Source organism: Lithobates pipiens, unplaced genomic scaffold (genome assembly GCF_037356315.1).
Source record: "Lithobates pipiens isolate NorthernLeopardFrog02 unplaced genomic scaffold, aLitPip1_a1.2 Scaffold_27, whole genome shotgun sequence".
NCBI classification, from domain to species: Eukaryota; Metazoa; Chordata; class Amphibia; order Anura; family Ranidae; genus Lithobates; species Lithobates pipiens.
In genome coordinates, this window is record NW_027507788.1 from 16,185,615 (window position 1) to 16,257,703 (window position 72,089).

The 72,089-nt window shown below is 46.3% G+C and overlaps 1 protein-coding gene across 1 annotated transcript; it reads left to right on the forward strand.

Annotated features, from left to right (window-relative positions):
* Positions 1 to 9,088: 9,088 nt before the first annotated feature.
* Positions 9,089 to 46,045, forward strand: LOC143933366 (phospholipase A2 inhibitor and Ly6/PLAUR domain-containing protein-like). Its single transcript, XM_077456234.1, has 5 exons — positions 9,089 to 9,137; positions 30,685 to 30,801; positions 40,430 to 40,579; positions 44,861 to 44,980; positions 45,687 to 46,045. Exons 1-5 carry the CDS (start codon positions 9,089 to 9,091, stop codon positions 45,890 to 45,892), a joined length of 642 nt encoding a protein of 213 aa, XP_077312360.1. The 3' UTR covers positions 45,893 to 46,045.
* The last annotated feature ends 26,044 nt before the right edge of the window (positions 46,046 to 72,089 follow it).

Genomic DNA, 72,089 nt, shown 5'->3' on the forward strand with positions numbered 1-72,089 from the left:
AAGTGGTTAAAAGAAGAACATTTATCAATTTTAGTATCTCTTTTCGCTGTCTCTATAACAAAATCTGTGTGTTTTTATTTTTTTTTGTTTTTTTTTTATTATTTCATCTCCAGGAACAGTGACAAAAAACGATGCCCTTCGTGGCTGTGCCACCAGAAGCTATTGTGAAATATTTGGAATCCATATGGGCACTATCCAAGGGTTAAACGTTGATTCGAAGATGTTCTGCAGTGACGGGGCGGTCGCCCTCCATGTTGGGCTCTTTGGTTCGATAGTTGCCATCTTGCTGACAAAGTTACTTTTTTAGACTTATTAAAAATGGAGAAGTTTATAAGGCTGATTGATATTTGACTTTTTAGCGCTTGATGTATAAAGAACTCCTTTGGGGTTATTCAATAGGATGGAATGCCAAATTCTTAGCAATGTCGTCATGCAAGCTCTTGTCTTGATTTGAAAGTTAGTAGAAGGCAAAGGCTTGTAGGGGAGGAAGGCAGTATGAGTTAAAAAAAAAAGTTTTGCAGCCTTGAACATTTTTGATAATGTCCTTTCATTTAGACTGGGTTCACATTGCAGCGATGCGGCAACGCCGCGAATCTGCGGCGGGTTCCCGCATCGCATACCTCCCGGCGGCAGTTCACACTGCCCTATGCGAACTGCTGGGGGTGTCAGTGAAACGTTAATGACACCCCCAGATCAGTTCGCATATCGCAGTGCGATCTGCAAACTCGGACAGGAATCGGATCGCATGGTGTGAACACCCATGCGATCCGATTCTGCTGCGGACCAAAAAAAGGGTCCTGTGCGAGTTTGGGGCGGGTGTGATGTGAATTCAGCCATACCATCTGCATGGCTGAACTTGCATCGCACAGAGATCGGATGTGATTTGCACTGCAGTGCAGTGCGAATCACATCCGGTTCTCGTAACCGCTGCAGTGTGAACCTAGCCTTATGGTCAGTTTAAGTGCAGGTATAAGAAGACAGCTAAGAGGCTTCCAGACCCCTTTGGCAGTTATGGCATGTCTCAGGAGTTCACATTAGCAATTCTCATCCTAATTTCCTACTTGTTATTACAGTGGAACCTTGATTTACGAGTAACGCGGTTAACGAGCGTTTTAAAAGACAAGCAACTTTTATTTTTCTAAATTCTGATTCGCTTTGCGAGTGCTGTCTCGCAAAATGAGCAGAATTTAGGCTAATGGGGTGCGGAGTACCGCATTTGGCCAGAGGTGCGGGGGACACTTGGAACGATTCAATGCTGTTCAAAACCGTTCGGAAATACTCGGAAATACTCTGAAACACAGCTTTCCAAGTTCAGTCGAGCGGTCCCCGAGTATTTCCGAGGCTCTCCAGCGGACCCCTCTACCTCTGGCCACATGCTGTATTACATGTAATAGAAGTCATTGAGGAACAAATTATCTTAATTTCCATTGACTTCTATGGGGAAACTTGCACAGTGCAGGGACCGCCCTGTCATCGGCCGGCTCAGCGGGGATCAACGGAGCGATCCCCGTTGAGCAAGCAGATGTTCACGGGGCGGACCATCACGGATCTGTCCCGTGTGAAAGGACCCTAAAAGTAGAACTATAGGCAAAACATTTTTGTTATCTTGGATAGAATAAAGGAGAATTATATACTTGTAAGGTTTATTGTTTTGTCAACTTTGTCCCATTGGGGAGATTTACCTTTACTTCTTGTCCCATAGCCAAACAGGAAGTAAGAGGAGATCCCTGCAAATTAAGGGAATTTCTAGGGCCCCCCTAAGTCACCAGAACTAATGTCCCCATTGGAACATTTCCACTCTATTACTCTTCTGGGGACAACCCAAAATGTTCACTTTCAATGATAATGATAAACAGGACAAATAGAGAGGGTGGATCTCCCTAATGCCGCGTACACACGGTCGGAGAATCCATCGGAATGTGTCCTATCGGACCGCGTCGTCAGATAATCCGGCTGTGTGTGGTATGCATCGGATTGATTCCATCTGAATCTCCGTCGGACCCAATTTTCCAACATGTTGGAAATATTTCCCGACCAACTGGGCCGGTCGGACATACTCCGATCATGTGTAGAGAATTTTGATCGGACCAAGTGCCACGCATGCTCAGATCAAATTCCTACATCAAAGCTATTGGCTACTAGCCTGAATGTAGTCCCAATCGTAACGAAATTACGTCATCACGTTCTGAAAGATCGGATTTTTCGCCAACTTGGCCCGACCGTGTGTATGCAACAGGTTCGGACAAGATCTGACGGACAAAATCCGACGGGCAAAATCCGACGGATTTGGTTGCCAAAATCTCCGACCGTGTGTACAGGAGCTTACAGGGACAGAGACAGCGATACAAACTGATGCAGTACTTGCTCTAATCCATCTCCACTCTATCCAAAACTAAAGAAAAGTTTTACCTTTAGTTGCACTTTAATACTTTATATTAATACTTCTATGTTATCTAAACTTAAATATCTACATATATACAGTACCGTATATACTCGAGTATAGGCCGACCCGAGTATAAGCCGAGGCCCCCAATTTACCCCCAAAAAACTGGGAAACCTATTGACTCGTGTATAAGCCGAGGGTGAGATATGCCTGTCCATCCCTGTGTGTGTGTCCATCCATCCATCCATCCCTGTGTGTGTGTGTGTCCATCCATCCCTGTGTGTGTGTGTGTGTCCATCCATCCATCCATCCCTGTGTGTGTGTGTGTCCATCCATCCATCCATCCCTGTGTGTGTGTCCATCCATCCATCCATCCCTGTGTGTGTGTGTGTCCATCCGTGTGTGTGTGTGTGTGTGTGTGTGTGTGTGTGTGTGTGTGTGGCCTTGTGTGTCCAGCCTACCTGTGTCCCGAGCCTCCGTCCGGTCCCGTCCCGTCCCGAGCCTCCGTCCGGTCCCGTCCCGTCCCGAGCCTCCGTCCGGTCCCGTCCCGTCCCGAGACTCCGTCCGGTCCCGTCCCGTCCCGAGACTCCGTCCGGTCCCGTCCCGTCCCGAGCCGAGCCTCCGTCCGGTCCCGTCCCAGGATCACCGCTCTTCGTCGGCGCCCATTCCCCTGTTCAAATGCCGCGCCTCCCTGTCTGTGATAGGCGGAACACAATTTCCCAGCAGCCTGTGTTCCGCCTATCACGGACATCGTCTCATCCTCGTCCGTAGTACGAGGATGAGACGATGTCCGTGATAGGCGGAACACAGGCTGCTGGGAAATTCAGTGTTCCGCCTATCACAGGCGAAGGCGGAGCCGGAGGCGCGGCTTTTGAATTATAGAATGGCCGCTGTCTGTCTGCTCGACACGCTGATCGAGCAGGCAGACAGCGATGACTCGAGTATAAGCCGAGAGGGGCACTTTCAGCCTCAAAAAAGAGGCTGAAAATCTCGGCTTATACTCGAGTATATACGGTATATGTATTAGTAATTTTACCCCTGATGAAAGTGCTACGGTCCTTACACCGTGTTGGCTTTTTACCTTTGAAAATTTAGTATAATTATTTTTTTCACTCTTTTCCTGGATAATGCTTATTGGGATGTTTTGTACTGCTCTTTGTTCAACGTCACCTGGGCACATGAGCAACTCAGTGGACTACAGCTCCTATCATTCCTGCAGCAGTCTGGTTGCACAGAGTTGAGCTTCACATGGACATGACATGGAGATGGTTTGTTAAGCAGCTGCCCACACTTGCCCTAAAGCAGGGATATGCAATTAGCGGACCTCCAGCTGTTGCAGAACTACAAGGCCCATGAGGCCTAGCAAGACTCTGACAGCCACAAGCATGACACCCAGAGGCAGAGGCATGATGGGACTTGTAGTTTTGCAACAGCTGGAGGTCTGCTAATTGCATATCCTTGCCCTAAAGCAGGGGTCTTCAAACTACGGCCCTCCAGTTGTTCAGGAACTACAATTCCCATCATGCCTAGTCATGTCTGTGAATGTCAGAGTTTTACAATGCCTCATGGGATGCGTAGTTCCGCAACAGCTGGAGGGCCGTAGTTTGAGGATCCCTGCCCTAAAGAAACAGCATTAGCCAATAAGAAAAAAGTAGAAAAAAAAGAGTAGTGATCTGCTCTTGGATTTCAGGAAGCCAACTGTTGGCAGGTAGACTCATCTGTAAATGTAGCCAAAGGCTAAATGTTCCTGTATGACTGTAATAATTGTACCAAGTTACCTTTTCAAAAACTGTTTTCTGAATAAAATGTTACTCAAATGTTCCTTTTTAAAATAGATTTTTTTTTCTTTTCCATGACCACACGGATCGAAGTTCATCTCAGGTATTTAATAACGACTGTGTACTTTCTCAGCTAGCCAGAGACTATCCATTCAGCCCCAGCTCACAATTACACCATTATGCCCTGTACACACGGTCGGACATTCCCACCACAAAACCCGTCGGATTTTTTCTGACGGATTTTGTCCGAAACTTGTGTTGCATACACACGGTCGCACAAAGTTGTCGAAAATCCGTTAGTTCCCAACGAGGTGACGTACAAAACGTGGCGACGGGAGGCCAGTAGCCAATAGCTTTCGTCCCCAAATGTATTCTGAGCATGCCTGCCACTTTGTGCGTCGGAATTCTATACACACGATCGGAAAAAGTCCGATCGGATTTTGTTGTCGGAAAATGTTAGGTCCTGCTCTCAAATTTTTCCGTCGGAAAATTCTGACGGAAAAAGCCCGCTAGGGCCCACACACGATCGGATATTCTGACAACATAATCCGATCGGACTTTTCCTGTCGGAATTTCCGACCGTGTGTACAAGGTATAGCATGTGCTCTCCCAGTCTTTGCAATGAGTTAGGCCAGCCATGCGCGGTGCAAATTTGGGGAAACTTGATAAAGGAAAGAAGTTTGCAATTCAACACAGGCAGCGCTGACAGGGGAATCAGTAATTGTTTGTTGGGGAGGCGGGGGAAGGCCCCCCGCCCGGAGAAGTCAGTGATTATTGCTATTGGCTATAGCAGCCACTAGTGATAATCTGAAGTGAATCCGGTAGACATGTGCATGACGAAAAAATGAGTTTCGGTTTTTCTTTAACTTCCTTAACCCCTTCAGAACTGGAAGGATTTACCTCCTTAAAAACAAGGCCATTTTTTGCGATATGGCATTGTGTTACTTTAAGGGCTCATTTACACTTGCTTCGGCTTCAACACACATTACCGGCTACTTTACACTTGCAACAAAACAAGGCTTTGGACAGGCTTTGTTAAAGCTCTCTGAGCGCTAGTCAAAGCTCCTGTCACTAAATAAAATGGTTAGCTTACAGTCCTGTTTACACTTTGCTTTTGCTTTGCTTCGGCTTTGTTTCAAAAAATTATACCCCATGTCGCTTTAGTGGTGCTTCAAATCGTCTTTAAAGCCTCCATAGAAGTCTATAGCAAAGCTCGCTTAAAGCCCCACTGAAGACCAACCAAAGCCTCATCGAAGCCCCACCAAAGGATCACCGAAGATCCACCAAAGCCTCATCGAATCCCCACCAAAGCCTCATTGAATCCCCACCAAAGGATCACTGAAGATCCACTAAAGCCTCATCGAAGCCCCACCAAAGCCTCATCGAAGCCCCACCAAAGGCTCATCAAAGCCCTACCAAAGGCTCATTGAAGCCCCACCAAAGGCTCATCGAAGCCCCACCAAAGGCTCATCGAAGCTCCACCAAAGGCTCATCGAAGCCCCACCAAAGCTTCTTCAAAGCCCCAACAAAGGTTCATTGAAGCTCCACCAAAGGCTCATCGAAGCCCCACCAAAGGATCATCAAAGCCCCAACAAAGGCTCATTGAAGCCCCACCAAAGGCTCATCAAAGCTCCACCAAAGGCTCATCGAAGCCCCACCAAAGCTTCATCAAAGCCCCAACAAAGGCTCATCGAAGCCCCACCAAAGCCTCATCAAAGCCCCAACAAAGGCTCATTGAAGCCCCACCAAAGGATCATCGAAGCTCCACCAAAGCCTCATTGAAGCACCAAGCAAAAGCAAGGAGTAAGCAGGACTGTAAGCTAACCAATTTATTTAGTGACAGAGCTTTGACTGGCTTTCAGAGAGCTTTAACAAAGCGCGTCCGAAGCCTTGTTTTGAAGCAAGTGTAAACTAGCCCTAACTGACAATTACGCATTCGTGCGACGCTGTACTCAAATAAAATGTATGTCCTTTTTTCCCCACAAATAGAGCTTTCTTTTGGTGGTATTTGATCACCTCTGTGTTTTTTATTTTTTTGTGCTATAAACAAAAAAAGAGCTTCAATTTTGAAAAAAACGCATTATTTTTAACTTTTTGCTATAATAAATATCCCCCAAAAATATATAGCGGACACGTCAGCCAATTTTGACACATTTTTGGGACCATTGGCATTAATACAGCGATCGGTGCGATTAAACTTGCATTAATTACTGTGAAAATGTCACTGGCGGTGAAGGGGTTAACACTAGGGGGCAGGGGAGGGGTTAATGTGTACCCTATTTTGTGTTCTAACGCTCTCTAGAAATCTCTGCAACGGGACAAAGATGGAGGGAAAAAAAAAATCGGACTTTCAGCCAAGGAAGCTGCCATCTTAGCCTCTGTTTTATCCTCAACTGCTGTGGTGCTGCGATTGTTACAGTTAGCATTAGGACATGCTGGGAATGTAACTGTTTTTGAAACTTCTGTAAATGAATAGGTTTAGTTTCACTTTAATGAACATTTATCAAGTGGCGTCACTAGGGGGGAGCGGTGAGGCTGACACCCTCAGAGGGGTGAAACCAGGGGCGGACTGAGCCAGGATGCTCAGATGCCCTGGAAAGCCGCTTCCACCGCAGACATGCAGGGCCAGTGGAAAACCTGCGGTTCTGTCCCCCTGCTCCTCTTCCCGCACCGTCCTCTGAAGAGCGACAGCCGACTCGGGACCTGCAGATGTCCTAGAAGGAAAGGATCCCCACACTGCTTTGTAAACCTCCAGCAGGACAAACATCTCTTCTCCCGCCTCTCTCTCCCTGCCTGTGTGCTTCCTCTCTGAAGAGGATGTGGGGGGCGGGAAAATGAAACAAGCGGCCGACAGCCACATTGAATGAGAAGCCGCTGACTGAGCCATTGACCCCCCCGGGACCATCCAAGTGAGTGAACACTGACCAAACCCTGTTCCCCCCTCATACTCCCTCTCCCCTCTCTCTCGCTACCCACTCTCTCTCTCCCCCTCTCTCTCTCCTCCTGCTCCCCCACTCTCTTTCTCTGCGACCCCTCTCTCTACTTCTGGCTCCCTCTCCCTACCCCCCTCCTTCTCTCCCTGCCTTCTCTCTTTCCCTCCTCTGTCTTCCTGCCCCCCTCTCTCTCTCTGCCCCCTTTTTCTCTTTCTGCCCCCCACTCTCTCCCTGCCCCCTCTCTACTCCCTGCCTGCCCCTTTCTCTCTCTCCTCATGCCCCCTCTAGCTCTCCTCTCTCTCCCCCCTGCCCCCTCTCTCTTCCCCCTGCCCCACTCTCTCTTTCCCCGCCCCACTCTCTCTTTCCCTCTGCCCCTTTCTCTCTCTCTCCATTTCCCTCAGCGCCCCCCCCCCCCTCTCCCTCTCTATCTTTCACCCTCCCTCCTCACTCTCCCTACCCCATTTTTCTCTCTCCCTGCCCCTTCCCCCTCTCGCTCTCTCTCCCTTCCACCTTTCTCTCTCCCTGCCCCCTCTCTTTCTCTCCATGTCCAATCTCTCACTCTCCCTGTCCCCTCTATCTCTCCCTGCCTCACCCTCTCTCTCCTCCTGCCCCCCTCTCTCTTCCTTCCCCATCTCTCTCCTCTCCCCCCTCTCTCTTCCTTCCCCATCTCTCTCTCCCTGCCCCCTCTCTCTCCTCCTGCTCCCTCTCTCACTCCTCTCTCTCTCTCTCCCTGACCCCCTCTTCCTCCCTTTTCCCCCTCCCCCCCTCACCCCCCTCTCTCTCCCTCTCCCCTCAATCTCTCTGCCCCCCATTCTCTTCCCCCTGTCTCTTCCCAATGCCCTCCCTCTCTCTTCCCCTGCCCCCTCTCCCTTTCCTTGCCCTCCTCTCTCTCTCTCACCCTGCCCCCTCTCTTTCCCCTGCCCCTCTCTTTCCCCTGCCCCCCCCCCCCTCTTCCCCCTGTCCCCTCTCTCTCTCCCTGTACATTTCCCTCCCTGCCCCCTCTCCCTGTCCATTTCCCTCCCTCTCCCTGCAGCCCCCCTCTCTCTCCCCCTATTTCTCTTCCTCTTATTTGCCCCCCTTTTCTTCCCCCCTCTCCCCCTCTATCTCTCTGCCCCCCATTCTCTTCCCCCTGTCTCTTCCCAATGCCCTCCCTCTCTCTTCCCCTGCCCCCTCTCTCTTTCCTTGCCCTCCTCTCTCTCCCTGCCCCCTCTCTTTCCCCTGCCCCCCCTCTTCCCCTGTCCCCTCTCTCTTTCCCTCTGCCCCCCTCTCTCTCTCCCTGTCCATTTCCCTCCCTGCCCCCTCTCCCTGCAGCCCCCCTCTCTCTCCCCCTATTTCTCTTCCTCTTCTCTGCCCCCCCTTTTCTTCCCCCTCTCCCCCCCCCTCTTTCTCCCCCTACCCCCTCCCCCTCTCTCTCTCTCTCTCTCACCCTGCCCCCTTCTCCCTCTCTTCCTTCCCTCTCGCTCTCCCTGCCTGCCCCCCTTCTCCCTCTCTTCCTTCCCTCTCGCTCTCCCTGCCTGCCCCCCTCACTCTCTCCCTCTGCCCTCTCTCTCACCCACAGATTGCAAAAACTATTGGAGGTGGTGGGGGGTTTATGTATTTTTATAAAATTATATATTTTTATTTTACCGCACCAGGTAACGCCAACTCTAGTGACACCGCTGATTTCTCCCATAGCGAGGGGGTAAGGAGGGAAGCACTGCAGGGGTGATTGTTGTTCCTGCCTGGAGTGGGGCTTTACATTTTCTTCCCAACCGACATGCTGAGACTTGCAGAACATTCCGCTAAATAAAGACAAAAGCTGATAATCATCGCTGGTATAAAAAGATGATTGTAAATATGGATACACGGCACATCTAATGAAAGATGATGTCTTATATGTACCTCCTCCTCGCCTTGAAGTTTTCTTCTCTTCGCCCTGACATCTCTTTGGTAAAGGGTCAGTCAGAGCTGTTCCTAGATAGAGTTCTCACATCCATCCATACACAGAGAACATCATGAAGTTTCTGGGACTCCTGCTCGTGATTTGCAGCCTCGCTTCTACAGGTAAGATTCTCTTAGCACTCATGGACATCCCTGCTCTCTGCCATGACCATTACTGATAGTGATGGACGAACTTCCGACGGGACGTTTCGCGAACGCGAAACGCGAACGGACACAAACGTTCGCGAAAACGACCGTTCGCCGCGGGCTCCATTGACTTCAATGGGAGGCGAATTTCGCAAACCTTTAGGTCGAATTTGCGGCCACGGGGTAATTATTAGGGGGTAGCACGTAGTCCCACCACCTGGACAATAGCATAATACATGTATGAGGTGAATTTGGGATCGATAACTACAAGCATTTTTTTTTTATTTGGGAAATTGTTCTGACAATTCAGGACTATGGAGCTAATGAAGGCAATGGAGGAGAGGGAAGGTCAGGGACCAGGGTAGGCAAACAAGAGGGTGCAGGAGATACAGAGCACTGACAGCAGCACCGTAATACAGAGCACTGACATCAGCACCGTGACATACAGCGCTGACAGCAGCTCCGTGACATACAGCGCTGACAGCAGCTCCGTGACATACAGCGCTGACAGCAGCTCCGTGACATACAGCGCTGACAGCAGCTCCGTGACATACAGCGCTGACAGCAGCTCCGTGACATACAGCGCTGACAGCAGCACCGTGACATACAGCGCTGACAGCAGCTCCGTGACATACAGCGCTGACAGCAGCTCCGTGACATACAGCGCTGACAGCAGCTCCGTGACATACAGCACTGACAGCAGCTCCGTGACATACAGCGCTGACAGCAGCTCCGTGACATACAGCGCTGACAGCAGCACCGTGACATACAGCGCTGACAGCAGCTCCGTGACATACAGCGCTGACAGCAGCTCCGTGACATACAGCGCTGACAGCAGCTCCGTGACATACAGCGCTGACAGCAGCTCCGTGACATACAGCGCTGACAGCAGCTCCGTGACATACAGCGCTGACAGCAGCTCCGTGACATACAGCGCTGACAGCAGCTCCGTGACATACAGCGCTGACAGCAGCTCCGTGACATACAGCGCTGACAGCAGCTCCGTGACATACAGCGCTGACAGCAGCTCCGTGACATACAGCGCTGACAGCAGCACCGTAAGCAGCCCCAGGAGGAAGTCAGCACAGCACAGGGATGGTGTGATCCCCTCATAATAAGAACCCCCAGGAGGAAGTCAGCACAGCACAGGGATGGTGGGAGCCCCTCATAATAAGAACACCCAGGAGGAAGTCAGCACAGCACAGGGATGGTGGGAACCCCTCATAATAAGCAGCCCCAGTAGAAATATGACACCGCTCAACCTCTTCAAAGAGGAGGGTAGGGGCATATAGTACGGTGTGCTTTTTTGGGTCAGGGAAGTGAGCCAAATGAATTAAGAAGGTCTGTGTGCTTGATTCCAAAAATTGTTTATAGACATATACATGGTCTACTGATCACATGTGTTGAATTCCTCCGAGATCCATGCCTCATTCATTTTTAGAAATGTGAGGTAGTTAACACTGTGGTGAGCTAGGCGAGTACGCTTATCGGTCACAATCCCCCCTGCTGCGCTGAACGTCCTTTCGGACAGGACACTGGATGAGGGGCAAGCCAACAGTTCGATTGCAAATTGGGCAAGCTCTGGCCAGAGGTCAAGCCTGCCCACCCAGTAGTCTAGGGGTTCATCACTCCTCAGAGCGTCCACATCGGCCGTTAACCCAATGTAGTCGGACACCTGACGGTCTAGGCGTTCCCTGATGCTGGATCCGGATGACACCTGTCGATGGGTCGGCTGAAAGAATGACCTCATATCCGAAGTCACCAACACATCTTCAAACCGGCCTCTTCTTGCAGGCGCTGTTGGATTGGTACCCGCAAATCCTTCTCTGGGAGTGGGAATTGCTCCTCTGCCAGCGCACGCAAAAGCAGAATGCAGCATTTCTCGAAGCAAGGCCTGGAAGTGCTGCATTCTGACAGCCCTCTGCGACGGCGGTAACATTTCCGCCATTTTGTGTTTGTACCGGGGGTCTAAGTACGTTGCCACCCAGTACTGGTCCTTGACCCTCATGCTTTTTATACGGGGGTCCCTATTAAAACACTGGAGCATGAAGGCCCCCATTTGCACTAAAGTGGAAGCGGTGTGGTGGCCTGGCTCCTGCTCATCATCCAGGATAATGTCGTCCTCTTCATTCTCCTCTCCCCATCCTCGCACAACAGGGATCCCAGAAAGGTTTAAAGCATGCTCTTCTTGCTCCTGCTCATCCGCCCCGGCACCATCCTCCTCTGACTCCTCATCAGACTCCTGTTGTTGACTTGTCTCAGATAGAGTAGCCCCCCCTGGGAATTCATCCAGCATTGCGACTTCCTCATCTTCCCGCTCCTGCTCCTCCACAGCCTGATCAATGACACGACGCAATGCACGCTCCAGAAAGAAGGCATAAGGTACCATGTCACTGATGGCGCCATGGCTGCGACTGACCAGTTTGGTGATCTCCTCAAATGGCCGCAGAAGTCTGCATGTGTCGCGCATGAGCAGCCACTGGCGCGGTGAAAAAAAACCCAGCTCCCCAGAACCGTTTCTTTCGCAGAGTTCATACAGGTAGACGTTAACTGCACGTTTCTGCTGGAGCAGCCTATCAAGCATATAGAAGGTTGAGTTCCATCGCGTCGGGCAATCGCAAATAAGACGTCTGACCGGCAGATGGTGTCGCCGCTGAATGTCAGCAAGGCGAGCCATGGCCGTGTAAGATCTTCTGAAATGGGCCGAGATTTTCCTTGCCTGCCGCAAGATGTCCTGGACCCCAGGGTATTTGACAAGGAATCGCTGCACGACCAAGTTTAAGACGTGTGCCATGCACGGCACGTGCGTGATTTTGCCCTGTTTCAATGCGCTAAGCAGATTGGCACCGTTGTCACACACCACTTTACCAACTGTCAAATTGAGCGGTGTTAGCCACTCATCTGCCTGTGAACGCAAAGCTGAAAGGAGTGCCGGGCCAGTGTGGCTCTTTGCTTCCAGGCACAACAGACGCAGCACGGCATGGCAACGTCTCACCTGGCATGTGGAATAGGTTCTGGGGAGCTTGGGCGGTGCAGTGGAAGAGACGCTAGCAGCGGAAAAGGAGGAGGCAGCTGAGGAGGAGAGGGAGGAGGATGGAGTAGGAGGAGGAGAAGAAGAGTCAGGCCTGCATGCAATCCGTGGCGGTAAAACCAAATCTACACGGGTGCCACGGGTTACATGCTTGACGGCCGTCAGAAGGTTCACCCAGTGGGCAGTAAAACTGATATACCTTCCCTGCCCGTGTTTGCTAGACCACGTGTCTGTGGTCAGATGTATCTTGGCACCGACACTGTGTGCCAGAGATACATTCACTTGCCGCTGAACATGGCCATATAGCTCTGGGATGCCCTTCTCTGAGAAATACTTCCTTCCTGGGACCTTCCATTGTGGTGTTCCAATGGCCACAAATTTGCGAAAGGCCTCCGAGTCCACCAGTTTATATGGCAGTAGTTGGCGGGCTATGAGTTCTGACAAGCCAGCCGCCAACCGTTGGGCAAGAGGGTTATCCGGCGTCATCATTTTTTTACGCTCAAACATTAGGCCCACGGAAGCCTGCCTTTTTGCAGAAAAATGTGAGCTTGGCGTGATGGAAGGTGGAGTGGAGGACAATTGTGAGGAGAGAGGAGAAGGAGAAGTAGAAGACGAGGCTGGACGGTGAGAGCCTGCAGTGTGGCTTTGTGTGTTCCGTTGCTCCCACTGGGCTCGGTGATGGCTGCTCATGTGCCTTCTTAAGGCGGTCGTCCCTAGGTGAGTATTGGGCTTACCGCGACTAACGCGTTGACTGCAAAGATTGCAGATGGCAACGCTATTGTCAGCAGCGGACACGTTAAAAAAAGCCCACACTGCGGAGCCATGTGCCGGTGTCCTGGGAGCGCCAGATGTGACCGTACATGGTCGATGACTCGCTCCTGATACATTTGCAGTCTGCTTTGTCCCTGCTGTGCAATGTAAGTCATTGCTGCTTCTCCTCCCTATCTGCTGGTCCATATCTCCCTCTGAACTCCCCTCCTCTTCCTCTCTTGTGGGCACCCACGTGACATCACTAGACACGTCATCATCAACGTCACCTTCCCCACCGCTATAAGTAGAGTAGGCAGCAACACCGGGGACCAACCTCCTCCTTGGGCTGATCTGGGTACTGGCGTCAGACTGCTGAGTAGCGCTTGTTGCTACCTCCTCTTCCTGATCCAATACCAAGAGTGGCTGCGCATCAGAAATGTCCTCTTGATATGGATCGGAAAATAATTCCAGTGACTCAAGCGGAAGGTATGTGGTGGTGGTGGTGGTGGTCGTGTTGTTGGTGGTAGTGTCTTTGGGGGTGCACATAGCAGAGAGTGAAGAAGAGGGTGCAGATCGAGAGGATGAGGAGGGTGCAGAAGAGTAAGGCTGAGCGAGCCACTCAACCAAGTCTGGTGCATCCTTTAAAGTAATTGAACGCACCTTCTGCAACTTCCCACTTTGGCTCAAGCCTGTTGCTCCTGCCCTACCCCTACCACCCCTGCGGAAGGGCCTGCCTCTTCCTCTGCATGTCATTTTTTAAATGACCCTGTGACAAAACTCTTAGTCCCTATACCGCTGAAGGACTGCTGCAGTATAGGTGAGCGGTCAGCAGTGGTGCACGTCAACCCTATCTATTGTGGACCTATAGCGGTCCTTACAGAACAGCAGACTGTACCGCACTCAAGCCTATGTACCGTAGCACCCTATACCAAGTTACCAGTCCTTATAAGAACTTTTGTGGACCAAGCAGGTTGTGTATTAGTGTTTAGCAGACTGTACGTCAGTCCCTATACCGCTGAAGGACTGCTGCAGTATAGGGCAGCGGTCAGCAGTGGTGCACGTCAACCCTATCTATTGTGGACCGATAGCGGTCCTTACAGAACAGCAGACTGTACCGCACTCAAGCCTATGTACCGTAGCACCCTATACCAAGTTACCAGTCCTTATAAGAACTTTTGTGGACCAAGCAGGTTGTGTGTTAGTGTTTAGCAGACTGTGCGTCAGTCCCTATACCGCTGAAGGACTGCTGCAGTATAGGGCAGCGGTCAGCAGTAGTGCACGGCAACCCTATGTATTGTGGACCGATAGCGGTCCTTACAGAACAGCAGACTGTAACGCACTCAGGCCTATGTACCGTAGCACCCTATACCAAGTTACCAGTCCTTATAAGAACTTTTGTGGACCAAGCAGGTTGTGTGTTAGTGATTAGCAGACTGTACGTCAGTCCCTATACCAATGAAGGACTGCTGCAGTATAGGGCAGCGGTCAGCAGTAGTGCACGGCAACCCTATGTATTGTGGACCGATAGCGGTCCTTACAGAACAGCAGACTGTAACGCACTCAGGCCTATGTACCGTAGCACCCTATACCAAGTTACCAGTCCTTATAAAAACTTTTGTGGACCAAGCAGGTTGTGTGTTAGTGTTTAGCAGACTGTGCGTCAGTCCCTATACCGCTGAAGGACTGCTGCAGTATAGGGCAGCGGTCAGCAGTGGTGCACGTCAACCCTATCTATTGTGGACCGATAGCGGTCCTTACAGAACAGCAGACTGTACCGCACTCAAGCCTATGTACCGTAGCACCCTATACCAAGTTACCAGTCCTTATAAGAACTTTTGTGGACCAAGCAGGTTGTGTATTAGTGTTTAGCAGACTGTACGTCAGTCCCTATACCGCTGAAGGACTGCTGCAGTATAGGGCAGCGGTCAGCAGTGGTGCACGTCAACCCTATCTATTGTGGACCGATAGCGGTCCTTACAGAACAGCAGACTGTACCGCACTCAAGCCTATGTACCGTAGCACCCTATACCAAGTTACCAGTCCTTATAAGAACTTTTGTGGAACAAGCAGGTTGTGTGTTAGTGATTAGCAGACTGTACGTCAGTCCCTATACCAATGAAGGACTGCTGCAGTATAGGGCAGCGGTCAGCAGTAGTGCACGGCAACCCTATGTATTGTGGACCGATAGCGGTCCTTACAGAACAGCAGACTGTAACGCACTCAGGCCTATGTACCGTAGCACCCTATACCAAGTTACCAGTCCTTATAAGAACTTTTGTGGAACAAGCAGGTTGTGTGTTAGTGATTAGCAGACTGTACGTCAGTCCCTATACCAATGAAGGACTGCTGCAGTATAGGGCAGCGGTCAGCAGTAGTGCACGGCAACCCTATGTATTGTGGACCGATAGCGGTCCTTACAGAACAGCAGACTGTAACGCACTCAGGCCTATGTACCGTAGCACCCTATACCAAGTTACCAGTCCTTATAAAAACTTTTGTGGACCAAGCAGGTTGTGTGTTAGTGTTTAGCAGACTGTGCGTCAGTCCCTATACCGCTGAAGGACTGCTGCAGTATAGGGCAGCGGTCAGCAGTAGTGCACGGCAACCCTATGTATTGTGGACCGATAGCGGTCCTTACAGAACAGCAGACTGTAACGCACTCAGGCCTATGTACCGTAGCACCCTATACCAAGTTACCAGTCCTTATAAGAACTTTTGTGGACCAAGCAGGTTGTGTGTTAGTGATTAGCAGACTGTACGTCAGTCCCTATACCAATGAAGGACTGCTGCAGTATAGGGCAGCGGTCAGCAGTAGTGCACGGCAACCCTATGTATTGTGGACCGATAGCGGTCCTTACAGAACAGCAGACTGTAACGCACTCAGGCCTATGTACCGTAGCACCCTATACCAAGTTACCAGTCCTTATAAGAACTTTTGTGGAACAAGCAGGTTGTGTGTTAGTGATTAGCAGACTGTACGTCAGTCCCTATACCAATGAAGGACTGCTGCAGTATAGGGCAGCGGTCAGCAGTAGTGCACGGCAACCCTATGTATTGTGGACCGATAGCGGTCCTTACAGAACAGCAGACTGTAACGCACTCAGGCCTATGTACCGTAGCACCCTATACCAAGTTACCAGTCCTTATAAGAACTTTTGTGGACCAAGCAGGTTGTGTGTTAGTGATTAGCAGACTGTACGTCAGTCCCTATACCAATGAAGGACTGCTGCAGTATAGGGCAGCGGTCAGCAGTAGTGCACGGCAACCCTATGTATTGTGGACCGATAGCGGTCCTTACAGAACAGCAGACTGTACTGCACTCAGGCCTATGTACCGTAGCACCCTATACCAAGTTACCAGTCCTTATAAAAACTTTTGTGGACCAAGCAGGTTGTGTGTTAGTGTTTAGCAGACTGTGCGTCAGTCCCTATACCGCTGAAGGACTGCTGCAGTATAGGGCAGCGGTCAGCAGTAGTGCACGGCAACCCTATGTATTGTGGACCGATAGCGGTCCTTACAGAACAGCAGACTGTAACGCACTCAGGCCTATGTACCGTAGCACCCTATACCAAGTTACCAGTCCTTATAAGAACTTTTGTGGACCAAGCAGGTTGTGTGTTAGTGATTAGCAGACTGTACGTCAGTCCCTATACCAATGAAGGACTGCTGCAGTATAGGGCAGCGGTCAGCAGTAGTGCACGGCAACCCTATGTATTGTGGACCGATAGCGGTCCTTACAGAACAGCAGACTGTACCGCACCCAAGCCTATGTACCGTAGCACCCTAGACAGACCAAGTTACCAGTCCTGATAAAGAGCTTTGTGGAACAAGTGAGTTGTGAATGATTAGCAGACTGCAGCAGAAGGGCAGCAGTCAAGTATAATATTCTTTCTATATTTGGAAGAAAGAATATTATACGTGTACAAGCCTATTACCGTACCACTGATACCAGTCCTGAAAAGAACCTTTGTGGAACTAATAGTAACAGCAAGTCTTTAAAATTATCCTCACTGCCTGACACACTGCTTCCTGCCTGTCCCTATACAAATTGGCAAAAAAGAGTAGGCTGGAACGATTAGCTGGAACAGCTCTTTTGTGGACCTGATAGTAACAGCTAATGATGATGATGATGATGATGATGAAGAAAGACTAATCTGGCTGAGCTGTCCCTAAAATAGCAGCATACAGCGCTCTGTCCCTTTATCTAAACTGACAAAAGAAACTCAGGCTGCTGACCTAACACCTATACCAGTCCTGAAAAGAACTTTTGTGTACCAAATAGCTAGCGTTTTCTCTGTCCCTACTCCACACAGGATCCTTTCCCTACAGTGACAGAAGAAAGAATGTAAAATGGCCACCGGATCGGGTGTATTTATAGGTTAGGGGGAATGTCCAAGTGTCCATGAGCTGTCATGTCTCAATTGGTTGTCCTGTAACACATGATAAACGTGTCACGAAAGGTTAAAGTTCTTGTATACATTAAACACGTAAGTCCGCCGGGGCGAACGACGGAAAAAGGCGTTCGAACCCGCGGACGGCGAAAGTCGGAAATTCGCCGCGAAACGACCGCCGGGCGAACCGTTCGGCCATCACTAATTACTGACACTCGATACGCTTGCAAAAGTGCAACATTTCTAAAGGTATACTTAGGCCTCATGCACACGAGACGCAGTTAAACGCGTGTTCAGATGCAGTTGGACAACTTTTTTCAACTGCACCGGAACTCATTCAATGTTATCCTATGTGTCCATGCACACAGTCTTGTTTTTTTGCAGTTTTTATGCAGTTGCGTTTAACCTCGTTTTTCCAGAAGCAAAAAAATGGGTTCAGACGCAAAAATTTCCACGTTTCAGACGCAAAACGCGGCTAAACGTGTCTAAACGCGGCTAAACGCGGCACCCGAACCCACCCAAACTCTGCTCAAAAAAAGCTGAAACGCGCGTTTAGAAATGCGCGGTTTGCCGCGTTTAGGCGCGTTCAGCTGCGTTTGCGTTTATAAAGATAACATCATGTAGACCCTCCCCAAGCTCTCAAAGCATGTTTTTTTAACTATTTCTGCTATTTTGATCAGGGTGAGCAGCAGCAGCATAGAGAACAGTTGCACACTTGCATTTGCCTCTCTTTCTGTGGTATATATTTTGAAATGGATCCCATCTCATATCTGTCCTTTATTTTTATTTTTTTAATAATGTCTATTTATAGCAAATTATCCAATTTTTTTAAATATCTAAATTTTTCTTGTGCCAATTTTTAACATGTTTTCAACAGTATTAAAATAGTTAATTATTTATTTTTTAATCTTAATATATGCTTTTATTCATTTTTTGTAGTTTCAAATAGTTTTATTTAAAAGCAAATCTATGTTAATTTGATTTTTTATAATTGTTTTAAATTTATTTCGCCAATTTTTTAATATATTTTTATCGTGAAATATGCACTGATTAATATATTTTAATTCTTTGCTGCTGTATATGGTAGTATAATATTTTTTAATGCCTTATTAAAATATCCAGAATCCTAACCCTAACCATTCATCCTAACCCTAACACTAACCACTAACCCTAACACTAACAGCTAACACTATCCCTTACACTAACCCTAACCCTAAACAACCCTAACCCTAATCCAACCCTTAATCCTAAACAATAACCCTAACGGATAACCACTTACCATAACCCCCAACCCATATCTTGGGGCCAATTATTGTCAGGAACCCCAAAATTGGATATGTTGTAGTGCTAGATCCACAGTGTCTGCATACCAAATTTGGGGTTCCTGACAATAAGTGGCCCCAAGATATGGGCCCTCAAACTCGAGTCGCAAAATGTCATTCTCTGATACAGAAAAGTGCATGACATTTTGTGACCCGAATTTGGGGCCCCCTATCTCGGGGTCACTTGGTGATAGGCACCCCAAATGTGGATATGTTGTAGTGCTAGATCCACAGTGTCTGCATACCAAATTTGGGGTTCCTGACATTAAGTGGCCCCAAGATATGGGCCCCCAAATTCGGGTCACAAAAATGTCATTCTCAGATTATAGTTCTGAGTTTTCAGGTCCAAAAAATTGGGTTCCTTTAAAAACGCATATAAACGCAAAAGCGGCTAGCCGCGTTTAGCTGCGTTTAGCCGCGTTTTGCGTCTGAAACGTGGACATTTTTGCGTCTGAACCCATTTTTTTGCTTCTGGAAAAACGAGGGTAAACGCAACTGCATAAAAACGGCAAAAAACGAGACGGTGTGCATGGACACATAGGATAACATTGAATGAGTTCAGGGGCAGTTGAAAAAAGTGTCCAACTGCATCTGAACACGCATTTAACTGCGTCTCGTGTGCATGAGGCCTTAGCCGCGTTTGCGTTTATATGCGTTTTTAAAGGAACCCAATTTTTTGGACCTGAAAACTCAGAAATATGATCCGAGAATGACATTTTGTGACCCGACTTTGGGGGCCCATATCTTGGAGCCAATTATTGACAGGAACCCCAAATTCGGTATGCAGACATTGTGGATGTAGCACTACAACATATCCAAATTTGAGGTTCCTATCACCAAGTGACCCCGAGATAGGGGGCCCCAAATTCGGGTCGCAAAATGTCATGCACTTTTCTGCATCAGAGAATTACATTTTGCGACCCGAATTTGGGGGCCCATATCTTGGGGCCAATTATTGCCAGGAACCCCAAATTCGGTATGCAGACATTGTTGATATAGCACTACAACATATCCAAATTTGAGGTTCCTATAACTAAGTGACCCCGAGATAGAGGGCCCCAAAGTCGGATCGCAAAATGTCATGCACTTTTCTGCATCAGAGAATGACATTTTGCGACCCGACTTTGGGGGCCCATATCTTGGGGCTAATTATTGCCAGGAACCCCAAATTCGGTATTCAGACATTGTGGATCTAGCACTACAACATATCCAAATTTGAGGTTCCTATCACCAAGTGTCACCGAGATAGGGGGCCCCAAAGTCGGGTCGCAAAATCAGAGATACATGGCCTCAAAGTCAACTGTGACCATCTGCTGCAATGTAATTTGGTCATTAGGGTTGGGTGTTATGGTAAATGGTTATCCGTTAGGGTTAGGGTTATTGTTTAGGATTAAGGGTTGGATTAGGATTAGGGTTGTTTAGGGTTAGGGTTAGTGTAAGGGATAGGGTTAGCTGTTAGGGGTAGGGTTAGTGTTAGGGGTTAGGGTTAGTGGTTAGTGTTAGGGTTAGGATGAATGGTTATGGTTAGGATTCTGGATATTTTAATAAGGCATTAAAAAATATTATACTACCATATACAGCAGCAAAGAATTAAAATATATTAATCAGTACATATTTCACGATAAAAATATATTAAAAATGTGGCCAAATAAATTTAAATCAATTATAAAAAATCTAATTAACATAGATTTGCTTTTAAATAAAACAATTTGAAACTAGAAAAAAATGAATAAAAACATATATTAAGATAAAAATAAAAAAATAATTAACTATTTTAATATTGTTTTATATTAGGAATAATGAAAACATGTTAAAAGTTGCCACAAGAAAATTTTAGATATTTTAAAATATTGGATAATTTGCTATAAATAGACATTATTTTTAAAAAAAATAAAGGACAGAGAAAAAAATTAATCTGTACATCCATAGATAAATATATTTTATAAATATATACACATACTTGATCGTTACCAATAGACGTTCCTCTGGTGACACAATGTTTCTCATATTGGTGTCCATGAATGTCACACCAGGTCCTACTTTTTCTAAGAGCAGATCAAATGTCACAATGGACATCCGGCTAAAATTAAAAAACTTGTCGGGGTAGGTACGCAGGGTAGGTACGCAGCTGCACATACATGTTTGTGAAATATCCAACGGACATTCGCTGTCCCATCAACAGATGGGTCCAATATCGACGAGCTCTGACTCTGGACCTCTCACGAAATTTGCCACGACGTTGCTGTCTCATCAAGAGCAACATCAGGAGCATTTCCTGACATATATTCAATATGGGATCCATTTCAAAATATATACCACAGAAAGAGAGGCAAATGCAAGTGTACAACTGCTCTCTATGCTGCTGCTGCTCACTCTGATCAAAATAGCAGAAATAGTTAAAAAAAACATGCTTTGAGAGCTTGGGGAGGGTCTACATGATGTTATCTGTATAAAACGCTTATAAACGCAAACGCGTCTAAACGTGGCATGCAAACGTGGCAAAACGCGTGTTTCTAAACGCCCATTTCCGCTTTTTTTGAGCAGAGTTTTTACCTGCGTCTCGTGTGCATGAGGCCTTGCAGTGTGCTGGGGCTTTAAAAGTGCTTTAAAGTGGAACTTTACCCATAACAACTTCATAAAAAAATAATGTTCTTTAGCAAGGAATGCTACCAAAATGAGTGTGTGCTGTAATTTGCCTCCAGCATTGCTCCAGTTTCTTCTTGCTGGAGGCAGCCCTTAAGCAGCAGCAGTGGCGTCGCTAGGGGGTACTGAGGGTGTGGACCGCCTCGCCACTCTGATGCCCCCCTGAAAGACCGCAGCACTTTCTGCCGCAGACATGCAGGGCTGGTGGAAGACCCACGGCTCCATCCACCTGCTCCCCCCACCTCTCTAATGATCGCTCCGTACTCTGCGGGTTAAAGTCGGCTCAGGAGCTGCAGCTGTCCTAGAAGGAAAGGATCCCCAAACTGCTCTTTTTACCATTTTTTTGCAATACGGCACTGCGTTATTTTAACTAATAATTGCACAGTCGTGTGATGTTGTACCAAAATAAAATTTTGACCTTTTTTCCCCACAAATAGAGTTTTCTTTTGGTGGCATTTTATCATCTCTGTGGTTTTTATTTGCGCTATAAACAAAGAAAAACTGACAATTTAAAAAAACTAAAATCTATATTTTTTATTTCCTGCTACAAAACATACCCGATAAAAAAAAAAAAAAATGTCTTCATCAGTTTAGGCCAATATGTATTCTGCTACATGTTTTTGGTTAAAAAAAAAGCGTATATTGATTGGTTTGCGCAAAAATTACAGCGACTACAAACTATGGGATATTTTTATTATTTTACTAGTAATGGTGGCGATCAGCGACTTACCTAGTTACATAGTTAGCCAGGTTGAAAAAAGACACAAGTCCATCCAGTTCAACCACAAAAAAAAAATAAAAAATAAAAATAATATCATACAATTCTATTTACCCAATTCTATACCCACAGTTGATCCAGAGGAAGGCGAAAAACCCCAGCAGAGCATGATCCAATTTGCTAAAGCAGGGGAAAAAAATCCTTGATGATCCCCAGAGAGGCAATCGGATTTTCCCTGGATCAACTTTACCTATAAATGTTAGTACCCCGTTATATTATGTACACTTAGGAAATAATCCAGGCCTTTCTTAAAGCAATCTACTGAGCTGGCCAGAACCACCTCTGCAGGAAGTTTATTTCACATTTTCACAGCTCTTACTGTGAAGAAACCTTTCTGTATTTGGAGATGAAATTTCTTTTCCTCTAAACGTAAAGAGTGCCCCCTTGTCCTCTTTGTTGACTGTAAAGTGAATAACTCAACACCAAGTTCACTATATGGACCCCTTATATATTTGTACATGTTGATCATATCCCCCCTTAATCTCCTCTTCTCAAGAGTGAATAAATTCAGTTCCTCTAATCTTTCCTCATAGCTGAGCTCCTCCATGCCTCTTATCAGTTTGGTTGACCTTCTCTGCACTTTCTCCAGTTCCCCAATATCCTTTTTGAGAACTGGTGCCCAAAACTGATCTGCATATTCCAGATGAGGTCTTACTAATGATTTGAACAAGGGAAAAATGATATCTCTCTCTATTATATCTCTCTCTCTGGAGTCCATACCTCTCTTGATACTAGAAAGGACTTTGCTTGCTTTGGAAACCGCAGCTTGGCATTGCATGCTATTATTGAGCTTATGATCTACCAAAACCCCCAGATCCTTCTCCACTATGGATCCCCCCCAGTTGTACTCCCCCTAGTATGTATGATGCATGCATATTCTTAGGCCCCAAGTGCAGAACTTTACATTTATCAACATTAAACACTGACCCACAACATGCAGAGTTGGTAGAATAGATCACAAAGCCGTCCTCATCCTCCTCATCCTCTGTCACCCAGGCTAAGAGAAGAGAAGCTCTCATGCAGTTCGTTGGCAACAGTACTTAAAAGACCCACACCAAAGATCAAGGCGGACCTCTCTGGGTAACTGAGTAACTCTGCTGGCAGCTAGGAAGGATGCATGACAGGGTGCAGAAATGTTGGAGCTTGTGCCACCACCATGCCTTCAAAATGCTGGTAGTGGTGATTCTGCCATACCCCTCTCTTCCACCCCCTCCACTTCTTCTTCCTCTATGGCCTCTTCCTGTGCAGATTTGTCCTCAGAACCAGCGGTGCTCCTTAGGCATTCTAGGGGCTACGAAAGCACTCAGGCAAAAAGACGCCATGCGGTGCTTGAGTTGGTCTGCTTAGGTCACACTGGGGCAGAGATTCTGGCAGCTCTGCAGCGGCAGGTTCGGAGGTGGTTGAAGCCACGCCAGGTTCAGCTGGGAATGGTGGTTTGCGACAATGGCACCAACCTCCTCTCCGCCTTCCAACAGGGACACTTGACCCATGTTCCCTGTTTGGCTCACATCCTTAATTTGGTGGTGCAGCAGTTCTTGTGCAGGTACCTGGGCTTACAAGATCTCCTGAGGCAGGCCAGGAAAGTCTGTGGGCATTTCCACCGGTCATATAATGCCAGTGCTTGGCTGGCTGACCTTCAAAAGGAATACAACCTGCCCAAGAATCACCTCATTTGTGACATGCCTACCAGGTGTAACTCAACGTTGGCAATGCTGCAGCAGCTGCACATGTGGCAGAGGGCTATCAATGACTACCTGTGCGAGCATGGAACCAGGACAGGGTCAGGGGAGCTTGGCTTTTTTTCGCCACACCAGTGGCTACTGATCAAGAATGCATGCACTGTCCTGTCACCATTTGAGGAGGCCACGAGGATGGTGAGCAGTGACAGTGCATGCATCAGTGATAATGTCCCTCTTGTCTTCCTGTTGGAGCACACACTTCATGGAAAAATGGACAGGGCACTTGAGGCAGAACAGAGGGAGGAAGAGGAGGACTTCCTTACCTCTCAAGGTCCGCTTTATCCAGATAGTATTCCTGCGGGCCCGCCAATCACACAGGAAGAGGAGGAGGATGAGGAATGTGTCAGCATGGAGGTGGAGCCTGGCACTCAGCATCAGCAGCTGTCTTCAAGGGATCGTTTTCAGTCCCATGGACTTGTACGTGGCTGGGAGGAGGTGGCTGCAGATCATATCGTCCCTAGTGACCCAGAGGACTCTGGACTGAATGCCTCAGCAAACCTATGCCGCATGGCCTCCCTGATACTTCAAAGCCTGTGAAAGGACCCTTGGATTCATGGTATCCAGGAGAGGGATCAGTACTGGCTGGCAACCCTTCTTGATCCACGTTACAAGGGTAAGGTTGCAGAACTTATCCAGCCTTCGCAGAGGGAGCAGAGGATGAAACATATTCGGGCGGCCTTGCAGAAAGGTTTCTGCAATGCGTTTCCAGAGCCTGGGAGATTAAAATTTCTCCTGGTCCTCCTGGACATCATGTTGCTGAGGCTTCGGTCAGTCACAGAAGGAGCGGTGGAGAAGGTGGCCTTCAGAACGATGCGTTTTTTAGTCCGCAGCTCCAAGGTCTGATTTGTTCCAGCAACCATTGCCAGCGTCTGATTTACATGGTACAGGAATACCTTGGGGCAAGATTAGACTTGGAGACCTTTCCAACCAAAAATCCATTGGGTTACTGGGTCTTGAGGATGGATCACTTGCCAGAGCTTGCACAGTATGCAATTGAGCTACTGACCTCTCCTGCATCCAGCGTTCTATCTGAACGCACATTCAGTGCTGCTGGAGGCTTTGTAACCGATCACAGAGTGCGCCTGTCCACAGACACGGTTGATCGGCTCACCTTCATAAAAGTGAATCAGTCTTGGATCACCAGCTACCAAGCACCTGAGGCTGATGAAACCAATTAATTTTTTTATGAATGTAAAATCCCTTGAAGACTGCCTATACTGATGTTGAGTAACTATCCTGTTATGCTGAGTGACTATCCTATTCATCCTCAATGTTCATGTTAATAGCTTCTAAGAAAATTTTTGGTTCTGGGCACCACAACCAGTGCCTAAAGCCCAATTTTTCTGCAGATTTTTTTTGTCGGAAAATTTTATATCCTGCTCTCAGATTTTCCGACAATATAATCCAATCAGACCTTTTGCATCGGAATTTCTGACCGTGCGTACAGGGCATTACATGTTTAGAGTTACAGAGGAGGTCTGGTGCTAGAATTATTGCTCTCGCTCTAACGATCGTGGTGTATGTAACCTGTGTGTATGTGGCTCTGATACTAGCCAGTGCCTCACCAGCCACTGACCTCACCCCACGTCCCTGATTCCAGGAGTACGTAATGGACAAAATTCAGGGGTAAGGAATATTTAAACACTTAAAGCGGGATTCCCATTTAAAAAAAATAAATAAATAAAAGTCAGCTGCTGACTTTTACTAATCGGATACTTACATGTCCCAGGGTCCAGCGATGCAGGGGGATCGAAGCCCCGCTCATCTCCCCCTCAGTTTGGCGGCGTTGGCATTGTAACTGTGGGCGCGATTGGCGCCACGCGCCTTGATTGCCAGCGCAATCATCTGGGACCTGTCACATGTCCCAGATGATTGACAAGATGGAGGGGGCAGAGCTGATCTCCATTCCTGCACCAAGGGGAAGTGACGTCAAGAGCCCAGGCACTGAAGGAGGAAGACTACAAGGGACCCCCTAACAACAGCCATTTAGAGGTGAGTAAAAAAAAAATTTTTTTGGGGGTGGAACACCACTTCAAAGACAGCAGACCATGTATATACTGTGGCAGGGTGGCTCTATTGCACAAAACAATGTACCTATACATTGTTTCATTCAATAGATACTGCGTGCGCTCACTCGCTGCATGGGAGCCAATCAGCGGGTCTGGTGGACCTGATGTTTGCTGGCCACCCACCATCGCTCCACAGTTAAGGGGATCTGCCTATGTAAACAAGTCAGATCCCCGTTCTGACAGGGAATTATACAGATATCTTCTGTTCCTAGTAATCAGGAACCAGTAATCAGAAAGCAATCTCTGTGTTCTTCCTGTCAGTACTTCCCTACACAGTTAGAAAACACACTTAACCCTTTGATCACCCCTGTAGTTAACCCCTTCCCCTGCCAGTGTAATTTATACAGTGATCAGTACATTTTTTTTAACACTGATCACTGTATTGACGTCACTGGTCCCGAAATAAAAGTTTTCCTTAGTATCATATTTGTCCGCCGCAATGTCGCAGTCCCACTAAAAGTCACTGGCATTACCAGTAAAAGCAATAAAAAAAAGTTAGAAGTCCATAAATATATCTCATCGTTTGTAGAAGCTAAAACTTGTGTGCAAACCAATCAATATACTCTTATCGCGTAAGTAGCAGAATACAAATTGGCTTAAATCGACGAAGACATTTTTATTTTTTATTTTTATTTTTTGGGATATGTATTATAGCAGAAAGTAAAAAATATTATTTTATTCTCAAAATTGACAGTCATTTTTTTGTTTATAGCGCAAAAAATTTAAACTGCAGAGGTGATCAAATACCATCACAAGGAAGCTTTGTTTGGGTACAGCGCCTGTTGTCAGTTAAAATAACGCAGTGCCGTTTCGCAAAAAATGGCCTGGTCATTAACCTCCCTGGTGATTATTTCAGATTTTAGGTGCTGAAAACGGTGCCATTATTTTACATGGAATTTTGTCGTTTTATATCGTAGGCTTGTAATTCTTATGTCGTGTACACACGATCGCAATTTCGGCCAGCAAAAGACCGATGAGAGCTTTTCATCGGAAAATGGGACCAGGTGTATGCTCCATCGGAATTTAGCTGTCCGAATTCCCGCCAGCAAAAATGTGAGTGCATGTTCTCAATTTTTTAGAAGGAAAAACTTTCTATCGGAAATTCTGATCGTGTGTATGCAATTCCGGCGCACAAAAACTCACGCATGCTCAGATTCAACTATGAGACGGAAGCTATTGGCTACTGGGTAGTGAACTTCCTTTTTCTAGTCCCGTCGTACGTGTTGTACGTCACCGCGTTCTTGGCGGTCGGGAATTTGGTGTGACCGTGTGTAGGCAAGACAGCTTGAGCGGAATCCCATCGCAATTCCGTCGGGAAAACCATCAGAGCTTTTTCCGACCAAAATGCCGATCGTGTGTGTACGCGACATTAGAAACAACTCACTTACATCTGTCCAAACAAGAGTCTAGTAGACATCCCGGGTGTGATAAAGTTTGAAACACGAAATCCTAAATTATTATATGATAAATAACTATAAATAATTATAACAAATAATAATATAATAATAATAGAAATTATTCAATAATGTAACCAAATCAAAAACACTGAAATTTGCTCAGTTGCAGAATTGTCACTGTCATTACTTTTAGTGTTGATGATGAATTTCCCCACAAATCACTATCGCTCAATTCTGCAAGTGAATTTATATATATATGTATATGTATGTATGTATGTATGTATGTATGTATATATATATATATATACATATATATAATTTTTTTTTTTTTTTGTGGCTTAACTGGATGGACTTGTGTTTTTTTTCAACCTGACTAACTATGTAACTATTCTAATTTATTATTGCTATTTTCTAGCTGGTCTAAAAGCACTTTTGACGTGAAGGGCCATTTTTTGGTTGCTATGGACAATCTCCAGTTTCCAGGCAGAAAGAACAGTATTTATAATATAAAACTGCATGCAGGACACTGGACAGACCACTAGGGGGCAAAGGGGATGTGTAATTATTTGATACAGTGCTGTAATCTGTAAGTTTACAGTATACTGTATCTATACTGTGTTTTTTACTTTTTGAATTCGGTGGTGAACTCCCGCAACGCTCGCAGGGAACGGAGCCCGGTGTTCTGCCAAAAACATTCCCCCCATCGGATAGTGTCTGCCCCGTACTGCACAGGCGCAGAGCTTGCGCAGTAGGGAGGACAAGGAGACTCCGAAAGTCTCCGAAGAAGAACGGCGCCTGCGCACTGAGTCCAGGTTCAAGCCCCACCATCCAAGTGGACATACAGTAGCAGTTAGTAACAGGGCCCCCTCGCGGGCTCTCTTCACTCGCCACACTTCGGGCACGGCCTCGCTTCACTCGCCAATTTTTTATTCTAACTCTATGTCCACTTGGATGGTGGGGCTTGAACCTGGACCCGTTCATCTTCGGAGACTTTCAGCGTCTCCTTGTCTTCCGTACTGTGCAAGCGCAGTACAGGGCACACACTATCCGACAGGGGACAGTATTTGACACAACACCGGCACTGTGACAGATTGAGCGGGACGCAGCGGCTCGCAGGTCACAACGGGGAGACATCGCAGGATCCTGGGGACAAGGTAAATAACCTCTACATCAGGGGTAGGGAACCTATGGCTCTCGAGCCAGATGTGGCTCTTTTGATGGCTGCATCTGGCTCTCACATCTCAATCTGCGGATTGCGTGGTGTGCCGATTCGTGGATTGAGCCAATAGGATAGGCCACAGCTTCGGCCTAGCCCCGGAGCTGCGGCCATCTTGGTACACCCGGCGGCAGCCTAGGTGAGCGGCGCGCTGATGTAATCATCACGCGACTCAACTGCTCATGGATCTGCCTGCCTGTGTAGTGGTAAGCAAGCAGACAATCGTAGGGGAGATGTGGATATTACAATGGGGGAGATGACGTGGATATTACAGTGGGGGAGATGACGTGGATATTACAGTGGGGGAGATGACGTGGTTATTACAATTATAATTGAAATTAGTCGATTAAAAAAAAAAATAGTTTTAAACATATTGTATGACTCTCACGGGAATTACATTTTAAAATATGTGGCGTTGATGGCTCTCTCAGCCAAAAAGGTTCCCTACCCCTGCTCTACATGGATCCTGTCATGCGATCCCAAGTCTGGCTCGGGGTTACCGCTTTTGGCACTGAAATCTCACCCCGAGCTACACTCTGGAATACCGCCAGGGAGGTTATGGGGGGAAAAGCCTTCCAGGGCTGAAGTGGTTAATGTACAGAATGCAGGGAACAGGAGTGTGCAATGCGTAGTTGGAATCAGGAGTACAAAACGAAAAGAGTGCAGGAGTCAGGGGTGTGTAATGCACAGTGTAGGGGTAAGGAGAGTGCAAAATTCCCCACACAAGTAACGCTCTCCCCCAGTGTAACCTTTTAGCAAAAAATCCCATTCCCTCCCAAAAAAACATGTGAATCGCACAAAATACACAGCGAGCTCCTGTGCGATTCATGACGTGAACCAGCCGTGTGTCCTGGAGCCTCCACTAACTTGCCTGAAATGGGGGGCACTAGCTTGGGCACCTGGACCAATTGCAATACATCTCTTGTGGGGTGCCTGGGCCTGTCCCCTCTGTGGCAGCCAACATCTCTTTGATTTGGGGGGGGGGGGGGTTAGGTACTAGTAGTACTTCATATTCCCATCACACACGTTCCTGGATGCGCTCTCGGATTTGGGTGCTGCGGCAACAACCAGCTGGATACTGGTTCAAGTCACGGTGAAGATATTTGCCAGCACCCCATGGAACGACACAAATAGCGTCCAAACGGGTGATTTATTACATGATCACAACACAAGGATAGTGCAACGTTTCAGAGCCGCGCAGGGCCCCTTCCTCAGGCATGTGATGACGAAAGGGGCCCTGTGCGACTCCGAAACGTTGCACTATCCTTGTGTTCGTTGTCGTGTAATAAATCACCCGTTTGGACACGATTTGTGTCGTTCCATGGGGTGCTGGCAAATATCTTCACCGAGGGGAGAGGGGCGGGTAATGGATAGTGGGCACTTTAGGATTGGATAGGACTTGTGCTAAAAGGGGGGTTGGATATGAGATCCATCCCCCTTCATCTCCCCCCTTCAACCCTTCTCCCCTTCTGAAAGCGCTCCCTAGTACCTACCTCGGTGAAGATATTTGCCAGCACCCCATGGAACGACACAAATCGTGTCCAAACGGGTGATTCATTACACAACAACAACACAAGGATAGTGCAACGTTTCGGAGCCCTCGCAGGGCCCCTTCGTCATCACATGCCTGAGGAAGGGGCCCTGCGTGGCTCCGAAACGTTGCACTATCCTTGTGTTGTTGTTGTGTAATAAATCACCCGTTTGGACACGATTTGTGTCGTTCCATGGGGTGCTGGCAAATATCTTCACCGAGGTAGGTACTAGGGAGCGCTTTCGGAAGGGGAGAAAGGTTGAAGGGGGGAGATGAAGGGGGATGGATCTCATATCCAACCCTCCTTTTAGCACAAGTCCTATCCAATCCTAAAGTGCCCACTATCCATTACCCGCCCCTCTCCCCAACCCCCCCCACAAGTTACTTGTGTTTTCAAATCATGCATTGCCGGGGACTTCGGGACGTGCTTCACATCCCGGAACGGTCCCGGGGAATTTGGGACATTTGGGGAATGAGAATAAAAGATGATCATTTTTAAATCGCCCCTGCCAGTGTTAAATGGTTTGACTCATCCATGTCAGCTGGGGAAAAAAAAACCTGACAAGGGTTTAATCATTCTTTACTCTATTCAAAACTAAAAATAAAATAAAAAATAAATGCTATAGTAATACTTGAAATATATGTTTGAACACCAGGTTTCTGCATCTTATGCAAAAGTTGCGTTCACCAGCTGGGCTTCCCGTGCGATGGAATATCACTGCCCTGCTCATCAGATGAAGTGTGTATCTCTTTCTACACTGTTATCACAACAGGTATAAAAAAGTGCATAATAATCATATGTATATTAATAGGGGGTCACTGTTTTTTTTTTTTTTTTTTTTATTGGAGTCGGGATATCTGTGAAGAGAACAGGGCTGCATTTGAGTATAATCATTTTATATTATTTTATAAAGGATGTAATAATTTAAAATGGATCTTTACCCATAACAACTTTAAAAAAAAAAGAAATTCTTTAGCAAGGAACGTACACTATATTACCAAAAGTATTGGGACGCCTGCCTTTACACATTATCTTTAATGGCCTCCCAGTCTTGGTCCGTAGGGTTCAATATTGAGTTGGCTCCGCCCTTTGCAGCTATAACAGCTTCACCTCTTCTGGGAAGGCCGTCCACAAGGTATAGGAGTGTGTCTATGGGAATGTTTTGATTCCTTTGGGATGAATTAGAGTGGAGACCTGCTCATCCAACATCAGTGCCTGACCTCACAAATGTGCTTCTGGAAGAATGGTCAAACATTCCCATAGACACATCTCCTAAACCTTGTGGACGGCCTTCCCAGAAGAGTTGAAGCTGTTATAGCTGCAAAGGGTGGGCCAACTCAACATTGGACAGTATGAACCAAACTGGGATGCCACTAAAGTTAATGTGTGTGTAAAGGCAGGTGTTCCAATACTTTTGATAATATAGTGTTCATGTCACATTAATAATGATGCCACTGATATTGGTGTGTGCTGTAAATTGCCTCCAGGAATGTTCCTGTTTCCTCTTTCTAGAGGCTGTCATTTTGCTGAAGCCCAGACCCCTGAGCAGCAATAAATCTTTAAGACAGATCGGCCTCTACAAATTCGGCACAGTGCCCTAAAAATAAAGAGGGACTGAGCATGTGCAGAGCAGGGTGAGATGGTGTATATCTGGATTTTAACCACTTCCCGACCAGCACACGACGATGTACGTCGACAGAATGGCACGGGCAGGCATATTGGCGTACAGGTACGTCCAATATTCAATGCCGCCCTACCATCGGGAGCGCGCCGCCGGCAGTGCGCTTCCTCGCTGGTCGGGACCCCCCTGAGTCCGGTCGCGGGACCCGCGGACTCGATCGCCGCGGGCATCCCCGCGATCGTCTCACGGAGCGGCCGAATGGAGGAAATGCCGAGTAAACAGCATTTCTCCATTCTGCCTAGCAACTAGTGACGCTGATCTCTGCTCCATGTGATTGGAGCAGAGATCAGTGTACACTAAATGAAAGCCCAACCCCCCCACAGTTAGCAACACACCCCTAGGAACACTTAACCCCTACACTGCCACCCACTGGTTAACCCCTTCACTGCCAGTGTCATTTACATAGGAATCACTGCATTTATATAGCAGTGATTGCTGTATAAATGACAATGGTCCCAAAAATGTGTCAAAAATGTCCGATGGGTCCCCCACAATGTCGCAGTCACATTAAAAATCGCTGATCGCCGCCATTACTAGTAAAAAAAATATATATATATTAATAAAAATTCTACAAAACTATCCCCTATTTTGTAAACGCTATAACTTTTGCGCAAACCAATCAATAATCGCTAATTGCGTTTTTTTGGGGTTTTTTACCAAAAATATGTCGAAGAATACGTATCGGCCTAAACTGAGGGGAATTTTTTTTTTTTTTATATATATTTTTTGGGGATATTTATTATAGCAAAAACGTCAACCACAATGTTGAAGTTACAATAAAAATCGCTGATCGCCACCATTACTAGTAAAAAAAAAATATATATTAATAAAAATGCTATAATACTATCCCCTATTTTGTAAACGCTATAACTTTTGCGCAAACCAATCAATAATTGCTAATTGCGATTTTTTTTTTTACCAAAAATATGTAGAAGAATACATATCGGCCTAAACTGAGGGAATATATATATATATATATATATATATATATATATATATTTTTTTTTTTTGGGGATATTTATTATAGCAAAAACGTCCGCCATAATGTCGCAGTCACAATAAAAATCGCTGATCACCACCATTACTAGTAAAAAAATATATATATATATTAATAAAAATGCTATAAAACTATCCCCTATTTTGTAAACGCTATAATTTTTGCGCAAACCAATCAATAATCGCTAATTGCGTTTTTTTTTGTTTTTTTTTACCAAAAATATGTCGAAGAATACGTATCAGCCTAAACTGAGGGAAATTTCTTTTTTATATATATATTTTTTGGGGATATTTATTATAGCAAAAACGTCCGCCATGATGTCGAAGTCACAATAAAAATCACTGATCGCCGCCATTACTAGTAAAAAAAAATATATATATATATATATATTAATAAAAATTCTACAAAACTATCCCCTATTTTGTAAACGTTATAACTTTTGCGCAAACCAATCAATAATCGCTAATTGCGATTTTTTTTTTACCAAAAATATGTCGAAGAATATGTATCGGCCTAAACTGAGAGAAAAAAAATGTTTTTTATATATATTTTTTGGGGATATTTATTATAGCAAAAACGTCCGCCATAATGTCGCAGTCACAATAAAAAAATCGCTGATCGCCACCATTACTAGTAAAAAAAATATATATATATATGTATTAATAAAAATTCTACAAAACTATCCCCTATTTTGTAAACGCTATAACTTTTGCGCAAACCAATCAATAATCGCTAATTGCGATGTTTATGTAGAAGAATACGTATCGGCCTAAACCGAGGGAAAAAAAAAATTATATATATTTTTTGGGGATATTTATTATAGCAAAAAGTAAAAAAAAAATTTTTTTTTTTCAAAATTGTCGCTCTATTTTTGTTTATAAAAAAATAAAAATCGCAGAGGTGATCAAATACCATCAAAAGAAAGCTCTATTGGGGCGTGGCTTGACCGGAGCCAAGATGGCAGCTTAGCACTGGAGCTCCGACGCACAGCGGGCGAAACTAGCGGCTCACGGACCACAGCGGCTTCCTTTTCCAGCCCCACTTAGGCGATCTACCTTGGGCACCTCTCGCCAACATGACCCGTCGCAAAAGAACGGAGAAAAATCCCAGAAAGCTGACGGCGTACTTCGCCCAGCCGCCCAGACAGCATGCTAAAGATGGCGCCGATGCGGCCTCCACTCCGCTTCTCCCACATAAACCCTGGGATCATCGAGAGGCACCGAGCCACGCTAGCGGCGAACTTTCCCCGGACGATTCGCGGGCAACCACCCCGCTGAGTAGAAGCCCAGCTAAGACCAGAAGTAGAAGGGAGCACTCGGAGACGCCGTTCCAGGCTGAGGTGAGATCCCCTACTGACTCACTAGCTGACACGAGGGAATTACATGACTCCATCACTTCATTCCCCACCACTAACCAGCCAGTGTTGGACACTACCCTTAAAGACATGCTTGTCTCACTACGCAGCACCATACACACAGACATGATGTCCTGCATGCGCAGCTTTGGGACTGAGCTTAAAGAGGTGGGGGAAAGAGTGAGCCATATTGAAAATAAGATGGGGGAATATGCCAATACCATCAACGACCTGATTGACTCCCACGATTCGGTCGATGAGGACCAACAGTGGATCAAAGCCAAATTAGCAGACCTGGAAGACAGGGCCAGGAGGAATAATGTGAAACTGAGGGGGATCCCTGAATCTGTGACTCCGGCGGAGCTCCGCTCCTATGTTACTAAGCTTCTATCCACTCTCATGCCAGATCTCTCACAAATTGAGATGTCCATAGATAGGATCCACCGGATCCCTAAACCGTCCTTTATTCCAGAAAATATCCCTAGAGATGTATTGTTCCGGATGCATTTTTTTCAAACTAAGGATCGCCTGATGCAAATGACCAGGCGAGGGGACCACCGCAATACGGAATTCTCTAACCTGCAATTTTATGCTGACCTTTCACAGCACACTTTAATGTTGCGCAAGAACCTGAACAACATTACCAAAGTGCTACGAAACCATGATATCCACTACAAATGGGGATCCCCCACCAAACTGGTTATCCACAGAGATGGGTCCAACTACGTGGTTTCCACACCGGATAAAGGTCTCCAACTACTCAGAAAATGGAAGATTCTTCCTGACGATTCCTCCTCCCCTCCTGATGTTCACAGCCCTAAAAGTCGCTCATCTGCTGATTGAATGACTTCCCTCACTTTTGTTTTCCACAACCTACTTTGATGCTACTTGCCGACTGTGATATTTCTTCCGATTGTCCCTATTGGGGCCCGCTTGATGGAGCCGTGCTTTGTTGGTCATTGCAGACCCCACTTACTTGAGCAGATAAGATCTGCACACGGGTTATGATGACCCTCCTTTTATTCACTTTATGTTTCTGTTCCAGTTTTCTTCTCCCTGTTTTGTTTTTTTCCCAGGAGATTGCCATGCTATGCCAAGAACCAGCTGCCATTCACTTTGAACCTTTTACGAGCCTCATACTTGTTGATAACTTGAAAAAGTCGCTCCACCTACTGCGCCTATCTCCCTGCTTGCCAAGACAGCACCAAGTCCCACTGTTATGTGAGTACAAATATGCACCTCGATTCAGCTTTCAATCTTTGAGTCCCAATGCCTCTAAACATCTTATCTATTAATGCTCATGGGCTAAATCACCCGGCAAAAAGATTCTCCTTGTGGAAAGAGTCCGAATCTTCGAAATGTGACATACTGTGCGTCCAAGAGACACATTTCTGCAAAGTCTCCCCTCCAAGATGTTCGATTAAGGGTTTTCAACACTATTTTTACTCTAACGCCCACAAGAAGAAATGTGGAACCATGATAGCGATTAAAGATACTGTTGCTTTTCAACTGCATCAGGAATTGATAGACCCAAACGGTCGTTTTGTAATTCTTGTTTGTGATATCAATAATGTGCGTTACACGCTGGTTAATACCTATGTTCCCAATGTGCATCAGATTCGCTTTTTGAACAAACTTATGATCAAAATTTGTAAAATTAAGCAGGGAGCTTTGTTGATATGTGGGGACTTTAATGTTGTGCCCGACCCAACTATTGACTCAACATGTACTACCATTAGAAGATCTCAAGCTCTGGGAAACTTTCTTCGCAAAAATGATATTTTTGATGTTTGGCTGGTGTAGAAATGCCGGTGAGAGAGACTACTCATTTTACTCTCATAGGCATCGCTCATATAGCAGGATTGATCTCTTTCTCTCGGATAGGTGGCTCCTCCAAAAAATCACACATTCTAAAATTAACACCATTACCTGGTCAGACCACGCTTCCGTGCTGGTCACCATCGCAGATAGCAGCCCCTCTACAGCCGCCTATTTATGGCGCGCCAACTCCAGAGTAATCCATGACACCACCACTAAACGTATTCTTGAGGACCACCTGTCCGAGTTTTTTCGGTTCAACGCTACCCCTGAGGTCACTCCTGCTATAACATGGAATGCACATAAAGCGTTTATCCGTGGTATTTTCATTCAACAGGGAGCGCGGCTACGGAGACAGAGGCAGAGGCAGATAGATGACCTTCTGAGCAAAATTACCACCCTAGAAAGTTTGCATAAGTCCAACCTCACCCCGGCCCTCCATTCTTCCTTGAGCACTTTGCGACATGAACTTAGATTATTACTGCTCCATAAATTTGAACAGGTTGAGAAAAAGCTTAAATTATCCTTCTACTCATCAGGTAACAAGGCCGGCAAGGCCTTGGCTCATAGACTCCAGGGCCAGAGGTTTAAATCCAAAATTCCTTACTTATTGAACACCAAAACCCACTCAAAGACCTACGATCCTCAGCAGATAGCCAACTCTTTTAGTGAGTACTATAATTCCCTGTACAACTTAAGCCCCGTACACACGAGAGGACTTATGTCAGACAGACTTCCGAAGGAGTTCCGTCGGAGTTCTGCTGGAATTCCGACGGAGTTCTGACAGACTTTTCGGCTGAGCGGACTTGGCCACACACGATCACACTAAACTCCGACGGATTCGAACGTGATGACGTACGACTCGGCTCGAATAAGGAAGTTCATAGCCAGTAGCCAATAGCTGCCCTAGCGTCGGTTTTAGTCCGTCGGAGTAGCATACACACGAGCGGATTTTTCTAAGGGGACCGGGTCCGGCGGAGTTCCTTCGTAAAAATTTGAAGCATGTTCCATATTCTAAAGTCCTTCGGACTTTGGCGAGTCAAAAGTCCGTTGCAGCCCACACACGATCGGATAGTCTGACGGACTCAGTCCTTCGGACTTTGGATGTTGAAAAGTCCGCTCGTGTGTACGCGGCATTACAATTAGACAACTCCACTCCACAACCGACTAAGGAAGACATATTGACCTTTCTCGACTTGATGAAGCTTCCCAAGCTCTCTGATACCCAGGTAGAGAACCTCAATAAGCCTTTTTCGATTGATGAGCTATACAGGGCCATAGACACCCTTCCACTCAACAAATCACCGGGACCTGACGGGCTAACTGGGGACTATTATAAGTCTTTCAAAATGATTCTGGGCCAACATCTTCTCAGGGTATTTGAGAATGCCGCTGCCTCTGCTCTCTTTCCGCATGAAATGTTAGAAGCTGTTATTGTCACGATTCCCAAACCGGGCAAACCCCCAGAGACACCTCAAAACTTTAGGCCTATATCCCTGCTCAACAATGACTTAAAGGTATATGCCAATACTACCTAATCTTGTTCATGCTGACCAGTCAGGTTTTACCATGGGGAGACAGGCATCGGATGCCACTAGACGCTCGATTGATATTATCCATTTGGCGAGGGCCCGGCGAACGCCTTCTCTGCTCCTTGCTTTGGATGTGGAGAAGGCGTTCGACCGGGTTCACTGGGGGTATATGGAGCAGGCACTAAAAACATTTGGTTTTACAGGCTATATTTTGTCGGCTATATTGGCCCTGTACTCCGTCCCTTCGGCTAGAGTTTACTCCTCGGGGATGTTGTCGAAACCCTTTCATATTACGAACGGTACCCGCCAGGGGTGCCCGTTGTCCCCTTTGATTTTTAATCTGACTATTGAACCTCTGGCGGCCTACATTAGACAGGACCCTAAGATTTGCGGCTTTGAGGTGAACAACCACAAACATGTCATAGGCTTATTCGCCGACGACGTGATCCTTATGCTTACTAAACCCAAAACCTCACTAGCACAAGTCGCTAACACCCTAGAATATTTTAGTAAAGTTTCATACTATAAAGTGAACACAACTAAATCCTACGTTCTCGACCTAGGTTTACCCCTTCATGATAGGAAATTACTGCAGGCTAGCTACCCTTATATTTGGAAAGACTCTGGAATATCTTATCTGGGGATCACTTTAACTCCCTCCCCTGAACAACTTTTTAAAGCCAACTACACTCCTCTTACAGATAGGTTGAAATCGGGCCTTTTATCTCTTAGCAAGCATATACTCTCCTGGTCGGGGCGACTGGCGGTGTTTAAAATGCAATTACTTCCTCAGCTACTGTATATTTTTCGGACAGTACCCATACCAGTCCCTAATTCCTTCTTTAACAACCTTCAATCTTTACTCTCACGGTTTCTCTGGGAGGGTAGGAAGGCCAGGAGTGCTTTTAAGAGATTGAGCAAAACTAGAAGAGCTGGTGGCCTTGGCCTTCCTGTGCTAATAGACTACTATAGGGCAGCTATTCTAACGCAAATGAGGGACTGGTTCGCTACTGTGCCGACCTCACTCTGGGGGGACATAGAACGTCACTGCATACCCAATGGCAGCTTGCTAAACCTGGCACTCGCGTTTCCTCTCCTAGAGCGAGTCCCGCCAGACCTCCCACTCCCCATAGTAGCATTACTGCACTCCTGGAAACTATTGACCTCCACACACCCACACAACACCCCAACCTCTCAATTGGCGAGGCCTATCTCAATGTTGACCTGGCTAATCCCAGAGCTGTCTCTACACAGGTGGCACAGCTCAGGATTACAATGGATCTCGGATCTTTTTGATGGCCCCCGAATCAAACCGTTTGCTCAATTGCAGACGGACTATGGTTTACCTCATTCTGAATATTTTACATACTATCGTATACAATCATATCTTATCAGAAAGCCTATCCCTCCTTGCGTGGTCTACTGGCGGGTTAAACAATATCTTAATGCTCAATGTACGAAAAAAGGTGGTATTTCTCTGTTCTATGAAACTATTAACGACAAATCATTTTTGGTTAAGACAGAGCCCATGTTGGCATGGGAAAGGGATCTTGAAATTTCGATCTCTGAGGATCAATGGGACCGGGCCATCCATTACACCTATGCTGCTACTAAGAGTACCTCTCTTTGGGAGCTAGCTCACAAAACCACACAGAGGTGGTACTTGACCCCCTTCCGTCTCGCCAAATTTAATTCCGCAGTATCACCTCTTTGCTGGAGGGAATGCTCCCAAAGCGGAACCTTATTCCATACCTTATGGTCATGCAATAGGATAGCTGACTTCTGGAGGGGCGTATTTCTGATCTTTAGACAGGTAACGGGCATAGCGATCCCCCCCCACTCCGGCCTTAGCTCTTCTCAACGTAGGAATTGAGGATATTCCCCCTTCATTTAGGCAGTTTGTAACCCACCTATTTCTAGCAGCCAAGCTTTCCCTTCTCAGAGTTTGGAAAGCTCCACGTCCCCCTGAAGTCCAAGAAGTTATCAGAATCCTCTCTACCCACTACACCTATGAACTTATATTAGCTACGCTCTCGGGCAGACGCTCTGCCTTCCAAAATAACTGGCAACCCTGGTGCGATTGGTATAAAACTAACATGTAACACTGATTGATACGCCACGCTTTTTTTTTTTTTTTCTTTCTTCTATATTTAAGGCTCTAGATACACTTAGGCAACTGCAAGACAGTCTCCTTATACGGGACCTGACTTGAGGTCCTTTCCCCTTCTCCCCCCTCCCTTCCCCCTCCCCAGTTATAGTTTTATGTTTTCTGTTTAATTACTGTACATACAGCTCAACTGTATTTATGAACGTTTATACCTTACAACAATACGGTACTCAAAGGCCCACTCTACACAACCCACCTGATAAAAATATATGTGGCCGACTTTTCTGCGGCTTAGGAGCTTCTAAAAAGGTCTCGCGCATGTCCTCCCTCGGGGGTGCAGCTAGTTCCCGGAAGGGGCGCCTCCGGGGGGGATGTGGTGCGGACCCCGGCCGCAATGCAGTTAACTATGTAGACACATACTCTGATATCAGTTAATGTAGTGTCCCTATGTATGCCACTTTTAGCTGCTCTCAACAAACCTGCATTGTCTCATATTATTGTCAACTGACTGTATTGTTTATTTCAGATTTTATGTTCTATTTTTGTACCTGTTTACACTTTGTATTTCTGAAAAATCTTTCAATAAAAAATAATGTTTAAATAAAAAAAAAAAAAAGAAAGCTCTATTTGTGGGGGGGGGGGGGGGGGGGGCGGGAACGGATGTCAATTTTGTTTGGGGAGCCACGTCGCACGTCGACGTGCAAATTGTCAGTTAAAGCGACGCAGCGCCGAATCGCAAAAAGGGGCCTGGTCCTTTTGGCTGCTCATTGGTCCGGGGCTTAAGTGGTTAAAAGATAAAACATAGTAAAATGCGTATTTATTGAAGAGATGTACTGTTCTTTTCTTTTCTTTTTCTTTTTTCTTTTTGACCTTACACGCTTTTTAACTCTACTTTTATCTAACAAACACAGAGACAATAATTAGCATGGAATATGAATTAAGCTGTAGACCTCGCTCATACTGTAATATGAATGGAAGCATGAGTACCAGCAAGGACAACAGATTGAGGACGGGGACTTCGTGTTGTTATACCGATAACTGCATTCCACCCTTCCCTACCTGTAAGTTGCACACAAGTTTGCTGAGCGTTCAGTAAGATGATGAAATACTTCTGTGCTTGTAGGACAACCTATCATTAGGGAAACACAAAGGCCGCCATTGCCTCTGAAAATATCCCTCCCCAGGCTCTGATCTCAATACTATTAATTACTGACCTGGAGAAAACACGCCTATCTGTTCCAAGTCACTACTTCGGGAAAAAAATAAAGCCAGACAACCAGCAGAGCAGCCATAGAACTAGCATTTTCAGAAAGAGATCGGCAACATATTTTCTTAAAAAAAAAAAAAAAAAAAAAACTTTATTGAACTCCCCTATTGGTGAAAGATAGGGATGCAGTTTTATTTCTTATGTCTACACAAGTAAGAGATCCTAACATTTAAAAAATGTTATCATATAATATAGATGGTAAAAACCACCAAACCGCGCAGGTGGAAACTTTTGAATTATTAAATGAATTTAAAAAAAAATATATATATTTTTAAATAATTAAATAATTAAAATTAATTAAACAATAGAATAATGTCCCTCTCTATTAAAAGAAAAATATTTTTTTGATAATTAAATGAAAAAATATATTTTAAAATCATATATAGGAGCAGCGTGTTATAAGGATAAGTGAAAAAAGAGAATAATGTCGCTCTCTATTCAATTAAAAATATTTTTTGAAAAAATATTTTTAAATAATTAAATGAAAAAATATATTTTAAAATCATATATATAGGAGCAGCACGTTATAAGGATAAGTTAAAAAGATAATAATTAACGAGTTATTTACAAACCGCGCTCCCTTTAGAGTGCAAGTGCAAATAAGAAATTAACAATCACAAAAATGCACATGAGAAAATAATAATCACAAAATTATAAGAAATGCTGTGTCCTGGTGACAACCATAAGTAACTTTCGGCTAGTGGTCCAATCAAAAAACATCCAAAAGTATCAAAGTGTTTTAGGGATGAAATATCCAGCAGTAAAAACAAAAATCAAAAAAACAGAAAGTGTTCGAAAATTGAGATAAATACTCAGAAACTCCTATTGTGAAGTTTGCCAAAAATGTATTAAAAACAAGCTAAAGACAGGATAAAAACGGCACAAACCACAATATGGGTCTGTGCGGACAGTCAAACAACAAATGCAGCTACGAAGCTGTGTAGCAAGCGGAAGTACCGTGTCACGTTCGGTAAATCCGATTGGTTTCATCAGTACGTTCTGAAGCCATCAACATGGGGACATGGTGCTTTGAGGGGTCACAGACCCCCAAAGCATCCTCCCAATGTTGAGGGTATGTGGCCTGGTACGGTTCAGGAGGGGGGGGGCGCTCTCTCGTCCCCCCCCCCTCTTTTCCTGCGGCCTGCCAGGTTGCGTGCTCGGATAAAGGGTCTGGTATGGATTTTTAGGGGGACCCCCACGTCAATTTTTTTTTTAAATTTGATGCGGGGGTTCCCCTTATTATCCATACCAGACCTGAAGGGTCTGGTTATGGATATTTAGGGGGACCCCCACGTCATTTATTTTTTTTAAATTTGACACAGGGTTTCCCTTAATACCCATACCAGACCTGAAGGGCCTGGTAATTGAATTTAGGGGAAAATGTTTAGCAAAATGTTGAATGTTCCTTAGCAGGAACACAAGATCACTCTGTTCATGCCTATCAGAACGGCGATCTGAATTGTTTACATCGGCAGCTCACCGTTCTGTGTCTCTGAGGAGTGATTTTGGGTGGCCAGCGAACATCGCGTCCACCGGAAACCAACTGATTGATTCCCACTCTGGCCAATCAGCGCGTGTCCCCACTGACTATTGCACGAAATGACATACAGGTACATGTTCAGCCCATCTCTAGCCAACACTATTTGCTGGAAAACAAAATGTACCGTATTTGGGCAAAAAGCGGAGGTCGTCTTATACGCCAGGTATACAGCTAGGGATATCATATGCCAGCCGCCCGCTGGATGTTAAGCAGGGCCGTCTTTAAGGCAGGGCAAAAGGGGCAGCTGCCCTTGGCCCTGTCATTGTTGTGGGGCCCAAAGCAGCTGCCTCATACTTGCCAACTATCCCGGTTTAAATTCCCTTGTCCCTTGAAGTTTTAGTCCCGTGCTGTGTCCTGATATCTCAGTGTGAAGTGCTGCTACTAATGCTGCCCAGCTCTGCCCTGTTGATGTGTACAGATGACTCACCTGTAGACCCTGTGTTTACATGTAAATAACTGGCATTCATGTGTAAATAGCGGCGGTTGGCGGCATTGATATGTAAATAAAGGTGGCATTCCTATGTATATCATGCTCCTCTGCAGTGAGGAGATGATGTGCTGTAACCTCTAGCAACTAATCAGTGAGCCGTAATGTGTGCTGTAACCTCTAGCAACCAGTCAGTAAGCAGTAATGATATGCTGTAACTGCTGGCAACGAATCGCAATCGCTGCCTGATCTGATACAGTAAACTGATTTAAAGTCCAGCTGCTATTTATTGTATGTCTCAGAGCAGGTTGAAAGTGAAATTGCCTGGGGGGGCCCCATGAAAATGTTTGCCCAGGGCCCAATCAATATTAAAGACGGCCCTAATGTTAAGCCCTCCAGAGTGTGCGGTAATACTGTATACATACAGTATACACCGCTGAGCCAATCCCAGCGAGCGATGTATTCTATTAATGAATACAGCGCCTGCTCGGATTGGAGTAACAACCTCTGCCAATCCGAGCAGGCTACATACAGTAGCCTGCTCGGACTGGCTGTGAGAGTCAGAGGGCGCGGGCTGATGATGTTACAGCCTCTGCCAATCTGAGCAGGCTTTGTATTCAATAATAGAATGCATAGCTCGCTGTGATTGGCTCAGGGATGGTATACTGTATGTATACTGTGAAACAGCATGTTACCCGACGCCGACTTCGTTTCTGGGCATACGGTATTACCGCACAATGGGGGTCGTCTTATACAGTGAGTACAGCACAAAACCAAAGTTTTAAATCGAAAAGTGGGGGGGGGTCGCCTTCTATGTCGGGTCGCCTTATACGCCGGTAAATACGGTAGCAATACTATTGTTAACATGTGTTCAGACATGTTCTTTTATGGGCAGGAGTTTCATTTGATCCACCCATAATGTTAGTTAACCACTTGCTTACTGGGCACTTAAACCCCCCTCCTGCCCAGACCAATTTTCAGCTTTCAGCGCTGATGCACTTTGAATGACAATTGCGCGGGCATACAACACTGTACCCAAATGAAATTTTTATCATTTTTTTCCCACTAATAGAGCTTTCTTTTGGTGGTATTTAGTTACAGCTGGGAGATTTATTTTTTGCTAAACAAACAAAAAAAAAAAGCAAAATAAAAAAAAATTAAAAATCATGTTTAATAGTTTTCTATAAAATTTTGCAAACAGGTCATTTTTCTCCTTCATTGAAGTTCGCTGATAAGGCGGCACTGATAGGCTGCACTGGTGGGCACTGATAGGCTGCATTGGTGGGCACCGATAGGCTGCATTGGATGGGCACTGATAGGCTGCACTGGTGGGCACTGATAGGCACAGATAAGGCGGCACCGATGGGCACAGATAAGGTGGCACTGATGGGCAAAGATGGGCACAGATAAGATGGCACTGATGGGTGGCACAGATGGGTGACACGGATGGGTGGCACTAAGGGGCACTGATAGGAACCACTGATAGATGGAACTGATGGGTAGTGATAGGTGGCTCTGATAGGTGGCACTGCTGGGCACTGATGGGCGGCACGTCCCGATCACGGCCGCCGGTGATCGGCTCTTTTTTTTTCTCCTCGCGCTGTCAACGCGAGGAGGAATAATAGCCGATTACCGGCTCCGTTATATCACATGATCAGCTGTCATTGGCTGACAGCTGATCACGTGGTAAGGGGTCAGGATCGACCCCTTGCACGGATCGGTGATCAGGCGAGTCTCATAGACTCGCCGATCACAGAGCGCGTCGCGCACGCCCCTCAGGGGGCGTGCAGGCCGTTCATGCACGGGATGACGTCAATAGACGTTGTCCCGGCAAAGCAGATCCGCGCTGTAGCCATCATTCGGGTATAGCGCGGATCTCAACTGGTTAAAGCAAAAGTTTTCATTTTTTTTTAAAACAAATTGCAGCTATGTAACCCTGTATAAGGTTTTAGTTAAATTTAGTCAGCCCTAATTCACACCTTCTTCTCCTTTTCCCCATAGCTATTATTTTTCAACTGATTTTTATTCATTTTATTTTAACCATTTTTTTTTTTTTATCAGTTATATTTGTTAAGTGTTTAATTATATTTTTTTTCTTCTTAAAAAAGTGCCTCCAGTGAACTCACGTAAGAATAGATTGATGTGTCGGTCTTCCCACATGGTCAGTAATACAGTCGAGTGCACCGGAAATGAAACCAAATGTGGTCAATTGGATGTAACAGTAACAGGTATTCACCTTAGTCTGGACCTAGAACAAACTGAACAAAAATGAACTGGTTATTATAAATTAAAGCGGAGGTCCACCCTAAAGTGGACCTTCCGCTCATTGGAATCCTCCCCCCCTCCGGCGCCACAATTGGCACCTTTCAGGGGGGAGGGGGGTGCAGATACCTGTACAGTACAGGTATCTGCACCCACTTCCGGCATAGATTCTGCAGAAGGTACGCCCCTTTCCACAGAATCTACGCCCCTTTCCGAAGGTCCCCCGCTGCCTGCTGGGAAACACACGGATCCCAGAGACAGCGGGGACCAACCTTATTGCGCAGCGCGACTCGCGCATGCGCAGTAGGGAACTGGCAAATGAAGCTGAAAGGCTCCACTTCCTGATTCCCACACCCAAGATGGCGGCGGCAGCACCCGAGAGACGATCGAGAGATCGGCTTCGGGTGCCGACATCGCGGGCGCGCTGGGCGGGTAAGTGTCATTATTTTAAAAGTCAGCAGCTGCAGTATTTGTAGCTGCTGGCTTTTAAAAAAAAAAAAAATGGCGGACTCCCGGCGGACTCCCGCTTTAAGGGTGGCTATTGATGGGGAGATATCCGCTCACCCAAATGCTCATCTATATTAAAAGAAAAACATTCATCAATTTTAGTATCTCTTTCATTGTCTCTCTAAAATTTGTTTTTTGTTTTTATTTTTGTTTTTTCATCTCCAGGAGCAATGATATTAAACTATACCGTGCGTGGCTGTGCCACCAGAAGCTTTTGTGACATTTATGAAAACCAGATGTACACTATCCAAGGGATAAACTTTGATACGAAGATGTTCTGCAATGATGGGGCAGTTGTCCTCCATGTTGGGATCTTGGGTTCTGCAGTTACCATCTTGCTGACAAAGTTACTTTTTTTTTATAGTTTTTAAAAATTGATAAGTTTATAAGGCTGATTGATATTTGACTTTTTTTAGCAATTGATGTATAGAGAACTCCTTTATGGTATTTAATAGGATGAAGTGCCCGATTCTTAGCAATTTGATCAAAGCAAATTCTTGCCTTGAGTTGAAAACGTAAAATTTTTATGGGGTTTGTACAGTGTAACTATTGAGTACAAGAGTTCCAAGGCATATGTATCCAGTGCAACAGGAACAGGGGCGGACTGACCATTGGGCCACTCGGGCACTGCCCGAGGGCCCCATGCCACTAGGGGCCCCCATCAGGGTTGCCAGCCTTAGTAAAACCAGGGATAGTATGTAGAAATTTGAGAAATTTGTGTTTTTGTTTTGTTTTTTACATCTGTCTCTGAAATGTCCCTTAACGACATCTTTTTGGTCTAAAAATCCAGAGATTATAGCTGCCCCACCTCTCCAGTACCTTCTCAGCCAATAGAAACATGTTTATGTATACTGTGTGTGTGTGTTTGTGTATACTGTGTGGCCCCATAATCTCTGATTGCCTGGGGGCCCCATAATCTTCTATTGCCCGGGGGCCCCATGAGTTGTCAGTCCGCCCTTGAACAGGAAACATTGTTGGCATTTTTAACCACTTCGCATCCAGGCCAATTCTGACATTTCTCTCCTACATGTAAAATTCCTAATTTTTTTGCTAGAAAATTACATAGAACCCCCAAACATTATATATGGGTTTTTTTTAGCAAAGACCCTAGAGAATACAATGGCGCTCGTTGCAACTTTTTATCTCGCACGGTATTTGCGCAGCAATTTGTCAAACACGTTTTTTTCAGAAAAATTTCATGTTTCAAAGTTTCATGCTTAAAAAAAACAGTAAAGTTAGCCCAATTTTTTTGCATAATGTGAAAGAGGAGGATACGCCGAGTAAATAGATACCCAACATGTCACGCTTCAAAATTGCACGCGCTGGCGCCGAACTTTGGTATTTAAAAATCCCCATAGGCGACGCTTTAAATTTTTTTACTGGTTACATATTTTGGGCTACAGAGGAGGTCTAAGGCTAGAATTATTGCTCTCGCTCTAACGTTTGCAGCGATACCTCATATGTGTGGTTTGAACACCGTTTTCATATGTGGGCGGGACTTACGTATGCGTTCGCTTCTGTGTGCCAGCTCACGGGGACAGGGGCGCTTTAAATTTTTTTTTTAATTATTGTTAATTTTATTTTTATTTTTTTAGTTTTACACTTAGGAATAAAAGTCATCATATTTTTATTTTTATTTTTTTAAGTGTAAAACTAAAAAAATAAAAATTAAATTAACAATAAAAAAAAAAAAAATATGACTTTTATTCCTATTACAAGGAATGTAAACATCCCTTGTAATAGAAATATGGCACGATCGGACATATTTACAGTGAGATATGGGGTCAATAAGACCCCATATCTCACCTCTAGGCTGGGAAGAATAAAAAAAAAATAAAAAAAAAACAATCCTGGCTTCCTAGCCAGATCAGCGTTGTTAATTTGAATACAGAGGCCGAGCGTGACGTCATAACATCGCACCCGGCCTCCGAACGATCATAGAGACTCCGGGGACGATCTAGTCCACCGGAAATCTCTATGGTAACTTGCTGGGGCCGGCGGATCCTGTGACCGATGGAAACGGTGAGTCGGTAGAGGCACCGGAGGGCGGCGGGAGGGGGGGCGCGTCCCCTCCCGCCGCCCGTAAGAACGATCAAGCGGCGGAACAGCCGCTATGATCGTTCTTATGGTGTAGGGAATCGCCGGCTGAAAACGGCAATATCTGAATGATGTCTGCGGCCTCAGGCATCATTTAGATATAACCACTGAAAGCCCATGACGTCAATAGATGTAGTGTGGGCGCCAAGTGGTTAATCAAACTCAGAGTTTTTCTTCTTTTTTGGTACAAAAAGGATACAAAAAGCAAAAAATTCTGGTGGCGTTCGATGTAAGTCCAGGTGGATCCCTACTTTTTGTTTTTATGTGTCTGGATAAGTTTGGTTTTTAATATGCTATTGTTCCTCATTAAATTAAATGCTAAACTATATGGCATTATTTTTGTTGTTGTTTTTTCATTTCTTGCCTATGGTGTATGTTTGAGTGCTGCCCCGTGGAGGATCAGGATTTGCTTAAAGGATTGGAGATTTCCTCAAATTGATGTCTGCTTTTATTATTTATTATTTATCTCTCCCTCATCTCTGACATCTTCCCCACTTCTCTAAAACATGCATTGGTCACCCTCATACTTAAAAAGCCGTCCTTGGACCCTACCAATCTTACCAACCTATGCCCTATATCCTTGCCCCCCTTTTCCGCTAAACTCCTTGAACTCCTGGTTTACAACCAACTGAGTGACCACCTCATTAAGAATAACCTTCTTGATCCCCTTCAATCTGGATTTCGCCCTCAACACTCCACAGAAACTGCCCTTTTAAAACTCACAAATGACCTACTAACTGCAAAAACCCATGGACACCAGGGCTGGACTGGGACAGAAATTTGGCCCTGGAATTCATCCAGACCGGCCCACTTACATTTTCAGTGTCCCATCACCAGCCCCCTTACATCAGAGTGTCCCATCACCAGCCCCCTTACATCAGAGTGTCCCATTACCAGCCCCCTTACATCGGAGTGTCCCATTACCAGCCCCCTTACATCAGAGTGTCCCATCACCAGCCCCCTTACATTAGAGTGTCCCATTACCAGCCCCCTTACATCAGAGTGTCCCATTACCAGCCCCCTTACATCAGAGTGTCCCATTACCAGCCTCCTTACATCAGAGAGTCCCATGAGCAGTCCCCTTAAATCAGAGTGTCCCATCAGCACCCCTTTACATCAGAGTGTCCCATCAGCACCCCTTTACATCAGAGTGTCCCATGAGCAGTCCCCTTAAATCAGAGTGTCCCATCAGCACCCCCTTACATCAGAGTGTCCCATCACCAGCCCTTTTTACATCAGAGTGGCCCACTGAGCCATCGGCCCACCGGGAAACTCCCGGTAGTCCCGATGGCCAGTACATGCCTGATGGACACTATTCTGTACTCCTACTTCTGGACCTTTCAGCTGTCTTTGACACGGTTGACCACCCCCTCCTCCTCAAAAAACGTTACTCCCTCTATCTCCGTGTCTGTGCTCTTCAGTGGCTCCCATCCTACCTATCTCAACGAACCTTCAGTGTCACTTACAATTCTACTTCCTCCACTCCTCTTCCCTTCTCTATTGGGGTCCCTCAACGTTCTGTTCTTGGACCTCTTTTATTTGCACTCTACACCTCTTCCCTGGGTCAGCTTCAATATCATTTCTATGCTGACGACACACAAATCATTCACCCCTCAACTCACTCCATTAGTCTCCTCACGTGTCACTAACTTACTAACAGCAGTGGTGGCCCATCCATAGGGGGTGCCTGGGCGCTGTGCCCCCCCCCCCTCCAGACAGTCACAAATTAAAAAAAAAAAATACAAAAAGGTCCTTAAGTGCACTGTGTTCGGACATCGGACACAGTCTGACGCCGGACACCGCGCACCTGTGGGAAGCACCACGTCTATGCAATCTTGAGATTGCAGCCGTGGCGCTTCATTTGCGGGCGTTTAGCTCACCTTGCGGTGCTTTCTTAAGCGCTGAGTAGCTTCCGCCCGGAGCTCATAGTATATATTACTACGGCCGGGTCGGTTTGATTGACATCTGAGTTTGATGTCACTTTCTGTTTTCTCTCTCCAATTGCACCCAGGAGAGAGGAAAGAGGAAGTATGAGAGGACGAACCTCTCCACAGGAGACACCGCTGGAGAGGACAACGCACAGCAAGGTAAGTAACGGGGGGAGGGGGGTTTGATGTGACACAGGCAGGCTGCTGCAGTTTGGTGAGACACATGCTGCTGACATTGATGGTGACACATGCTACTGCAATTAGTGGTGACACATGCTGCTGCAATTTATTGGGATACATGACGCTGCAATTTGTTGGGACACATGCTGCTGCAATTTGGTGGGACCCATGCTTCTGTAATTTGGTGGGACACATGCTGCTGCAATTTGGTGGGAACACATGCTGCTGCAATTTGGTGGGACACATGCTGCTACAATTGATGGTGACGCATGCTGCTGCAATTTGGTGGGACACATGCTGCTGCAATTTATGGTGACACATGCTGCTGCAATTTGGTGGGACACATGCTGCTACAATTGATGGTGACGCATGCTGCTGCAATTTGGTGGGACACATGCTGCTGCAATTTATGGTGACACATGCTGCTGCAATTTGGTGGGAACACATGCTGCTGCAATTTGGTGGGGACACATGCTGCTGCAATTTGGTGATGACATATGCTGCTGCAATTTGGTGGTGACACATTCTGCTGCAATTGGAGGTGACACATGCTGCTGAAATCTGGTGGGGCACATGCTACTGCAGTGTGGTGGGATACATTCTGCTGCAATTTGGTGGTGACACATGCTGCTGCAATTGGTGGTGACACATGCTGCTGCAATTTGGTGGTGACACATGCTGCTGCAATTGGTGGTGACACATGCTGCTGCAATTTGGTGGTGACACATGCTGCTGCAATTTGGTGGTGACACATGCTGCTGCAATTTGTTGTTTACACATGCTGCTGCAATTTGGTGGTGACAACTGCATTTGGTGGGACACAGGCTGAATGTAAAGAGGGACTCTGCTGGGGGCACCTGATGTAAGGACAGACTTCACTGGGGACACCTGATGGCATCTGGTGGCAGGCGATGTGGCTAGTGACACGCTCTGGGCTCCCACTGATTCTGCATTATGGTGAGTTGAATGATTTCATTTTATATTACAATGTTATAATATAAATAATGCGCTTCAGTCATCCTGACACCATAACAACCATGGTGTCGGGATGAATGAAGTGCTAACACCAGGTGTTTGGAATATCTTTATCTGCTGGTTGTTAAACTTTCTAGAATACACATATTTCTATTGTTGTGTAGGATCTGGGCCTGCTGTCCCTCCATCCCTCTCCCTCCGTCCCTCCTTCATCTCAGACACTAACCACACCACCTTAGAGCCACACCCACTATTTCACCGAAACCACGCCCATTTTCACCAAGTGGGAGGGGTCAAAAAGGAAGGTTCCCCCCATCCTAAAACTTCACCAGCCACCGCTGACTAACAGACATATCTGTATGGATGTCGCACCACTTCCTCAAACTCAACTTGTCCAAAACCGAGCTTATAATATTTCCTCCCCCACGTGCCTCTTCCCCTGACTTATCTGTCAAGAGCAATGGCACAACCATCCACCCATCCCCACATGTCAGGGTGCTAGGTGTTATCCTTGACTCTAAAGTTTCCTTTCGGCCCCACATCCAATCACTTTCCAAAGCTTGCCGCCTCAACCTCCGCAACATCTCTAAACTCCGCCCCTTCCTAACCAACGAAACCACAAAACTCCTGATTCACTCCCTGGTCATCTCTCGCCTTGACTACTGCAACTCCCTCCTCATTGGCTCACCTTTAAATAGACAACCCCCCCCCCCTTCAGTCCATCATGAATGCTGCTGCCAGACTCATCCACCTTACAAACCGCTCAGTGTCTGCTACCCCTCTATGCCAGTCCCTCCACTGGCTGCCACTCGCCCAACAAATTAAATTCAAAATACTAACAATAAGTTACAAAGCTATCTACAACTCTGCCCCCGGCTACATCACTAGCCTAGTCTAAAAATACCAACCTAATCACCCTCTTTGTTCCTTCCAAGACCTCCTGCTCTCTAGCTCCCTCATCACCTCCTCCCATATCCGCCTCCAGAACTTCTCTAGAGCCGCGCCTATCCTCTGGAATTCCCTACCCCAATCTGTCTGACTGTCTCCAAATGTATCCACTTTTAGGCGATCCCTGAAAACTTTCCTCTTTCAGAGAAGCCTATCCTGCCTCCATCTAACAAATGCACTATTTTCTCCATTAGCTCATCCCCCACAGATATTACCCTTTTGTATAACTTGTCCCTCCCTCCTAGATTGTAAGCTCTAATGAGCAGGGGCCTCTGTTTCCCCCTGTATTGAATTGTATTGTAATTGTACTGTCTACCCCAATGTTGTAAAGTGCTGCGTAAACTGTCGGCGCTATATAAATCTGGTATAATAATAATAATTACCACCATACAAGCTATTTATATATTGCATACGGGTGGAGGCTGGAATTTTGAAGAACTTTTTTTTTGCAGTGGCAGTTTATTCACGTGGCTAGTTTGGAGTGGGTTTTACTTGGCATTTTACGGCCTCATGAAATTAGTCCATCAGTACATCAGGATTGATCAATTTTCAGATATTTACCTTAGTTTGTGGACTCTATTACTTTCCTACCAACTGATTTGGTTTATTTTCACCAAAGAAATGTAACAGAATACATCTTCCCACTCCCCTCGCAAGCCAGGTGCTGCAGAGCTCAAGCCCATGGGCCCCGCCCAATAGGGGGCCCCGCCGAGATACATAGCAGAGTGTACTCGGCTTGGCTCACAGTTATGCCCAGTCCTGCCCTATGATGGACATAACACAGGGACTGAGCGTGACTGTGAGCCAAGCTGATTACACTCGGCTACTCTCGGCTCCGCTCTGGACTACGAGGGGACCCAATGCCCCCAAGAGGACCCCAGTGCTGCCGAGAGGACCTGAGAGCCGCCAAGAGGATCTGCCGAGATGCACAGTACTCTGTATCTCTGCGGCGCCATTTTTAAACTTCAAGACTGCAATGACAAGGCTGCAAATTACACTGGGGCAAGGTGTTTGTGTATACTGTGTGGCCCCATAATCTCTGATTGCCTGGGGGCCCCATAATCTCCTATTGCCCGGGGCCCCATAATCTCCTATTGCCCGGGGGCCCCATGAGTTGTCAGTCCGCCCCTGATTGGGTGCCTCTTTGCCTAGAAACAGTGGGAGTGGTCTGCCCACTGTGCATTCTGGGAGAGGGTACTTAAGGGACAGACCCCGTGACAGGGTTCCATTCTGACCTGATGGCCCTCCTGGCCTAAGGTGTGCTGCTGCCTTCTAAATTGTCTCGGGCCGGGTGGCCTGAGGCTTCGTTGCTGAAGGGTAAGCCCAAAAGCCTTGAGGCCTACCGATCCAGGGGTGGTCCTGTGCTGTCTTGCATGTGGGTAGACGCCAAGCAACTGGAGGCTCCAGGGGAGGACTTTTCAGAGAGAGGACCGAGCAACAAGTCTGGTGCCTCTAGAAAAGCCTGGAGACTCAATTGGAGGATGCCACCCCGGTTCACCTACCGCACAGCACTGCCGGTTCGGCTGAAAGAAACTGGCACTGCGTGATTGTTCTTTGACATTTCAAAAAGTTGCTGGTTACACAATCCTGTGGCAGAGGATTGTACAACGGTTCTACTAAAGCCCCGTACACACGAGCAGACTTTTCAACATCCAAAGTCCGACGGACTGAGTCCGTCAGACTATTCGATCGTGTGTGGGCTGCAACTGACTTTTGACTCGCCAAAGTCCGAAGGACTTTAGAATATGGAACATGCTTCAAATTTTTCTGAAGGAACTCCGCCGGACCCGGTCCCTTCGAAAAATTTGCTCGTGTGTATGCTATTCCGACGGACTAAAACCGACGCTAGGGCAGCTATTGGCTACTGGCTATGAACTTCCTTATTCGAATCCAGTCGTACGTCATCACGTTCGAATCCGTCGGAGTTTAGTGTGATTGTGTGTGGCCAAGTCCGCTCCGCCGAAAAGTCCGTCAGAACTCCGTTGGAACTCCGGCAGAACTCCGACGGAACTCCTTCGGAAGTCTGTCGGACATAAGTACTCTCGTGTGTACGGGGCTTAATTCTTCAAGTCTGTGGCAGAGACTATGACCGAGCAGCTGTTGTCCTCTGGATCAAGAAGTGCCCTGACCCGCAAATTATAAGGTTCCTGAATTCCCCCTAAACCCTCCATCCCTCTATTGGATATGTCTTTTTGTCAATAAAGCATTTGAAAAAAAGGACTTTGTGTCGGAGCTGAAATCTATGAGAAAACTCTTTAATGGGACCCCTATGATGGACACGGTGGAATGGTGAGATAATGGTAAGCCCAATCAAATAGCAGCAGCTCCTTCGGGGGTAAGTGCTTCTTGAGAATGTTCTGAAAAAGAGAAATTATAGAGAATGGTCAGAAAAAGAGAAAATATCCAGTGAGCAGCATCTGTGTGGAGGAAAATGCCTTGTTGATGTCAGAGATCAGAGGAGAATTTAGCCTGCCTATGTTACGTCCCTTGTTACCATAAACGTACAATTGTAATATTAATGTGATACCTACATAATCGGGTGTATAGAAACCTTCAAATGCGTCATAATAAAAAAGGAGAACGGTTATTTGGAAAGATGCCGAGCGTATCTTTTGTGTCTGTTCCCTACTGCAGTAGTTATTATTAATGTGGTACCACTAATCAATATGAGGTTAGGAGTTGCCTATCTATAAAATATTTAAAGAGGGATTCCACCTAAAAAAAAAAAAATTAAAAGCCAGCAGCTATAAATACTACAGCTGCTGACTTTTAATAAATGGACACTCACCTGTCCCGGGTTCCAGCGATGCTGGCAGCCGAGGCCGATCGATCGCTCTGCTCTCGGCTGCTGCCGTCACCATTCTAGGCGAGGGAATCAGAAAGTGAAGCGAATCGGCTTCACTTCCCGGTTCCCTACTGCGCATGCGCGAGTTGTGCAGCGCAATAGGAAATCTCTGCGCTGTCTCTGAGACCCGTGTGTGTCCCAGCAGACAGCGCGGCAGGACAGGAAATGGCGTAGACTCCCATGGGAGTCTATGCGCGGAAGTGGGTGTAAATACCTGTCTTTGACAGGTATCTCCACCCCCCTCCCCCCTGAAAGGTGCCAATTGTGACACCGGAGGGGGGGAGGGTTCTGATCAGCGGAGGTTCCACTTTAGGGTGGAACCCCGCTTTAAGTCAATTTTAACTAAAATGGTTTTGGCTGTAAAATATTCACCTTCCTGTATGTCTACATACACACAGGAACATCTTAAAATAAGAATTTAAATAAGAAGAAAGTGATGACGGCTGGAAAATTAAAATGAGCTGTTAAAATTCCGTACAGTAAGTTCTCCCGGAGGCTATTATGACGTAGATATGACCTTCCTGAACTCTTTGCTTGTGTTATTCATGTTGAGCTTGTGAATTGCATATGTAAACCTTGGTAAAAGGTATTTTTTTTTTTTATTATCCGTTTTATTTTCATAGCCAATAGCCAAACTTTGCATGTCCTCTTTTTCTTTGTTGTATTTTGTTTTTGTTTTATTCTTTTTTTTTTTGTCTAAATTTGATGCACTGCCCACTTTCAGGATATTAAATCATAAAATTAAAGTGGTTCCAAAGGCAGAAGTTTTTTTTTATTATTTATCTTAATGCTGTATGCAGCAGCCCCCTCTCAACCCCTCTAATGCCCTGTACACACGGTCGGACTTTCCGACGGAAAATGCGCGATCGGATCACGTGTGGGCTCCATCGGACTTTTTTTCCATTGGATTTTCCGACGCACAAAGTTTGTCAGCAGGATCTAAAATTTTCCGACAACAAAATCCGATCGCATAAATTGCGACGGATGCCGACGGACAAAGTGCCACGCATGCTCAGAATAAACTAAGAGGCAAAAGCTATTGGCTACTGGCCTGTTTATAGTCCCGACGTACGTGTTTGACGTCACCTCGTTTAGAGCGATCTTATTTTCCGTCAACTTTGTGCGACCGTGTGTATGCAAGACAAGTTTGGGCCAAAATCCGTCGGAAAAAATCTGACGGATTTTGTCGTCGGAAAGTCCGACCATGTGTACAGGGCCTTGCCTGAGCCCCATCTCAATCCAGCGATGTTGTACAAGAGACTCGGCTGTCCCGGACTCTCCCTCCTGATTGGCTCCCGCTGCTGTCATTCAAAGTCACTGAGACAATGAGGAGAAAGAGAGGACTGGGCTCTGTGTCTGAATGGACACACAGAGCAGTGGCTCGGCTCTGGTGCCCCTATAGCAAGTTGCTTGCTGCGGGGGCACTCAGCAGGAGGGAGGGTCCAGGAACGCCAGCGAGGGACCCAGGAAGAGGAGGATCTGGGCTGCTTTGTACAAAACTGCTACACAGAGTATGTAAATATAACATGTTTATTATTTTTAAACAAAAAAACCAACAAAACAAGACTTTAGTATCAATTTATTAAGTGGCTTCTGTGTACTAAGCTAGGAGTCATATCCCTGGAGAGATTGTTGCATTTGTAATGTGCTCTAAATTCCTTGCTAATCTGTATGCAATTCAGACATCCCAAGTCTCCCACATTTCAGCTGCGGCTCCCTGACACCCGCAATGCAGTGTGATACCCCGGCACTTGCGGTATATTATGGCTGATCCCTGCACACCGCACCCAGACGCCGTGGGGGTGGGGGCGAAGTGCCTGTAGTGCAGGGGTGTCCGGTGCCTTCTGATGTGGCCCTCCACCTTCTGCTTTTGGATTGCGGTTCGAAAAAACCCAGATTATGGGTTCCCAAGCCCCCCATCCCCGAGCATCAGCATGAAGAACAGACCCGGCGCTAGAGGAAGCAGAGCCGATGCTTCCTGTATAGCGCCGGCTTCTGTCACAGACAGAATGTACCCGCCTTCTTATAGCTCTTTTACAGGTGGTGGCCCGGTCTTCTGTCACCGCCGCTGCCGCCGCCCGTTCTTCTTCTTCTTCTTCTTCTTCTCCAGGAGATGTTGACTCGATGATCTCTCCGGCCGGAATGCCAGGGACGCGCTGCGCTGCCACTTATATAGGGACAATGGGGCGGTGTCACATGGGTTGATGTCACATGGGTTGGTCACATGGGTTGATGTCACATGGTGACCCCGCCCCCTTACGATGTCACAGTCCTTATTAAAGGGGGCTCTCGGATTCCGATAAGCCCCCCGCCCGCAGACCCCGACAACCAACAGCCAGGGTTGTCGGGAAGAGGCCCTTGCCCTCATCAACATGGGGACAAGGTGCTTTGGGGTGGGGGGGCCGCACGCCCCCCCTCCCCCAAGGCACCCCCCCATGTTGAGGGCACGCGGCCTGGTACGGCTCAGGAGGGGGGGCGCCCGCTCTTCCCCACCCCCTTTCCTGGCCGGCCGGGTAGCGTGCTCGGATAAGGGTCTGGTGTGGATCTGGGGGGGACCCCCACGCCATTTTTTCGGCGTAGGGGGTTCCCCTTGGAATCCATACCAGACCTAAGGGCCTGGTATGTTCTCAGAGGGGGGAACCCACGCCAAATTTTTTCCGATTACATAATGGGCGTGGTTTGTGAGAAGTGGGAGGGGCCAAAATGATGGGTGGGGTCATGATGGGCGGGGTCTGGCGCCCCCCCATCCAAAAACTTCACCAGCCGCCACGCCATTATATATATATATATATATATATATATATATATACACACACACACATACATATACTAGTCTACAACAGCTATGTAGGTAACATTCTCAAGCAGATACGTACAAAACTGTTGCATGCTTAGGTGATAATAAAATGAGATCTGAGCAATTTTCCTGCATTTTGCTGCACCCTCTGATGTTCTCTGTAGGGTCAATCTGTGTATCATGTGCTATGTGTTATTGGATACAATCGTTTGTCATATTTTTCCATCATCTCCTGCATACCTTCCATAGAATGAAATTGTTCCAACCAGTAAAAAAGACAGCCACATGTATTGCTCTGGTATGCCCGTATCATTGTTTGCTGCTGTACAACCGGTCTGACTTGTTGAAGTGGAAAATACATTCCTTTGAGGAATCCCCGGTGATCGAATCATCAAGGAATCACCGGTGATTGAGTCATCTTATCACCTGGGGGAAAGGAAAAGCGGTAAGCAGGCTCTCTATATAAACAATCTTGGCTGACACATCTCTGTGTAGTGAACCATGCCAGGGATTATTATAACTCACTAGTGGAGTTTATCCAGGAAAATGCCAGTTGGAATCAGAACCTTGACCATAACTCCAGCTACCCGCGACTGCCTCTTCTGATGAAATGTTTTCCATTTTTTACACCCACGTTAAAAAGGCAAATTTTCGTCCTTAAAGCAGTATTAGCCCCTGTACACACGGTCGGACATTCTGCCAACCAAATCCGTCGGATTTTGTCCGTCGGATTTTGCCTGTCGGATGTTGTCCGAAACTGTTGCATACGCACGGTCGGACTAAGTTGTCGAAAAATCCGATCATTCAAAACGTGATGACGTAATTTCGTTACGATGGGACTAGTAGGCAATAGCTTTGATGTAGGAATTTGATCTGAGCATGCGTGGCACTTGGTCCGATCAAAATTCTCTACACATGATCGGAGTATGTCCGATTGAACCAGTTGGTCGGAAAATATTTCCAACATGTTGGAAAATTGGGTCCGACGGATATTCCGACGGAATCAGTCCGATGCAGACCACACACAGTCGGATTATCCGACAACACGGTCCAATAGGACACATTCCGACGGATTCTCCAACCGTGTGTACAAGGGCTTAAACCCAAAAGCAAATGTTTATTATATTGCAACATACCAATTCTAAGCCCTTGTACACACGGGTCGGACATTCCGACAACCAAATCCATCGGATTTTGTCCGAAACTGTTGCATACACACGGTCGGACAAAGTTGTCAGAAAATCCGATCGTACTTAACGTGATGACGTTATTTCGTTATGACGGGACTACGTTCAGGCTAGTAGCCAATAGCTTTGGTGTAGGAATTTGATCTGAGCATGCGTGGCACTTTGTCCGATCGGAATTCCGATCGGAATTCTCTACACATGATCAGACAAAGTCCGATCGGATCATGTTGTCGGAAAATTTTATAACCCAGCTGGAAAACTTGGTCCGTCGGATACTCTCTACACTGTCGGATTATCCAACAACATTGGAATGTCCAACCGAAGTAAGAGAATGGTTAAAACCTTGTCAATTCTTTTTTTTTTTTTTTATGCAAGACAGATGGGGAAGGATAGAGTTTTCAGTCCCAAGTATGATGTCAATGAAACATAGTATTTTTGTTTTTACTAATGATCTAAAAGCTCTTTTACATATAAACATCCAAAATATACATAGTTAGGCCTGGAGTGAGAAGGAGATGCAATTGTAGGCAGGGGTTAAGCCTCCATATAGTTAAGTCCCACCTAGGGGTGTGTCATGAGGGTGCGCCATTCTGTTGTCTATTTAATGTCTGTTCGGGTGGAGCTTCCATGACATGTGGGAAGAGTTGGTCTCAGATGGACATCAGCTAGGCTGAAAGAAGGCTGAGGAGAAGCCCCTTCGGGGGGTTGGCCTTGGGATGCTCCTGTTTGAAGGGACCTAAATCTTGGATTGTAGTGAAGAATTAGGGCACTTGGAAAGACTGCGTGAATCCCCTGGGTTCTTGAAGTGGAGCGATGTACTGGACAGGAGGGAAGGAAAGAATCTTTATAATGGGCTGTGTTGTGGAGCAATCTGTTGTGATTCAAGGAGCATAAGAAAAGCAATCAGTGCTGACAATTCTTTATTCCAAAATATCCTTGAGGATATGGAGTATAGACCTTGGGCCAATAGTCCCCCCACCCCGGTTTATGTCATGGAGGGTGGGTCATCCTGTTGTCTATATAATGTCTGTTTGGGGTGAGGCTTCCGAGATGTGTGGGATGAGTTGGTCTTATTTGATACGATTCAGTAGTCTAGCGCAACTTAATTACCGAAAGGTGTATGTTTTGTGTGTATCTCACAAGAAGTTGAAGCTTGGCTTCCAATTTTCATTCGATTTTTTTGATAGCGCAGTAAATTAAATTTTGTTTCTTACCTACTCTAAAGTATAACTTTAAGTCACAGTCCTCGTTCACAAGGGCGTGCTACAGCATTCACCCATGTGAGCGTTGTGTTTACGCGCACGATGATGCTTAGGTGTTCCCAGGGGCGGACTGACAACTCATGGGGCCCCCGGGCAATAGGAGATTATGGGGCCCCCAGGCAATCAGAGATTATGGGGCCACACAGTATACACAAACACACACAGTATACAATCACACAGTATACACATACATGTACACACAGTATACACATACATGTTTCTATTGGCTGAGAAGGTACTGGAGAGGTGGGGCAGCTATAATCTCAGGATTTTTAGACCAAAAGGATGTCGGTAAGGGATATTTTAGAGACAGATGTAAAAAACAACACACATTTTTACATACTCTGTCTGGTTTTACTGAGGCTGGCAACCCTGATGGGGCCCCCTAGTGGCATGGGGCCCTCGGGCAGTGCCCGAGTGGCCCAATGGTCAGTCCGCCCCTGGGTGTTCCTGCATCCCTGTGCAGGCACTTCCATTCATGCCAAATTGGTCACAGCCGCTGCTCCCAATTTAACATTTGTATGGGTGCACGGCCCCGACTGCAGACAGTATACGTTCAGGGCCATTGCACCCACATGGGTGTCAAATTGGGGGCAGCGGCTATGTCACATTTGACATAAATGGGGTGGACTACACAGGGATTCAGGAACACTTCCTGTGCATCCCTGTGCGGATAAACATGGCCCTTGCACATGTGTACGCTGCAATATGACCACGTGAATAAGGCCTTATACTGAATGTTAGCCCCTGTACACACGGTCGGACATTCTGCCAACCAAATCCGTCGGATTTTGTCCGCCGGATTTTGCCCGTCGGATCTTGTCCGAAACTGTTGCATACACACGGTCGGACTAAGTTGTCGAAAAATCTGATCTTTCAGAACGTGGTGACGTAATTTCGTTACGATGGGACTACGTTCAGGCTAGTAGCCAATAGCTTTGATGTAGGAATTTGATCTGAGCATGCGTGGCACTTGGTCCGATCAAAATTCTCTACACATGATCGGAGTATGTCCGATCGAACCAGTTGGTCGGAAAATATTTCCAACATGTTGGAAAATTAGGTCTGACGGAGATTCGGACGGAATCAGTCCGATGCATACCACACACAGTCGGATTATCTGACGACACGGTCCGATAGGACACATTCCGACGGATTCTCCGACCCTGTGTACAAGGCTTTATAGTTACATGTAGCAAGCATATTCATATTCCCCCCTCCTGCCCAGACCAATTTTCAGCTTTCAGCGCTGTCACACTTTGAATGACAATTGCGCGGTCATGCTACACTGTACCCATATGAAATTTTTATCATTTTGTTCCCACAAATAGAGCTTTCTTTTGGTGGTATTTGATCACCTCTGCGGTTTTTTCATTTTTTGTTAAAAAAATTGAAAAAGACCGAATTTTTAAAACGTTTTTTTTTATATTTTTTCATATTTTGTTATAAAATTTTGCAAACAGGTCATTTTTCTCCTTCATTGATGTACACTGATGAGGCGGCAGTGATGGGCACTCGTGGGTGGCAGTGATGGACACTGATTGCTTACACTGAGTGGCAGCACTGCTAGGTGGCACTGATTGGCACCACTGGTGGGCATTGATAGGTGGCACTGGTGGGCACTGGCAGGTGACAATGACAGGTGGCACTGAATGGCGCAGAGGAGGCAGATGTGCCTCCTTTCTCTTTGGGGCCGATGTCCCTTTAACATAAGCCGGTGATCTGCTTTTTTTTCTCCTCACGCTATCAGCATGAGGAGAAGAAAAAAACAATCACCAAGCTTTTGTTTACATCATGTGATCAGCTGTCATTGGCTGACAGCTGATCACATGGTAAGGGGCCGGGATCAGCCCCTCACTAGGATCGGTGATCAGCCGAGTCTCTATGACTCAGTGATCACAGTGCGCTCCCCGCACGCCCTGCAGGGCGCGTGCACAGGGGAGAATGTCTTTTGACGGCCTCCGGGAAATTGAGGTCCACGCTGTAGCCGTCATTCAACTACGGTCCGGACCTCAACTGGTTAAATGAGGCAATTGACTTGTGGAGGTAGAGTGGTTGGTAAACATTATTTATTTGTAACAAAAATATAAAACAGGTAAAAAAGTATTTTCATATATCTGCACATGGCATCAACATAATGGATACATATATGTCAGCCTGGCAGCACATAAGAGATATTAAATATTAATAAAGTATAATAAAAAGTACATTTTCCAAGGACACAAGGTTTATTCTAAATGCACCACCTCCCAGAATTTAGAAAGAATTCGTTAGAAAGGAACAGAATGGGAGTTTTTAGGTGCGTATTAAGCAATTTGAAAAAAAAAAAAAAATATATATATATATATATATAAAAATATTTTTTCTTTTATATAAAAATATTTTTAAAAATGACATATTGTTAAAACCAACACAAACAAATTCATACGGTCGTTGCACAAAAGTTTCCGCTCAAACTTTTGTACAACGACTGTATGAATTTGTTTGTGTTGCTTTTAACAATATGTCATTTTGAACAATGTTTGTATAAAATAAAAGTTATTTTTATATCCTTGTTTCAAATTGATCAATTCGCACCTAAGAACTCCCATTTTGGATCTTTCTAATATATTCGTTTCATTTCATTTTACCGAATGAAACTGATTCATTCAGTTTGCTTTGTTGTGATTAGCTGTGATCGTCCAGAGATAATTATAAGATACAGATGGGCTGTAATTGGCCCTGTCTGTACCATTTGATCAAATTGACCAATCACAGCTAGCAACACAATTGTACACAATGGATGGCATGAAAGAAAACCATCCATTGTTTACAATTGGTCATATCGGTCACATGATACCGTCAACGAGCTGGTGCACTCAGGGCAGGACTTAGGGTGGTGGGGGCCCCTGGGCTTGAGTCACTTTCGGGCCCTACCTTCTATACATTATCATATTTATCGTCGTATAACATGCACCCAGGGGTGGACTGACAACTCATGGGGCCCCCGGGCATTAGGAGATTATGGGGCTCCCAGGCAATCCGAGACTATGGGGCCACATGGTATACACACACATAGTATACAATCACACAGTATACAGTGGTGTGAAAAAGTGTTTGCCCCCTTCCTCATTTCCTGTTCCTTTGCATGTTTGTCACACTTAAGTGTTTCGGAACATCAAACCAATTTAAACAATAGTCAAGGACAACACAAGTAAACACAAAATGCAATTTGTAAATGAAGGTGTTTATTATTAAAGGTGAAAAAAAATCCAAACCATCATGGCCCTGTGTGAAAAAGTGATTGACCCCTAAACCTAATAACTGGTTGGGCCACCCTTAGCAGCAACAACTGCAACCAAGCGTTTGCGATAACGTGCAATGAGGCTTTTACAGCGTCCTGGAGGAATTTTGGCCCACTCATCTTTGCAGAATTGTCCTAATTCAGTTACATTAGAGGGTTTTCGAGCATGAACGGCCTTTTTAAGGTCATACCACAACATCTCAATAGGATTCAGGTCAGGACTTTGGCTAGGCCACTCCAAAGTCTTCATTTTGTTTTTCTTCAGCCATTCGGTGGTGGACTTGCTGGTGTGTTTAGGATCATTGTCCTGCTGCAGAACCCAAGTTGGTTTCAGCTTGAGTACACAAACAGATGGTCGGACATTCTCCTTCAGGATCTCTTGGTAGACAGCAGAATTCATAGTTCCTTTTATCACGGCAAGTCTTCCAGGTCCTGAAGCAGCAAAACAGCCCCAGACCATCACACTACCACCACCATATTTTACTGTTGGTATAATGTTCTTTTTCTGAAATGCAGTGTTCCCTCTACGCCAGATATACTTGGACACACACCTTCCAAAGAGTTCCACTTTTGTCTCATCGGTCCACAGAATGTTGTCCCAAAAGTCTTGGGGATCATCAAGATGTGTTGTGGAGAAATTGAGACGAGCTTTGATGTTCTTTTTGCTCAGCAGTGGTTTTCTCCTTGGAACTCTGCCATGCAGGCCATTTTTGCCCAGTCTTTTCCTGATGGTGGAGGCATGAACGCTGACCTTAACTGAGGCAAGTGAGGCCTGCAGTTCTTTGGACGTTGTTGTGGGGTCTTTTGTGACCTCTTGGATGAGTCGTCGCTGCGCTCTTGGGGTAATTTTGGGCGGCCGGCCACTCCTGGGAAGGTTCACCACTGTTCCATGTCTTCGCCATTTGTGGATAATGGCTTTCACTGTGGTTCGCTGGATTCCCAAAGCTTTGGAAATGGCTTTATAACCCTTTCCAGACTGATAGATCTCAATTACTTTCTTTCTCAATTGTTCCTGAATTTCTTTGGGTCTCGGCATGATGTGTAGCTTTTAAGGATCTTCTGGTGGACCTTACTGTGTCAAGCAGCTCCTATTTAAGTGATGCCTTGATTGTGAACAGGTGTGGCAATAATCAGGCCTGGGTGTGGCTAGAGAAATTGAACTCAGGTGTGGACAACCACAGTTATAGTATGTTTTAACAAGGGGGGCAATCACTTTTTCACACAGGGCCATGATGGTTTGGATTTTTTTTCACCTTTAATAATAAACACCTTCATTTACAAATTGCATTTTGTGTTTACTTGTGTTGTCCTTGACTATTATTTAAATTGGTTTGATGTTCCGAAACACTTAAGTGTGACAAACATGCAAAGGAACAGGAAATGAGGAAGGGGGCAAACACTTTTTCACACCACTGTACACATACATGTACACACAGTATACACAAACATGTTTCTATTGGCTGAGAAGGTACTGGAGAGGTGGGGCAGCTATAATCTCGGGATTTTTAGACCAAAAGGATGTCGGTAAGGGACATTTCAGAGACAGATGTAAAAAAGACACAGATTTTTACATACTGTCCCTGGTTTTACTGAGGCTGGCAACCCTAATGGGGCCCCCTAGTGGCTAGGGGCCCTCGGGCAGTGCCTGAGTGGCCCAATGGTCAGTCCGCCCCTGCATGCATCCCAAGTTTAAGAGGAAATTTTAAGGAAAAAAAACTTTTAGGAGGGAAGTTTAAGGAAAAAGCGTACATTTACATGCCCATCAATGCAGCCTTATCAGTGTCCTTCTGCAGCCTTGTCCAGTGTCATTGCAGCCTTGTCAGTGTAGCCTTGTCATTTGCAGCCTTGCCCCAGTGTAATTTGCAGCCTTGTCATTGCAGTCTTGAAGTTTAAAAATGGCGCCGCCGAGATAGACAGATCTTGGGTCCTCTTGGCGGCTCTCAGGTCCTCTCGGCAGCACTGGGGTCTTCTTGGGGGCATTGGGTCCCTTCGTAGTCCAGAGCGGAGCCGAGAGTAGCCGAGTGTAATCAGCTCGGCTCACAGTCACGCCCAGTCCCTGTGTTATGTCCATCATAGGGCAGGACTGGGCATAACTGTGAGCCAAGCCGAGTACACTATGCTATGTATCTCGGTGGGGCCCCCTATTGGGCGGGGCCCATGGGCTTGAGCTCTGCAGCACCTGGCTTGCGAGGGGAGTGGGAAGATGTATTCTGTTACATTTCTTTGGTGAAAATAAACCAAATCAGTTGGTAGGAAAGTAATAGAGTCCACAAACTAAGGTAAATATCTGAAAATTGATCAATCCTGATGTACTGATGGACTAATTTCATGAGGCCGTAAAATGCCAAGTAAAACCCACTCCAAACTAGCCACGTGAATAAACTGCCACTGCAAAAAAAAAGTTCTTCAAAATTCCAGCCTCCACCCGTATGCAATGCACGCTTTTTAGCCAAATCAATGTGCAGCATAAATAGCTTGTATGGTGGTAATTATTATTATTATACCAGATTTATATAGCGCCGACAGTTTACGCAGCACTTTACAACATTGGGGCAGACAATACAATTACAATACAATTACAATACAATTACAATACAATTACAATACAATTCAATACAGGGGGAGAATCAGAGGGCCTTGCTCATTAACCACTTTCAGACCGGACCATTTTGCTGGTAAATGACCAGAGGTCTTTTTACACTTTGGCACTGCGCTGCTTTAACTGGTAATTGCGCGGTCATGCAATGTTGTACCCAAACAAAATTTGCGTCCTTTTCTTCCCACAAATAGAGCTTTCTTTTGATGGTATTTGATTGCCTCTGCGATTTTTATTTTTTGCGATATAAACGTAAAAAGACCGCAAATTTTGAAAAAAAATGATATTTTCTACTTTTTGTTATTAGAAAAATCCAATAAACTCAATTTTAGTCATACATTTAGGCCAAAATGTATTCAGCCACATGTCTTTGGTAAAAAAAAGTCAATAATTGTATATTTATTGGTTTGCGCAAAAGTTGTCACATCTACAAACTAAGGTACGTTTTCTGGAATTTATGCAGCTTTTAGTTTACGACTGCCTATCTCATTTCTTGAGGTGCTAAAATGGCAGGGCAGTACAAAACCCCCCCAAATGACCCCATTTTGGAAAGTAGACCCCCTAAGGAAATTGATAAGAGGCATTTTGAGCCCATTGAATATTTTATTTTTTTGCCTTAAGCGATTGAATAATGACAAAAAAAAAATTTTTTTTTTTTTTTACACAAAGTTGTCACTAAATGATATATTGCTCACACATGCTATGGGCATATGTGAAATGACACCCCAAAATAAATTCTGCTGCTTCTCCTGAGTACGGGGATACCACATATGTGGGACTTTTTGGGAGCCTAGCCGCGTACGGGGCCCCGAAAACCAAGCACCGCCTTCAGGCTTTCTAAGGGCGTAAATTTTTGAGTTCACTTCTCACTACTTATTACAGTTTTGAAGGCCATAAAATGCCAAGATGGCACAAAACCCCCACAAATGACCCCATTTTAGAAAGTAGACACCCCAAGCTATTTGCTGAGAGGCATGTTGAGTTCATGGAATATTTTATATTTTGCCACAAGTTGCGGGAAAATTACAAACTTTTTTTTTTTTTTTTTTTTTCACAAAGTTGTCACTAAATGATATATTGCTCACACATGCTATGGGCATATGTGAAATGACACCCCAAAATAAATTCTGCTGCTTCTCCTGAGTACGGGGATACCACATATGTGGGACTTTTGGGAGCCTAGCCGCGTACGGGGCCCCGAAAACCAAGCACCGCCTTCAGGCTTTCTAAGGGCGTTACAGTTTTGAAGGCCATAAAATGCCAAGATGGCACAAACCCCCCCCAAATGACCTCATTTTGGAAAGTAGACACCCCTAAATTTAGGGGTACACTAGTGAGACTAGGTAATAAATGGCGGGTGCCCTGAAACTATAAAAAAAATAACTAACCAATCAGCGTCACCTGTAACAGTTATATGGTGATCACTGGTGAAAGGGTTAACTAGGGGGCAATCAGGGGGCTTTATGCGGTAGTATATGGGGGTCCCTGGCGCTATAAAAAGCTGCGGCGAACCTAAATACCTACCTGCCTAACTAGCGTCACCTGTGACACTAATACAGCGATCAGAAAAACGATCGCTTATTAGGCTGGGTTCACACTGGAGCGATGCGGGAACGCCACGAATCCGCGGCGGGTTCCCGCATCGCATGCCTCCTGGCGGCAGTTCACACTGCCCTATGCAAACTGCTGGGAGTGTCAGTGAAATGTTAATGACACCCCCAGATCAGTTCGCATATCGCAGTGCGATCTGCAAACTCGGATCGCATGGTGTGAACACCCATGCGATCCGATTCTGCTGCGGACCAAAAAAAGGGTCCCGTGCGAGTTTGCGGCGGGTGCGGCGGGTGCGACACGAATTCAGCCATACTATCTGTATGGCTGAACTCGAATCGCACAGAGATCGGATGTGATTTGCACTGCAGTGCGGTGCGAATCACATCCGTTCTCATAAACCGCTGCAATGTGAACCCAGCCTTAGTGACACTGGCGACGCGGGGTGATCACGGGGTTAAACCTTTATTGGGGGGGTTAGGGGGGTACCTTAGAACTAAAGGGGGCTAACCCTAACTGCTCTAACAGTTATTACAGTCACAAATGACACCCGCCGTGTGATCAGGGGGTTAAACCTTTATTAGGTAATAAATGGCGGGTGCCCTGAAACTATAAAAAAATAACTAACCAACCAGCGTCACCTGTAACAGTTATATGGTGATCACTGGTGAAAGGGTTAACTAGGGGGCAATCAGGGGGCTTTATGCGGTAGTATATGGGGGTCCCTGGCGCTATAAAAAGCTGCGGCGAACCTAAATACCTACCTGCCTAACTAGCGTCACCTGTGACACTAATACGGCGATCAGAAAAATGATCGCTTATTAGGCTGGGTTCACACTGGAGCGATGCGGAAACGCCACGAATCCGCGGCGGGTTCCCGCATCACATGCCTCCCGGCGGCAGTTCACACTGCCCTATGCGAACTGCTGGGAGTGTCAGTGAAATGTTACTGACACCCCCAGATCAGTTCGCATATCGCAGTGCGATCTGCAAACTCGGATCGCATGGTGTGAACACCCATGCGATCCGATTCTGCTGCGGGCCAAAAAAAGGGTCCCGTGCGAATTTGCGGCGGGTGCGGCGGGTGTGGCGGGTGCGGCGAATGGCTGAACTCGAATCGCACAGAGATCGGATGTGATTTGCACTGCAGTGCGGTGCGAATCACATTCGTTCTCATAAACCGCTGCAATGTGAACCCAGCCTTAGTGACACTGGCGACGGGGGGTGATCACGGGGTTAAACCTTTATTGGGGGGGTTAGGGGGGCACATTAGAACTAAAGGGGGCTAACCCTAACTGCCCTAACAGTTATTACAGTCACAAATGACACCAATGCAAAAAAAAAAAAAAAAAAAGCAATTGGTGTCACTGTGACTGGGGGGCAGGGGTAATTGGGGGGTGATCGGGGGGTAAAGGGGGGGTGTGAGTGTGCCTGGCATGTTCTACTGTGTAGTGTAGTGCTTGTGCAACTCACCGATGTTCTCTCCTCGGTGCCGGAACGAAAACTACCGACACGGAGGAGAGAATACATCACTTCCTCTCCTGTGTTTACATTACAGGAGAGGAAGTGATGTCACCGGACATTTTCATTCGCCGGGAGCGATTGCGAGGGGGTGGCCATGAATGAATGGCCGTCCCCTCGTCCGGGATCGCTCCCGAACGAATACCGACCGCCGCAGGCACCGGGCGGGGGCCCGATCGGGCCCCCGACCCGCGGGAGGCAAGGGACGTACATGTAAGCCCTTATGCCTGCCCGTGCCATTCTGCCGACGTACATCGGCGTGCGGCGGTCGGCAAGTGGTTAAAGCTTACAATCTAGGAGGGAGGGACAAGTTATACAAAAGGGTTATAGCTGTGGGGGATGAGCTAAAGGAGAAAATAGTGAAGTTGTTAGATGGAGGCAGGATAGGCTTCTCTGAAAGACAATACAATTACAATACAATTACAATACAATTCAATACAGGGGGAGAATCAGAGGGCCTTGCTCATTAGAGCTTACAATCTAGGAGGGAGGGACAAGTTATACAAAAGGGTTATAGCTGTGGGGGATGAGCTAAAGGAGAAAATAGTGCAGTTGTTAGATGGAGGCAGGATAGGCTTCTCTGAAAGAGGAAAGTTTTCAGGGATCGCCTAAAAGTGGATACATTTGGAGACAGTCTGACAGATTGGGGTAGGGAATTCCAGAGGATGGGCGCGGCTCTAGAGAAGTCCTGGAGGCGGATATGGGAGGAGGTGATGAGGGAGCTAGAGAGCAGGAGGTCTTGGAAGGAACAAAGAGGGCGTTTAGGTTGGTATTTTGAAACTAGGCTAGTGATGTAGCTGGGGGCAGCATTGTGGATGGATTTGTAACTTATTGTTAGTATTTTGAATTTAATTTGTTGGGCGAGTGGCAGTCAGTGGAGGGATTGGCATAGAGGGGTAGCAGACACTGAGCGGTTTGTAAGGTGGATGAGTCTGGCAGCAGCATTCATGATGGACTGAAGGGGGGATAGTCTATTTAAAGGTGAGCCAATGAGGAGGGAGTTGCAGTAGTCAAGTCGAGAGATGACCAGGGAGTGAATCAGGAGTTTTGTGGTTTCGTTGGTTAGGAAGGGGCGTAGTTTAGAGATGTTGCGGAGGTTGAGGCGGCAAGCTTTGGAAAGTTATTGGATGTGGGGCCGAAAGGAAACTTTAGAGTCCAGGATAACACCTAGCACCCTGACATGTGGGGATGGGTGGATGGTTGTGCCATTGCTCTTGACAGATAAGTCAGGGGAAGAGGCACGTGGGGGAGGAAATATTATAAGTTCGGTTTTGGACAAGTTGAGTTTTAGGAAGTGGTGTGACATCCATACAGATATGTCTGTTAGTCAGCGGTGGCTGGTGAAGTTTTAGGATGGGGGAACCTTCCTTTTTGACCCCTCCCACTTGGTGAAAATGGGCGTGGTTTCAGTGAAATAGTGGGTGTGGCTCTAAGTGGGTGTGGTTAGTGTCTGAGATGAACGAGGGACGGAGGGAGAGGGATGGAGGGACAGCAGGCCCAGATCCTAAACAACAATAGAAATATGTGTATTCTAGAAAGTTTAACAACCAGCAGATAAAGATATTCCAAACACCTGGTGTTAGCACTTCATTCATCCCGACACCATGGTTGTTATGGTGTCAGGATGATTGAAGCGCATTATTTATATTATAACATTGTAATATAAAATGAACTCATTCAACTCACCATAATGCAGAATCAGTGGGAGCCCAGAGCGTGTCACTAGCCACATCGCCTGCCACCAGATGCCATCAGGTGTCCCCAGTGGAGTCTGTCCTTACATCAGGTGCCCCCAGCAGAGTCCCTCCATACATGCAGCCTGTGTCCCACCAAATGCAGTTGTCACCACCAAATTGCAGCAGCATGTGTCACCATCAATTGCAGCAGCATGTGTCACCACCAAATTGCAGCAGTATGTGTCACCATCAATTGCAGTAGAATTTGTCCCACCAAATTGCAGCAGCATGTGTCACCACCAATTGCAGCAGCATGTGTCACCACCAAATTGCAGCAGCATGTGTCACCACCAAATTGCAGCAGCATGTGTCACCACCAATTGCAGCAGCATGTGTCCCACCAAATTGCAGCAGCATGTGTCACCACCAATTGCAGCAGCATGTGTCCCCACCAAATTGCAGCAGCATGTGTCCCACCAAATTGCAGCAGCATGTGTCATCACCAATTGCAGCAGCATATGTCATCACCAAATTGCAGCAGCATGTGTCCCCACCAAATTGCAGCAGCATGTGTCCCCACCAAATTGCAGCAGCATGTGTCCCCACCAAATTGCAGCAGCATGTGTCACCATCAATTGCAGCAGCATGTGTCACCATCAATTGTAGCAGCATGTGTCCCACCAAATTGCAGCAGCATGTGTTCCCACCAAATTGCAGAAGCATGTGTCCCCACCAAATTGCAGCAGCATGTGTCCCCACCAAATTGCAGCATCATGTATCCCAACAAATTGCAGCAGCCTGTGTCACCACTAATTGCAGCAGCATGTGTCACCATCAATGTCAGCAGCATGTGTCCCACCAAATTGCACCAGCATGTGTCTCACCAAATTGCAGCAGCCTGCCTGTGTCACATCAAACCCCCTCCCCCCGTTACTTACCTTGCTGTGCGTTGTCCTCTCCAGCGGTGTCTCCTGTGGAGAGGTCCGTCCTCTCATACTTTCTGTTTCCTCTCTCCTGGGTGCAATTGGAGAGAGAAAACAGGAAGTGACATCAAACTTAGATGTCAATCAAACCGACCCGGCTGTAGTAATATATACTATGAGCTCCGGGCGGAAGCTACTCAGCGCTTAAAGCACCGCAATGTGAGCTAAACGCCCGCAAATGAAGCGCCACGGCTGCAATCTCGAGATTGCATAGACGCGGTGCTTCCCATAGGTGCGCGGTGTCCGGCGTCAGACTGTGTCCGGCGTCCGAACACAGTGCACTTAAGGATCTTTTTGTATTTTTTTTTTACATTTTTTTGTGACTCTCTGGAGGGGGGGGGGGGCACGGCACCCAGGCACCCCCTATGGATGGGCCACCACTGCTGTTAGTAAGTTAGTGACATGTGAGGAGACTAATGGAGTGAGTTGAGGGGTGAATGATTTGTGTGTCGTCAGCAGAGAAATGATATTGAAGCTGACCCAGGGAAGAGGTGTAGATTGCAAATAAAAGAGGTCCAAGAACAGAACCTTGGGGGACCCCAATGGAGAAGGGAAGAGGAGTGGAGGAAGTAGAATTGTAAGTGACACTGAAGGTGCGTTGAGATAGGTAGGATGGGAGCCACTGAAGAGCACAGACACGGAGATAGAGGGAGTAACGTTTTTTGAGGAGGAGGGGGTGGTCAACCATGTCAAAGGCAGCTGAAAGGTCCAGAAGTAGGAGTACAGAATAGTGTCCATG

What these genes read in the sequence shown, in the direction of transcription:
- LOC143933366 (XM_077456234.1), top strand. Translation starts at nt 9,089, where the DNA reads ATGAAGTTTCTGGGACTCCTGCTCGTGATTTGCAGCCTCGCTTCTACA. An exon ending in CATTCCACCCTTCCCTACCT is followed by an intron (nt 40,580 to 44,860) that starts GTAAGTTGCACA and finishes TTCTTAAAAAAG; the next exon opens with TGCCTCCAGTGAACTCACGT. An exon ending in ATTGGATGTAACAGTAACAG is followed by an intron (nt 44,981 to 45,686) that starts GTATTCACCTTA and finishes TTTCATCTCCAG; the next exon opens with GAGCAATGATATTAAACTAT.